The sequence below is a fragment of the Centroberyx gerrardi genome, chromosome 2 (assembly GCF_048128805.1).
Source record: "Centroberyx gerrardi isolate f3 chromosome 2, fCenGer3.hap1.cur.20231027, whole genome shotgun sequence".
Taxonomy (NCBI): Eukaryota; Metazoa; Chordata; class Actinopteri; order Beryciformes; family Berycidae; genus Centroberyx; species Centroberyx gerrardi.
The window spans coordinates 36,389,966-36,450,913 of NC_135998.1; the positions used below are offsets into that span (position 1 = coordinate 36,389,966).

General features: G+C 41.3%; 2 protein-coding genes across 2 annotated transcripts in view; one reads left to right on the forward strand and one right to left on the reverse strand.

The window, feature by feature from the left end:
- LOC139931908 (high-affinity choline transporter 1-like) overlaps positions 1-5,236 on the reverse strand; it is an 18,948-nt gene extending 13,712 nt beyond the window's left edge. Inside the window, exon 1 of the mRNA XM_071925549.2 lies at positions 5,053-5,236. Within this exon, the coding sequence (XP_071781650.2) occupies positions 5,053-5,236 (184 nt within the window). The remainder of the gene's footprint in view (positions 1-5,052) is intronic.
- A 25,999-nt stretch (positions 5,237-31,235) lies between these two features.
- On the forward strand, positions 31,236-59,331 carry LOC139931907 (high-affinity choline transporter 1-like). Its single transcript, XM_071925548.2, has 8 exons — positions 31,236-31,419; positions 34,226-34,342; positions 46,317-46,472; positions 47,846-47,994; positions 49,123-49,266; positions 53,976-54,129; positions 57,732-57,949; positions 58,715-59,331. The coding sequence occupies exons 1-8, from the start codon at positions 31,236-31,238 to the stop codon at positions 59,261-59,263; spliced, it is 1,671 nt and encodes a 556-aa protein (XP_071781649.2). The 3' UTR covers positions 59,264-59,331.
- Positions 59,332-60,948: the final 1,617 nt, after the last annotated feature.

A 60,948-nucleotide genomic window follows, 5' to 3' on the forward strand; every position in this document is an offset into this window, starting at 1 on the left:
CATTGCATTCACTACTGATGTTACAGACTTACACCCTTATTCTCATTTTTGATAATTTATTTAGTTAGGTTATAATAAATATTTTGTTGTATTATTTTGAAACGTGTGGTCTCCCCTTTTTGTCAAGTCCATTGAGCCTGGGCTGTGACACTGGGTAGACACAAATATGCACACACACATACACTTTTACATCTGCACACACGCAGAGATGGGCAAGAATACATCAAATTATACAACAGTTAGTTCCGGTCGAGCAATTTGAAGAGCGGAAGAGGCGGAAGATTGGGAAGAAAGTAAGATGAAATCGTCTGTGCTAACCTCAAAGTAGCTAGCTAGCCTGCAGTCGGGAAACAGTTTACCTGTTGCTTGGCAACACTTGGTAGTGGAATCCTGAGGGAACTGTTTTTGTTGGTGGAGACAAATAACAGAAAAAAATAATCTGTTGTCTCAAATTACCATTACTTGATGAATAGCTTTGTTTATACAACTGTTGTATAAAAGCAATATCACACTTGAGGTTGTGCTGTTCTGTATCTGTATATCTGCAGTGTTGTGCAAGTCACACTTCACAAGAGCTAGCTCAAAGTTCAGTTCACACTAGGGCTGCATGTTATTGGAAAAAACTGACATTGCAATATTTTTTTTTTCTACGATATATATTGCATATGAAAAAATACAGGAATTTTCACCAAATGACTTGAATAGCTCTATCAAGCCTTGCCCCTTTAAGAAGGTGGCCTTGTGGGTAACGTGCGGGTGACGTAGCAGGAAGTGAGTGTGTTTTAGCCGCAGCCAGAGTGAGTTGCAGGATGCTAAGTGAGTAAAGTTACCATAGTTAGCAGAAAAGAGCTTAGAGCGTCACCGAGAGGCCGTGCATTATGTTCGCTGCTGTACAGAAATAAAGTGCCAGTTCTCCACTGCAGAGTCGGTCCGGACTCTTAGTAAAAAGCTTGTTACCAGCTACGAGCCAGGCTAAGCTAAAGTAGGCTAGCACAACACCAGAGGCTTCCCAACTACGGTTCGGAGCCGCGAAAGCTGGAAAGGTAACATACGCTACTCTTATAACAAACCCTTAAATCAGAGTAAATGATGTTATATCAGACAGACTTCTCTTGTTGATTAGTCATGGAAAATGAGAACTGTGTGAGTTTTCCTTTTGTATCAAGCAGCAAAAAAGTTGTAGCATGACGTGTTTGAGTTAATTTGTCTTACTTGACATCGCACGTCCTGCGATGTGACTATTGCGCCTGCGCACATCGTGATGACGATGCTGAAACGATATATCGTGCAGCCCTAGTTCGCACAGATGAAAATGAACTAGTTCACGTTCATAGTTCACAATTTTAAATGTTTAACTATGTTCACAGTCCCAAAAAATGAACTAGTTCACGTTCATTTCTTGCGTTTTTTTTTTAAATGAGCTGCTCTGAGCTATTCTTTTTCAATAGAACCTCCTCCTACCCATCCATCCCCAGCCCCCAGTCACTGCCACTGCCCACTTCCCAAACTAATACTAGTACAAGTCTGTCTACTTGTTGTTGGGAAACGAAGGCAACCGGTCCTTTACAAAAAGCTGTGAGTTTGACTTGGGTGGAGGAACTTTGCGACTGTTGGCTTGTGGTCTTACCCTTTGTTAATGATTTCTTGTGATCATCATTCACTCGCAGATATTTCCCAAGACTGATCGGATGCTTCAACTCGATGTGTCGTTTCAAATTCGTTTCCGACGTGGCTGACGTTCGGACTTGCTTTTTCAGACCCGGCGGGCACAATTTGCATAAAAATGTGACATTTTTTCCGTTGGAATCTATACTGATTTGTTCATAAAACTCCTTCAAATATTCATATGAACTGGCTTCAGCAGTACCGGTAGCTGCGTCTGAATTGCCAGTTGCACTAGCCATGCCGGGTGCCGTAAATCCTCAGGTGCTGTAAAACACAGTGCGTGAGTTAACGACGCTCACGTTCACGTTCATTAGTTGCAAACGGATACGTTCAGTTCACCGTTCACCAAAAACATGAGCACGTTCAATGAACGCGCTCTTTTAGCATGTTCATGCACAACACTGTATATCTGTATATATTATCTTCGGCACAAGACAACAGCACTCCCTCTCGTGTGATATTGCTTAAATGTATCTTGTTACAAATTACAAATACTTGCTTATCAAATGTGTCAAAATAAATTACAAAACACATCAAGTAAATACCTCTAAAATTCACAACAAATGAGTATGTTATGTATGGGCACTCGGTAGCTTAGGTGGAGTGTAGCCTAAGGAGCAAACCAATGGTGTAGGAACAGGTGATGGCACTAGTGATTACCTAAGCATTGCCAAAGTTGGCTACCTTTAGCTAATTAACAACCTGATCTCGCACAAATACATGAAATGAACACGACTTGTTAACACCAAATAATGTGTTGGTGGTATATAAAGTGTTAAAATTTTACCAGCACAAAATGGTTATGCGAAATAAATTACTTAACCATGACAAAGGCTTTCTCAAACCTTAACCGAGTTGTTTTAGTTGCCTAACCGGAACCTTAACCTCAACCAAAGATGTTTTAGTTTCCTAAACATAACTGTTAGCCAACCTTTAGCTGAAAATGCCATGTTCATGCCATTGTCACAGAATCCAATTTGTCATTTTTACATAACTTTTGTCCACAGCACGTAAATCTGTGTTTCAGAGTTTCTGCTCATTTCACAACTTTTGATGAGATTATGTTGCTAATTAACTAGCTAATTGGCTACATGTCTATGATTGTGGTTTTGTTAGAAGTGACTTTTAATTAAAACATTTAATTTGATACAGCTATATTGGAAGAATGAACTGGTCCCATTATAACGTGCTTCGTCTCCACTTTACTGAGTGGCAAAACATGCTAGCAACCCAGATAATGTGGATAAACATGCTAGCTAGCCAGATGATGTGGATAAACATGCTACTTGCAGTAATATCATAATATAAGCATAGTTTTTCACCTTATAGGCAGGTAGACAAGTTTGTTTCAAGAAGTTATTGAACAGTGCTGATGTGCGAACACTTTGTGCTTTCATGTGCTGGTCGGAAGGTCTGACATGCGGCTGCTAGTCAACATTGCATTCTTGTGCTATTTTGTCAATCAAACCCATAAGACAAACAATAAACAAGCAACATTTTCTCAGAGTTTCAGACTTGGAGGGCGTTATGTGGTATTTCCATGTAGGAAATTTGTTTTTCCAATATATCCAATAGCTAGGGTGACCACATTTTCAAACCCCCAAACCGGGACCTTTAAGTGTACCGCACGTTCATGCACGCGCACATGTATGCGCTTATGCACGCACCATAGGCGTTTTCATCAGGATGGGGGACAATTATTTCAGCGCTTAGCACACCTAGTGACTGCACCTTTCAACACCATGGACAGCGCCTCAGCAAACGAAAAATGATGTTTTGTCTCCAAAAATCCACCAAAACATATGAAAACTGTATAACACTAGTAAAGGAAAGGAAAGGAATGGAACAAACTTCCCACTGATCTGAAAGTCTGTACAGATCTCCACACTTTCTCACGCAAAGCTAAGAAATGGATTGTAAATAACCAATCATGCCTACATTAGTCTACTACTTTGCTACTACTAATTTATTATTCAAAGTAGCATAATGTGATCTCACATATTGTGCAGTGTGTGCATGAAATGTGGTGATGTGACTAGATGTGATTTTTTGTACTTCAACATGTACTTTGTAATTTATTGTATTGTTTGTGCTGTATTTTATGTCGACCTGCCCTGGGACTGCAGATGGAAAATTAGCAAATAGCTATAATCTGGTGCAAAACATCTTTTCTCTTTTCTGAGATCAATGTTCTCTTTTGCACATGGTCCCTGACAAATAAACATAATAAATTAAACTAAACACAAAACACAAGGATTGCACTGGTGTAATATAACATTTTTTGATTGTCAGATACCTTTCAGCTCTGGTTGTTTCACCAGATGGTTGCAAAGGTTCCCTCCTGAGCTGCCAGTTTCAGATCACTGTCACCGGCGCTTGTCCCGCTGAAGCAGGTCGCAACGGTGCTACTACTAGCTTGTAGCCACCGCTTATGTTTGGCCGTCTTAATATGATCTTTTATGTCGGCGTTTCCACCGTGCGCGACCGAAAATGTACTCTTGCAGTGTGTGCAGAACGCAGCACTTTCGTTGCCGGCTACTTCAACAAAGAAAAAAGTAACTTAAGCCTTCTGGAGGTCTTTAGAAAAGATCGACTTTCTCTTCGGCACGACAGCTGACCGTTAGCTACTGACAGATTCTGTCAGACAGAGCCACGAGCGTCACAGGCTAGCAACAGCCTTGACAACGACACATTGATTGATTGACACACATACAGACAATCGGTGTTGAATTCAGACACGTGGTGCATTGTTGATGTTTTTTGATTGGGTTAGGTAATAATGAGCGGGACAGAACATGATAAACGTCTATGTAAGCGCTGAAAACAAGTATAATACTATTATTATTATTTTAATTGTGGTGAGAACCGGGACAATTTGGTAGTGAATGTTGAAAACCGGGACATTTTAGTGTTTTACAGATATTTGTCGGGACTCGGGACACCCATCTTGAAACCGGGACAATCCCGGACAAACCGGGACGTCCGGTCACCGTACCAATAGCACATGAGTGAACAAATGAACATATGGCTTTTTTTTTTTTAACCTTGATCCCTATTATATAGAGAGACAGGGAGGGTGGGGATAACGTGTGAACAATCCAACCTAAGACATATAGTTGGAGCTGACGGAGCCACCAGGGAGCCCTGAGGTTTCTCTTGTCAAGATTGCAACACCTTGATCTCTGATAAAGTAACACACATTCCATGTTTCTGAGCAATCCAGCTACTTTGTTTTTCACATTTGTAATCTCTACCCTGTTTTTATCATTTTTGCAGTTGAACATTGACAACATTTTTTTTTATATTTAAATAATGTTTTTTAAATCATGACATTGTAATCCAGTGTCATATAATTTCCACCTCTACTGTAGTTAGCTGGAAACTTACCTGTCATGGTGAAGATCCCCACCACCCAGCTGATGCTTCGGTTTGCCAGCAGGGTCATCTCCATCGTGTCGGCCTTATTCTTCTTCTGTTCCCTTTTGGACTTGAAGGAAGCCCAGATGCCGATACTGAGGACCAGCAAGTAGAAAAACACCATCGCTATCACTCCTGGGATGTTGAGAGCCATGGTGAACCGAGTGTTAGTTGACTGGCTTCCTCACAAGCTGATTGAGCAACTGAATGCATCACACAGGGATTTATGAAAAGGAGGAGGACGCTCCAGAAGACGAGCTTCAAACAGGTTTGCGTCTGACATCAGAAGACATGGTGGTGCCCTGCTATCAAAAAATAAAAAAAAAGACTAGGACTTAACGGCACTACTCGAGTCCCCACCTCTGCCTTGAGCAAAAATGAATGAAACTAGCCTCAGATTTAGGAGTGATGATTCATATCATAATTTTGATCTTTGATCAAGACAGCTTTATTTTTTTAATTACACACTGTTCAGTTGTTGCACAACATTTCGGTGCAGGCACGGCTACCATAGCAGACATACAATAGCCTGCATGACTGGTTTCAGTGCATGTCAACGAGCCATTGAACAGTCTTTTGAACATGTTTTTTTCCACTCCCTGTCCCTTCTCCAAAAGCTCACCACTCCAGACGCCACTAATAAAGAAATAAAAGCCTAATAAAGAAATAAATTATGTAAGATGAAAATAAATTAGATAACAGTAAATAATATACAAACAGCCTAATAAACCATAAACTCTCCAGTTAAAAAGCTGCAGTGAGTCCTGCAGGTGAGACGGTGGAGTGTTTTCTTTCCTTCTCGAGACGCACTTAGCGTTCTAGGACCAGTCAGAGGCAGCCGTTATCTACGATCCCTTTAAGAGCGTCTTAAGTTAAGATGCTTTTCGGAAACACCTCACAAACTAAAGAGGCTTCGTAAGATGGATACTACGATTGTCTTAGCCTTCAGATGCTTTCGGGAAACGAGGCCCTGCTTTGTGTCCTGATGACCACGACACCACTGTACAAATGAGTGTCTCCAGCTATTCTTCCAGATTCTGAACTTCAGAACTTTTTCAAGCCTTTTACACTTTTCTGAAATGAGCTAAGTTGAGTTAAGTCTTACCTACAGCAAAAGATGCAGCGTCTCCTAATAAGAGAGTGACTGCCCAAGTTAGTCCCATGGAGGGGGAGTACACTGTCTCAGTCAGTCCAACAACGAAGCCTCCTCTGACCCACGTAGCTATGGGATAGATAAAAACACACACACAAACACATAGCAACCAGTTCACTTAACATATAGCAGCAATTTGGACACAGGCAGATGCATACATACCTGGCAAGCATTTGACAGCAATTGAGAGCAATAGCAGCAGATAGCCAAGGTCAACGTGAACCCAGTAAACCAGCACAAAGACTGCCAATGTTGTCTCAACTCTAATTTTGCCGCTGTATTTACACAGGCTTTCAATGTTGGAGCAGTGCCGTTCTATCATCTATTCAACGTCAAAATGTTTACTGGGTAGACACAAATATGCACACACACTCATTTATACACTTTTACATCTGCATACACTCAGAGATGGGCAAGAATACATCAAAATATACAGTATCTTGTTACAAATTACAAATACTTATCAAATATGTCAAAATAAATTACAAAACACATCATATATCATATGCGAAATTAATTTTGCCATGACATGATATCTCTAATATATTTGAATAAATGTCTCAAAATAGACTGCAAACTTTGAGGCCCTTTTTCTCAAAAACATAGTTTGGTAACAGTCAAGACATAAGGATAGATAGATAGATAAATACTTTATTGATCCCGAAGGAAATTCTGGTATACAGTAGCTTCCAACATGTACATTACAGGATAGTAAGGTACAATAAAAAATTCTTAAAAAACACGGTAAGAGACTAAAACAAATAGGAGTAAACAGAGATAAAAACCAGTCCTGGCAGAGACTGGGGAAGAAAGAAAGAGAGTGCCTGTGCAATCTGCAGTATGTAGACAACTATGCATACACAAAACTGAGTAAATTAAATTTAAATATGTGTATATATATATATATATATATATATATATATATATATATATATATATATATATATATATATATATATATATATATATACATACATATGTACTATCAACATGAGATGCTGTCTTTGCGCCGGGTTGCAAAATATACTGAACAAAAATATAAACGCAACACTTTTGTTTTTGCTCCCATTTGTCATGAGTTGAAATAAAAGATCTAAGACTTTTTCTATGCACACAAAAGGCTTATTTGTCTCAAATTTTGTTCACAAATTAGTTTAAATCCGTGTTAGTGAGCACTTCTCCTTTGCCAAGATAATCCATCCACCTGACAGGTGTGGCATATCAAGATGCTGATTAAACAGCATGATTATTGCACAGGTGTGCCTTGGGCTGGTCACAATAAAAGGCCACTCTAAAATGTGCAGTTTTATCTTGAAAAAAGACATTTATTAGGCACTGAACTATGGATCTCACATGACTAGGGCTACAGATATGCATTTTTTGAAAACCAGTCAGTATCTGGTGTGACCATCATTTGCCTCATGCAGTGCGACACATCTCCTTCACATAGAGTTGATCAGGTTGATTGTGGCCTGTGGAGTGTCGGTCCACTCCTCTTCAATGGCTGTGAGAAGTTGCTGGATATCGGCAGGAAGTGGAACACGCTGTCGTACACGCCGATCCAGAGCGTCCCAAACATGCTCAATGGGTGACGTGTCTGGTGAGTCTGCAGGCCGTGCAAGAACTGGGATGTTTTCAGCTTCCAGGAATTGTGTACAGATCGTTGCAACACGGGGCCGTGCATCATCATGCTGCAACATGAGCTCTGGTGGACATTCCTGCAGTCAGCATGCCGACTGCACGCTCCCTCAAAACTTGCGACATCTGTGGCATTGTGTTGTGTGATAAAACTGCACATTTTAGAGTGGCCTTTTATTGTGACCAGCCCAAGGCACACCTGTGCAATAATCATGCTGTTTAATCAGCATCTTGATAAGCCACACCTGTCAGGTGGATGGATTATCTTGGCAAAGGAGAAGTGCTCACTAACACGGATTTAAACTAATTTGTGAACAAAATTTGAGAGAAATAAGCCTTTTGTGTGCATAGAAAAAGTCTTAGATCTTTTATTTCAACTCATGAAAAATGGGAGCAAAAACAAAAGTGTTGTGTTTATATTTTTGTTCAGTGTACATACATACATATACACACACACATACACACACACACACACATATACATATATATACATATACACACACATACAGTATATATATACACATACATATACACATATATACATATACACACATACACATGGGCCATATAATGATATATATACAACAATAATAAGATTAATGGTAATAATAATTATATATATTATTTTATTTTATATATATTTTATGTTATTATATATTATCGTTATTTATTTATATATATATATATATATATATATATATATATATATATATATATATATATATATATACACACACATACATACACACACACACACACATACATAAGTACATATATATATACATACATACATACACATATATCATCATATATACATACACGTATTAAACTCAAAATGTCTCCAGGGGTCAATGTGGCTGAAAATGACAGAGCAGGTCACAGGCAGAACAGAACAGTATTATAATAGGGTGTGAAAGCCAAGAGGAGGCCCGGCTTGCACTAGGTCTACCTAGTCTTGTTACTTGAACTGTTTACCACTTTAGGATCTCTTTAGTTGCATTTAGTTCTGTTACAGCTAAATATGTTTATCCTTGACAATTGTTTTATGTAATTTATTATTTAACAAAATAATCCAACTGATATTAAAAAGCTTTCTTGAGAGAGATCTAGCAAAGACTTAAGCACCAAGACAAGCGGAAATTTGTATAAAAACAACATACAAATATCTGCAAGCAGTAATTGATTGGTCCAAGCAAATAACACCGCCTATCTGCCAAATGACATTACATTCTGCATCCTGACAGATCTTGTTGGGACTTTCTGCGAAAATTGTGTGTGTAAAGTTTCAACTGAATTGGACTAATGGCCAATGAGTTATTGCAGTTTAGAGTAAAGATTTCTATAGTGCCACCTACAAATTTTGAAACACAGATTCCCTACCTGAACATGTGCACCAAATTTTGGCCAAATTTGGTGAAGATTTGATCAAATTTGTAGGAGTATAAAAAATGTGTTTTTGACAAAATTCACCAGATGAGTCTTTTGACATCCAATAGGCAAATTATAGCAAGAGATCCCTTTGTTTTAATTGTCAGATTTTTGAATTGGGCAAAGACGCAGTGTGCAAAATTTCAGATTTACAAGCAATGAGTTATGGCCAGTTAAAATTATGATGTTACTATAGGGCTACCTATTGGCAAAATGCCACAAGATTTTGAAGGTTTGCTCAGACCTGCTACCTGCAAACCTCCACCAAATTTGGTTGCGATAGCGCAATGCATTCATGAGTTCAAATACCAAAACGGTATTGAATATCAAAACTCAAAGTAAAAATATTTTTTCAGACCAGTTCAGAAAAGCTATATGCTACCACCTGTTGTACTCTATAGAAAGTGATATCACCTGGCACCAAAGACCAGCCAATAGTAGATGGCCAGTTCAGTACCCTACTTTTCAACCAGATTATTCTGGTAATGTGGCCTACGATATTTATTGGCCCAATGAACGCAAGTAAGCCTAGCACAATTATTTTAGGGTGTAAAGCAAAAAAAAAATGTAATAAGCAGGGTAACTACTTACTTTTCTCGGAGAGTAATAAGTAAAGTAATTCATTACTTTTATTAAGTAATGTAAGTAATGTGTAATTTATTACTTTTTTGGAATAACGACCCCAACAATGGTGTTACACCTTTTTATTCCAAAGATTACTACCCAGTTGTCATTAGCCAAAAATATTCTTGAATTGTTTCTGTTTATAGCTATCATGTTAGTTAGTTAGTGAAAACAGTTATTCTGTTTAGCTGTAATGATTGCTATGACTGTTTTTGTAGTTATCTTCCTTGGGCTGAAGGTGGCTTAATACAAACCAGCCAAGGAGCTTCAATAGTTAAGAGGCTGTGGTTAAAAAGTTTTGAAAGAGGAGATTTTATCAGAAGTGTCATGTTTTACCAGAGGTTTTACTGAGGTGTTTTTACATGTTTTACTGTGTTGTTTTGAAATGAACTGCCTGTGGAGCTTTTATTTCTTTTCTTTTTTTTTTTTTAACACTTTTTACAGAAATGCTTTCATATAATTGCATTTATGTATTATTTTCTGTTTGGTTTCTGCTTATATTATACATTAACCAGTTTTGGAAAATTTTCAAATTCTATAATACAAATTATTGTCAGTGTTGTTACTAGTAGTATGCTGTATGTACATTTTTATTGGTATGCTTAGTCTCAGCTCTCATTTCACATTAAATCTGTAATCACAGACTTTCTGGCTGTGGACTCGTATGGACTCACTGTGAAGTCCTGACCTCAGCTCTGAAGTCCAACCCCTCCCATCTGAGGGAGCTGGACCTGAGTTACAACAACCTGCAGGATTCAGGACTGAAGCTGCTCTCTGCTGGACTGGAGAGTCCACACAGTAGACTGGAGACTCTCAAGTCAGACAGCATATTTAATTATGTGCTGACATGAATGTTATATGAATATTGTGGTGAGACAATATTAGGACAGTGCAGTAGTGTAAGTGCATTAGTCCAGCTGTTTGTTATTGAGCATACAAATGGCTTGGGGGAAGAAGCTGTCCTTAAATCTTGACCTCGTTCGTACGCTGCAGTACCGTTTGCCAGATTGCAGCAGTGAGAACAGTGTGTGTGCAGGATGGGATGAATCCTTGATGATGTTTTGTTGCCTTGCTCAGGCAACAACTGTGGTAGACGTCCTCAGTGGGTGGAAAATCAGAGTTTGTAAGTTGCACAAGCAGATTTGACAATTTTTTGTATAGCCTTGCGGTCTTTTGCTGTAGCTTGTCCATACCAAACTGTAATGCAACCCCTTAAGATGCTTTCAACAGTGCACCGATAGAAGTTAGTGAGAATGGTGTTGTGCAGTCCGAATGTCCTCAGCCTCAGGTATCATCTGTAAATGTAACGATGTAGTTGCTGTTGTGTTTATACGGAGCCCAGGAGGTGAAATGTGTTTTCTATGTCTTTTTTAACTCGTGGGAATGAGATCTATCTTGTGGCCACAATTTACTAACATGTGGGAACAAGATCCTTATGTTTGGGACTGAGAAGCAGTCGCTGCAGCTACAGGTCAACATACTATAGCGCTGTGCGTCGTTCCCACGAGTTAGTAAGCTGTGGCCACAAGATAGATCTTGTTCCCATGAGATAGTAAACACCATTTCACCTCCATATGTTTAGCTATACAATCATGGGTAAACAAATAATAAAGCCATGGACATAACACATAACCCTGAGGCAAGCCAGTATTGAGAATGAGTGTAGACTGTATTCTTCCTATAACTCTAAATCTAGAGGGGTTGCCTTGCTGTTTCATAAAAGAATTGACCTGCATATACATTCAGTTATGAAAGATAACTCAGGCAGGATGGTAATAGTACAGTGTGTCATATCTAAGGCTCCAAAACTTGCTACAAATCAGCACAAACATATGGACAGTGTATCATTGGTGGATATTATAACTTGATCTTGGACACTCTTCTTGATAAGTCAAGCAAGACTAGGTTGACACTAACCCCAGCTGCTACTGTTTTAAAGGAGGGTATGAAAGAACTAGGTCTGATTGATATATGGAAAGTCATGAACCCAACTGAGAGAGAATACTCCCATTACTCACATGTGCACAATACCTATTCCAGGATAGATCTTTTCATATTATCTCATTCTCTCAGATCCAAAGTGCTTAAATGTTATTGTGTTAAGACACTTCACTATATCTGTACCAGCTAGATGGAAAGTCAGGCCCTACCTATTGAACGCTTTTGACTTCAGCCAGTTTATACAACAATAAATAACCTTATTTTTATAAAGTAATATTCATTCTGCCTCATTCTCAGCCATGTGGGAGTCTCTGCTTGCTTATCTTAGAGGGCAAAGTATCTCTTATTGTGCCTCATGAAATTAAGAGAATAGGAGGATCCTTGATAAATTAGAAGAAGTAATTAATACCCTTGAAAATAGACATGCAGAAACTAAAAACGAAGACGAAGTGTTAAAAAGTATTATGAGACAAAAAGAGACTTGAATATAACAACTTGATGACTAATAAAGTGGAAGCAGACATAGCCAGGACTAAATACCACTACTATGATAAAAGGGAAAACACAGGGAAATTACATAGTTGGATGATTAAAAACAGGAAAATAAGAAATCTATTAAAGACCAAGAGCAAGGTGATAAATGACCCCATAGGAATTAACAATTGTTTTGCAAAATATTATCAAGAGCTTTACAAATCTGATGGGAAAATGGATTCTATATTATTTTCAAAATTTTTTGAAAAACTTTATCTCCCGAGGCTCACAGAGGAAATTTGGCAGGAAATATTATGTCTTTACAGTCTGTCAAAGCTTCGGGGCCTGACAGCTTCCCAGCCAAATTTTTGAAAAGGTTTATGCATCAGCTCCTAGCTCCTCTAACAGCAATGCTCAATGACTCCCTTATGACAGGTATATTGCCCAGATCTTTAGAACTGGCATCTATCAATGTTTTTCTGAAACCTGGTAACGTTGAAGCTCCACTACCAGCATTGCATCGCGTTGCCATCAGCGTTGCGCCAACGTTCTCCCTGCTCCAAAGAGCGCGTGGACTTTTGAATTCCTTTAAAATGTCCTTCAACTCTGTTCACAACAATTGACAGTATACTATCTAAATTTCTATGGTCTTATAAACATGTACAAATTAAATTGTCGAAATTGAAAGCCCCTATTGAAAAGATAGGAATTAATTTTCCAGATTTCAAACTATATTATACAGTATCTCAACTTTGCAGTGTATGGCTTTGGTCCCACTCAGATGGCCTTAGTCCATCATGGTTGGCTATTGAACAACACATGGTGGACCCAGTGCCTCTGAAACATCTGTTATATATTGGATCTCAGAAAGACTTCAACATATCACCAAAAATCTGATTATTGCTCATATATCTATTGTTGGTTATTGCCATAAATTTAAGGGATTAAATCCCAAGATCAGCCCCAGTGCTCCATTATGGGACAACCCCACCCTACCACGTGACTTCCTTGATGGAATACTTTATATGTGGAAGGAAAGAGGCATTCACACACACTGTTGGAGATGGAGTGAATTTTCCTAAGATAGACAATAGCAGTAATGGGAAATATCCTCTCACCTAAGAGTATAATTAGAAAAATGTACTCCTTGATAAATAAGCACTTGAATCATGACTATTTAGCATACAAAGAGAAATGGGAAAAGGTGTGTTCCCCACTGCTTTTAAGCAAGCTCGGGTTACCCTAACCCTAACCCTACCGCTGCTAAAGAAACCTACACTCAACCCATCTCAGGTTGAAAATTACAGGCCGGTTTCACTCCTCACCTTCCTTTCCAAGATACTTGAGTGCACAGTCTTTAATAAAGTCTCTGAATTCCTTTCTGAGAATAACCTGTATCATCCTAACCTGTCTGGCTTCAAACGCGGACACTCTACCGAGACTGCGCTCTTGTCTGTAGTGGAAACTCTGCGATCAGCTAGAGCTGCCGGTCAGTCCTCTGTTCTAATGTTGCTCGACCTATCGGCTGCCTTTGACACAGTTAACCACCAAATCCTCCTCTCTACACTCGCTGAGCTTGGCTTCTCAGGATCTGCTCTCCGCTGGTTTGAGTCCGACCTCTCAGGGAGATCCTTTAGAGTGTCTTGGAGAGGGGAAGTGTCTAAATCGCACTGCTTGTCCACAGGGGAACCTCAAGGATCAGTGCTTGGAACCCTTCTATTTTCAATATACACCACCTCACTTGGTGCAGTCATCCGCTCACATGGCTTCTCATACCATTCATATGCTGATGACACCCAGCTCTTCCTATCGTTCCCGCCAGAAGACCCCACAGTCTTGGCACGGATATCGGCACGCCTCGCCGATATCTCGGCATGGATGAAGGAACGCCACCTTCAGCTTAACCTATGAAAGACTGAGCTCCTTGTCATCCCAGCCAGTCCCTCTGTACAACAACAGATCAGTATCCAGCTCAAATCAGCTCATCTCATTCCCGCAAAGTCTGCCAGAAACTTGGGTGTCATGGTTGATGACCAACTAACCTTTAAGGAGCATGTGGCTTCTGTTGCTCGGTCATGTGGATTTGCCCTGTACAACATCAGGAAGACCCTACCTGTCTGAACATGCAGCACAACACCTAGTACGGGCTCTTGTAATATCACGCCTTGACTACTGCAACTCCTTACTGGCAGCGCTCCCGGCATGTACGCTCAAACCTCTGCAGATGATCCAGAACGCGACGGCGCGTCTGGTCTTCAACTAGCCCAAAAGAGCACATGTCACTCCGCTGTTCATATCCCTCCACTGGCTCCCAGTTGCTGCCCGCATCAAGTTCAAGTCCTTGATGCTCGCCTACAAAGCAGCAACCAAAACGGCTCCCACCTACCTGAACTCCCTCATTCAGGTCTACGCTCCCTCCCGCTCACTACGCTCTGCCAGGGAGTGGCATCTGGTGCTGCCACCACAACAAGGCCCTAAGTCTCTAGCCAGACTCTTCTTCTGTGGTTCCTCGGTGGTGGAATGAGTTACCAAACTCCATTCGATCCGCAGAGTCCCTCTCAATGTTTAAGAAAAGGCTAAAGACCCAGCTCTCTCGATGGCGCCACTAGATACAAACAATAACCAACAATAAATAAATACAATAGATCAGCTGTACTGGATGATAAACTGCTGCTGTATTGTGTCTTGTTCTCTCCTTCAGATGCCTGTGAACTCACACTGGACCCAAACACAGCAAACAGAAACCTCTTTCTGTCTGAAGACAACAGAAAGGTTACAGAGCTGAGAGAGCAGCAGCCATATCCTGATCACCCAGAGAGATCTGACTACTGGCCTCAGCTGCTGTGTAGAAATGGTCTGACTGGTCGCTGTTACTGGGAGGCCGAGAGGGAAGGAGAGGTTTTTATAGGAGTGACTTACAGAGGAATCGGAAGGAGAGGAGGTCATAACTGCAGGTTTGGAGGGAATGAAAAGTCCTGGAGTCTGGACTGGTCTGATGTTGGTTACTATGTCTGGTACAATAACAGATCAACACTCACACAAATCACCCGCTCCTCTGTCTCTAACAGAGTAGCAGTGTATCATTGTATTACATTTCACCAAGTTTTATGCTACAGCGGGGCACAAGACAAGGATGTCCACTCTCCCCATCATTATTTGCCATTTTTATGGAACCACTTGCAGCTGCTATTCACCAAAACAATACAATCACAGATATACAAACATCACATTTCATCCGCAAGATCAGATTGTATGCAGATATAGATGTATATGTATTATACTATACTGTATATACCAATAAAATCCAGAAATCTTTAGTCCTGTTTCCAAATTCCAAAAAAACATTCAGGCTACTCAAACTCTGCAGTTTAGTAGTTTAGTAGTCTACAGTGTAGTAACTGCACCCACATCATCATTGTCATCTCACATCTGGAAAGGCCCTGTGCATTTTGTGTGAGCCTCCTCCCTGATAACAGATCAGTATGGTGGGGGAAGACTGTGAGATCGAAAGGAAAGGGCACTGACCTCAACGTAAATTACCTCATTTCCACCCCTAAGAGCTGGTATCAAGGAACAGACCTGGCAAATAACCATAAAACTCCAACACTCAGCCCTGTCTTTGTTAATCCCCAAAGAGACAGAGAGTCTGAGATGAGACACATTGGAATGTGTCCAAAATCAGGAGAAATCTTTGATACAGACTCATGAAACCTTGGGTATCACATTGTGGTGGACTCTAATGTATATGTCTAATTTTATGTGTAACTGTGATGTTTTATATAATAGTTATTTGCATTACTCAATTTCTTTATCTTTACATGGGGCTTAGATAGCCATGTTTGATATTAAAGTGTTCAGGAATTTGTGCTGAGTTTAATAATGTTACAACGGTCAACTATATTGGATAGATCTGGGAACCAAAATTAGGGTTTCATGCATATGTAATGAGCCGTAACACTAGACATGCCAGCCCATGCACACACCCCTCAACTGGTCACAACAAAACCAAACACACACATTTCCAATGCGGATTTCATGCACTTTACGTGGTCGCGACACGTGTGCTAACGGAGTCTGACAACAACTTTGTTCCAAAGTTTGTCTCCAAAGACGGACTCAACTGCATCATCACAAGTCAAGTAAAGCCTGTTTCATCCGAAACAGTGAAGAGAGCCTTGCTGCCTTGCTTGTCTGCCTGACAAATACACACACACACACACACACGCCAGCACGTGTGTCTGTGTGTCCTGCCTGCTACAACCGCTATCAGCTATCCTGCTGAGTTTAACTCTGAAGAATCATCGGAACCTCCAGAGTGGGTCGGCGTTAGCCTTGAGAGACCCACAGCCCTGTCCAGCAGGGATGGACAGGGCATTCTGTCCAACACAGAATCTCTGATTCAGAATCTCTGATTCTGTGTTCCTCAGTCGGATCAGTGGCTCACGGTCTGCAAACCTGGCTGAAGTGAAATTGGTAAATTACTGTTTTATACAACCTTTTAACAATTATACAACTCCTAATCTCATACAACACTTTATCTTATTTCAAAATTAAACAATTCATTTTATCTTTACCTACAACTTCTCCTCACAGCCTGATTGTACTTTGGCCCAGGAGAAACGGCCAGCACAGAGCAGTGTGGCAGGAGACTCAGAACATGAACTGCACAACAGCCAGACAATATCAGGTGTTTTTCTGTCTACCCATTCCTTTTTGTGTTTTTCTTTTTCTTTTTTTTTTTTTACCATGCTGTCATGTGTATGTATTCTTATTTATTTGTGCATTTTTTTTTAAGATCACGGCTATGCCCTACACATCCTGCCATGGGAGAAGAAATTGGATCCTCTCCAAGACCAACTGGTAGGCTAATTTCATTAAGACTACATTTATTGAGGTTGAAACAGATCAATATCACTCAAATGCCTGTTATGTTCAGCTGGAGCCTTGGACTCCATATGGACATGGATTCTTAACATGAATAGCATTGTTTAGACCCAACAAGCCAAATTCAACCTTCACCATAAACTATTTTTATCACTTTAAAGGTTCAAGAAAGTGCTAACATATTTTGATGCTATGGAATTAGAAGACTGCCCAGCTCTGCCCTAGATGCAGTTAGAGGAGCTTCTGTTGGTATGAGGAAATTGCCTGTACAGATCGAGATGTTACCAAGGTGTTAGGGCTTAGTCTAGAAGGTGAAGAAGAAGAATGCTGTAAAGCTGGAGATATACCTGATGATATCTTTTGTGAACCAATCTCATAATAGTGTTGTTTTTGGGCTCGTGTGAATCCTTCTGTCCATTGAGAGGGACATCAGCATTGACCACACAGAAGTCATTTACATTTTCAAAAACATTGACTGTAAATCAGTTGACTGTAAGTCGACAGGAGGATTTTGCTGTGAGTCCAGCCTGACACAGTAAAGTAGAATACATTTTTTGAGACCTTTCCCCCTATTTTTTCTGTTTTCCCCAAATACAAACCCATGGATTTTTTCTAAATAAATGGTAAACAGCATTGTGTTATTATTCCTGATGACAATTTAGTTCAGAATTAGAAATAAAACATTAATGCTAGTATAACAGTTGGTGTCCAAGTTTTTATTTGATTAATCATCACAGTTATTTTAACCTATTCACTGGTGTTTAAGTGATGTATCAGGGTTAACCTGAGAAGGAGGGAAGGTTTGGTTTGTTCATCAAATGGAGTGCAGAGAAACTCCAAAGAAATAATTGTTTTATTAGAGTATATAAAGTCATAGGTGAGGCCGGCTCTATGACTAATAACGACACTAACAAAAAAAAAATGAAAAAGTGCCTTCTCAGAAAGTGTCCATGCCACCGTGTGTGTGTGTGTGTGTGTGTGTGTGTGTAACCATATCAGCATGCACTTATGCCTCCCCAAACCAGGTGGCTTAGGGTTGGTGCGTGTGGAGGAGGTGCCCCTTTTAAATTTTTTGCCCTTGCCCCGTAGAGAGTCTGTGCACGCCACTGTGTTAGCGCTTTGATTATTGAGGTTTGATTAGCTTTGATCTGGGGCGTAATTTCCACTGGGGACGGGGGGGACATGTCCCCCCTCTTTTCAAAATCCCGTTTGTGACAGTCTGTCTGATATACTCCAAAAAAAATTGCCACGGACGAGTAGCGGCCACGGACAGCCTGCCTACGCGGTTCTATAGTACATTTTGGCGTCTATCCAGTGTTGCCAACTTGGCGACTTTGTCGCTAGACGTAGCGACTTTTCAGACCCCCCTGGCGACTTTATTTCTCAAAAGCGACTAGCGACAAATCTGGCGACTTTTTCTGACTATGGGAAGCAATGTTAATGTGTTGAATCCCAAAGCATTTGGCAGTAAATTGGTACGGCTGATGCCGGTTTTCTCTACTTGCTTGTCTAATCCAGAGAGGTCTGACGGTCACAGCGCTTCCCACACAGCGTAGCCCCCCCTCCCTCCGCTGAGAGCAGGGACTGTAGGATAGGGTCCACTTGTAATTGCTACCGGCGTACGCCGAAACTGGCCCGGGTGGGCGGAGTCAGCACTTATATTAAAACGGGCTACGCCGCGGCGTGCATAACAAATGCAGAATTATATATTGATATGCAAATTATCGTATGACATCATCTGGCGACTTCTAGCGACTTTCTGAGCAGCCAATAGCTACTTTCCTTGGAAAAGAGTTGGCAACACTGCTGTGGACGCGGACGTGTTCCACGCATGCGCACTTGAAAAATTGCTCACTGAATGAGGCAAAAGGCCTCATTGTATTTTGAGTGACACTGTGAAAAGGTAGAACCAAAGCCTATCTAATCTCAGGTATAACCAGTACTCATAATAAAGATAACTACACACTAGACTTACATAAAAAAGCTAACACATTCATTGGCAGTGCTCTTATAGTATTGACAGTGTGTGACTTCTAAAAAACTTCTAAAAAAAAAAGTTTCATATTCTTTGATACATTTTGTATATGTTTGTTGTGATTGAAGTTGCAAATGATACATTATCTATCGATAGTGCCACAATAATGTACCATAGATCTGTCAGTCCTATTCTTCAAAATATATATATATATCTATAATTGAATAACTCAACATGTGAAGTTCAGTAAAGTTGTGGGTTAAACAATACAGAAAGTAAGACAGTTTTCTTATGCATATTTAGTACTATTCTGGCAGAATTTAGCATGATGACCAACTTAATTATTTCCCGGATTTTATATTGGTTACCGTAGTCCTTAAATGTATGTAGAAATGCAGGAAATGGGATTCAAATCGCAATTTTTTTTCTGGGGGAGTACCCCCAGACTCCCCGTTTTATTGTGTCCCCCCCACTTCTCAAACCAAAGTTACGCCCTTGGCTTTGATTATTATAGATAAGTAGGATGAACTTGCAGGCCCTTTTCTTGGTAACCTGCCCAGCTCTGCCCTAGATGCAGTTAGAGGAGCTTCTGTTGGTATGAGGAAATTGCCTGTACAGATCAAGATGTTATCAAGGTGTTAGGGCTTAGTCTAGAAGGTGAAGAAGAAGAATGCTGTAAAGCTGGATGTATACCTGATGATATCTTTTGTGAACCAATCTCATAATAGTGTTGTTTTTGGGCTTGTGTGAATCCTCCATTGAGAGGGACATGAAGTTTATTTAAGTTCAAGTTTATTTATTTATATAGCCCTTTATCACAAGCATGTCTCAGAGGGCTTTACAGAGAGTGTGTCTAGCTAGGTCTAACTAAACACAATCAGTGGTAAACAAAATTTTGTAGGACAGCATGATGAAAAACACAAGGTAGGTAGGAGCAGATTTAGCGAGACAAACAATCTACCTATTCTATATAGCCTAACCTACCCGGCACCCCAGCCTTAGACCCTAAATGCACACAAGGAAAAACTCCCAGGAAAAAATTTGGAAGAAACCTTGGGTGGGCTGAGGCAGATAGGGATCCCCCCCCGGGACGGCTTAGCGTGCAATAGGTGCCGGGCAAAACATTGACAGAGTCATGGGCAACAATGATGACAAGAGAAAACAGAGAGAGACAAAAGAAGGGGAGGAGCATGCGGCGGTGGGGGGGGGGCTGAGGCCAGCAGTAAAGGAGCGAGGGCAGCAGCGTCCAGGAGGGAGCAGCGGAAAGGAAGGGCAAGGCAGCACTGACGACGAAGAGCCAGGGCAGCACCCGTCACTGCCAGGTAGAACACTGACCTGGAGTCAGAGAGGAGGAGAGAGAGGAAGCCGCGTACACACACACAACACACCCAGACACACACACACACGTAAAGAAGAAGGGGGGAAACAGCTGCAAACAGTTGCTTAATTGTGACATCAGCATTGACCACACAGAAGTCATTTACATTTTCAAAAACATTGACTGTAAATCAGTTGACTGTAAGTCGACAGGAGGATTTTGCTGTGAGTCCAGCCTGACACAATAAAGTAGAATACATTTTTTGAGACCTTTCCCCCTATTTTTTCTGTTTTCCCCAAATACAAACCCATGGATTTTTTCTAAATAAATGGTAAACAGCATTGTGTTATTATTCCTGATGACAATTTAGTTCAGAATTAGAAATAAAACATGAATGCTAGTATAACAGTTGGTGTCCAAGTTTTTATTTGATTAATCATCACAGTTATTTTAACCTATTCACTGGTGTTTAAGTGATGTATCAGGGTTAACCTGAGAAGGAGGGAGGGTTTGGTTTGTTCATCAAATGGAGTGCAGAGAAACTCCAAAGAAATACATTTGTCTTAATTGTTTTATTAGAGTATATAAAGTCATGTCAGTCAGGCTGCTGGACAGGGCTGTGGGTCTCTCAAGGCTAACGCCGACCCACTCTGGAGGTTCCGATGATTCTTCAGAGTTAAACTCAGCAGGATAGCTGATAGCGGTTGTAGCAGGCAGGACACACAGACACACGTGCTGGCGTGTGTGTGTGTGTGTGTGTATTTGTCAGGCAGACAGGCAAGGCAGCAAGGCTCTCTTCACTGTTTCGGATGAAACAGGCTTTACTTGACTTGTGATGATGATGCAGTTGAGTGTCGCGACCACGTAAAGTGCATGAAATCCGCATTGGAAATGTGTGTGTTTGGTTTTGTTGTGATCAGTTGAGGGGTGTGTGCATGGGCTGGCATGTCTAGTGTTACGGCTCATTACATATGCATGAAACCCTAATTTTGGTTCCCAGATCTATCCAATATAATTGACCGTTGTAACATTAACATTATTAAACTCAGCACAAATTCCTGAACACTTTAATATCAAACATGGCTATCTAAGCCCCATGTAAAGATAAAGCAATTGAATAATGCAAATAACTATTATATAAAACATCACAGTTACACATAAAATTAGACATATACATTAGAGTCCACCACAATGTGATACCCAAGGTTTCATGAGTCTGTATCAAAGATTTCTCCTGATTTTGGACACATTCCAATGTGTCTCATCTCAGACTCTTTGTCTCTTTGGGGATTAACAAAGACAGGGCTGAGTGTTGGAGTTTTATGGTTATTTGCCAGGTCTGTTCCTTGATACCAGCTCTTAGGGGTGGAAATGAGGTAATTTACGTTGAGGTCAGTGCCCTTTCCTTTCGATCTCACAGTCTTCCCCCACCATACTGATCTGTTATCAGGGAGGAGGCTCACACAAAATGCACAGGGCCTTTCCAGAAGTGAGATGACAATGATGATGTGGGTGCAGTTACTACACTGTAGACTACTAAACTACTAAACTGCAGAGTTTGAGTAGCCTGAATGTTTTTTTGGAATTTGGAAACAGGACTAAAGATTTCTGGATTTTATTGGTATATACAGTATAGTATAATACATATACATCTATATCTGCATACAATCTGATCTTGTGGATGAAATGTGATGTTTGTATATCTGTGATTGTATTGTTTTGGTGAATAGCTGCTGCAAGTGGTTCCATAAAAATGGCAAATAATGATGGGGAGAGTGGACATCCTTGTCTTGTGCCCCGCTGTAGCATAAAACTTGGTGAAATGTAATACAATGATACACTGCTACTCTGTTAGAGACAGAGGAGCGGGTGATTTGTGTGAGTGTTGATCTGTTATTGTACCAGACATAGTAACCAACATCAGACCAGTCCAGACTCCAGGACTTTTCATTCCCTCCAAACCTGCAGTTATGACCTCCTCTCCTTCCGATTCCTCTGTAAGTCACTCCTATAAAAACCTCTCCTTCCCTCTCGGCCTCCCAGTAACAGCGACCAGTCAGACCATTTCTACACAGCAGCTGAGGCCAGTAGTCAGATCTCTCTGGGTGATCAGGATATGGCTGCTGCTCTCTCAGCTCTGTAACCTTTCTGTTGTCTTCAGACAGAAAGAGGTTTCTGTTTGCTGTGTTTGGGTCCAGTGTGAGTTCACAGGCATCTGAAGGAGAGAACAAGACACAATACAGCAGCAGTTTATCATCCAGTACAGCTGATCTATTGTATTTATTTATTGTTGGTTATTGTTTGTATCTAGTGGCGCCATCGAGAGAGCTGGGTCTTTAGCCTTTTCTTAAACATTGAGAGGGACTCTGCGGATCGAATGGAGTTTGGTAACTCATTCCACCACCGAGGAACCACAGAAGAAGAGTCTGGCTAGAGACTTAGGGCCTTGTTGCGGTGGCAGCACCAGATGCCACTCCCTGGCAGAGCGTAGTGAGCGGGAGGGAGCGTACACCTGAATGAGGGAGTTCAGGTAGGTGGGAGCCGTTTTGGTTGCTGCTTTGTAGGCGAGCATCAAGGACTTGAACTTGATGCGGGCAGCAACTGGGAGCCAGTGGAGGGATATGAACAGCAGAGTGACGTGCTCTTTTGGGCTAGTTGAAGACCAGACGCGCCGTCACGTTCTGGATCATCTGCAGAGGTTTGAGCGTACATACTGGGAGCGCTGCCAGTAAGGAGTTGCAGTAGTCAAGGCGTGATATTACAAGAGCCTGTACTAGGTGTTGTGCTGCATGTTCAGACAGGTAGGGTCTTCCTGATGTTGTACAGGGCAAATCCACATGACCGAGCAACAGAAGCCACATGCTCCTTAAAGGTTAGTTGGTCATCAACCATGACACCCAAGTTTCTGGCAGACTTTGCGGGAATGAGCTGAGCTGATTCGAGCTGGATACTGATCTGTTGTTGTACAGAGGGACTGGCTGGGATGACAAGGAGCTCAGTCTTTCATAGGTTAAGCTGAAGGTGGCGTTCCTTCATCCATGCCGAGATATCGGCGAGGCATGCCGATATCCGTGCCAAGACTGTGGGGTCTTCTGGCGGGAACGATAGGAAGAGCTGGGTGTCATCAGCATATGAATGGTATGAGAAGCCATGTGAGCGGATGACTGCACCAAGTGAGGTGGTGTATATTGAAAATAGAAGGGTTCCAAGCACTGATCCTTGAGGTTCCCCTGTGGACAAGCAGTGCGATTTAGACACTTCCCCTCTCCAAGACACTCTAAAGGATCTCCCTGAGAGGTCGGACTCAAACCAGCGGAGAGCAGATCCTGAGAAGCCGAGCTCAGCGAGTGTAGAGAGGAGGATTTGGTGGTTAACTGTGTCAAAGGCAGCCGATAGGTCGAGCAACATTAGAACAGAGGACTGACCGGCAGCTCTAGCTGATCGCAGTGTTTCCACTACAGACAAGAGCGCAGTCTCGGTAGAGTGTCCGTGTTTGAAGCCAGACAGGTTAGGATGATACAGGTTATTCTCAGAAAGGAATTCAGAGACTTTATTAAAGACTGTGCACTCAAGTATCTTGGAAAGGAAGGTGAGTGAAACCGGCCTGTAATTTTCAATCTGATCGAATCTTTTTAATATCAGTTGGATTATTTTGTTAAATAATAAATTACATAAAACAATTGTCAAGGATAAACATATTTAGCTGTAACAGAACTAAATGCAACAACTAAAGAGATCCTAAAGTGGTAAACAGTTCAAGTAACAAGACTAGGTAGACCTAGTGCAAGCCGGGCCTCCTCTTGGCTTTCACACCCTATTATAATACTGTTCTGTTCTGCCTGTGACCTGCTCTGTCATTTTCAGCCACATTGACCCTGGAGACATTTTGAGTTTGATACGTGTATGTATATATGATGATATATGTGTATGTATGTATGTATATATGTATGTGTGTGTGTGTGTGTGTGTGTGTGTGTGTATGTATGTATGTATGTATGTATGTATGTGTGTGTGTATGTATGTATACATATATATATATATATATATATATACATAATGATAATATATAATAACAAATATATATATATATATATACACAGTATATATATATCATTATTATTACCATTAATCTTATTATTGTTGTATATATATCATTATATGGCCCATGTGTATGTGTGTATATGTATATATGTGTATATGTATGTGTATATATATATACTGTATGTGTGTGTGTGTATATATATGTGTGTGTATATGTATGTATGTACACTGAACAAAAATATAAACGCAACACTTTTGTTTTTGCTCCCATTTGTCATGAGTTGAAATAAAAGATCTAAGACTTTTTCTATGCACACAAAAGGCTTATTTCTCTCAAATTTTGTTCACAAATGTGTTTAAATCCGTGTTAGTGAGCACTTCTTTGCCAAGATAATCCATCCACCTGACAGGTGTGGCATATCAAGATGCTGATTAAACAGCATGATTATTGCACAGGTGTGCCCTCATGCAGTGCGACACATCTCCTTCACATAGAGTTGATCAGGTTGTTGATTGTGGCCTGTGGAGTGTTGGTGGACAGGTGAGGCATATCAAGATGCTGATTAAACAGCAAGATTATCACCCATTGAGCATGTTTGGGACGCTCTGGATCGGCGTGTACAACAGCGTGTTCCGATTCCTGCCGATATCCAGCAACTTCTCACAGCCATTGGAGGAGCGGACCGACACTCCACAGGCCACAATCAACAACCTGATCAACTCTATGTGAAGGAGATGTGTCGCACTGCATGAGGGCACACCTGTGCAATAATCATGCTGTTTAATCAGCATCTTGATATGCCACACCTGTCAGGTGGATGGATTATCTTGGCAAAGAAGTGCTCACTAACACGGATTTAAACAAATTTGTGAACAACATTTGAGAGAAATAAGCCTTTTGTGTATAGAAAAAGTCTTAGATCTTTTATTTCAACTCATGAAAAATGGGAGCAAAAACAAAAGTGTTGCGTTTATATTTTTGTTCAGTATATTTTGCAACCCGGCGCAAAGACAGCATCTCATGTTGATAGTACATATATATATATATATATATTTAAATGTAATTTACTCAGTTTTGTGTATGCATAGTTGTCTACATACTGCAGATTGCACAGGCACTCTCTTTCTTTCTTCCCCAGTCTCTGCCAGGACTGGTTTTTATCTCTGTTTACTCCTATTTGTTTTAGTCTCTTACCATGTTTTTTAAGAATTTCTTATTGTACCTTCCTATCCTGTAATGTACACGTTGGAAGCTACTGTATACCAGAATTTCTTTCGGGATCAATAAAGTATTTATCTATCTATCTATCCTTATGTCTTGACTGTTACCAAACTATGTTTTTGAGAAAAAGGGCCTCAAAGTTTGCAGTCTATTTTGAGACATTTATTCAAATATATTAGAGATATCATGTCATGGCAAAATTAATTTCGCATATGATATATGATGTGTTTTGTAATTTATTTTGACATATTTGATAAGCAAGTATTTGTAACAAGATACTGTATATTTTGATGTATTCTTGCCCATCTCTGAGTGTATGCAGATGTAAAAGTGTATAAATGAGTGTGTGTGCATATTTGTGTCTACCCAGTAAACATTTTGACATTGAATAGATGATACAACGGCACTGCTCCAACGTTGAAAGCCTGTGTAAATACAGCGGCAAAATTAGAGTTGAGACAACGTTGGCAGTCTTTGTGCTGGTTTACTGGGTTCACATTGACCTTGGCTCAATTGCTGTCAAATGCTTGCCAGGTATGTATGCATCTGCCTGTGTCCAAATTGCTGCTATATGTTAAGTGAACTGGTTGCTATGTGTCTGTGTGTGTTTGTGTGTGTGTTTTTATCTATGTCTGTTGATCTATCCCATAGCTACACTGTAAACCCGAATGCTCAAATTAATTAATTGGATTAAGTAGTGAAAACTTAAAATATGTTAAAAAATTCTACTAACTTAAACATTTTGAGTGCCTGTAGCATTTTCTTACTTTTGAGTTCATTAAACTAATAATTTTCGATTCATTTGAACTATTTTTGCGGATTAAGTAACCAGAATTTACAATTATAGATTCAATTGTACTTAGAATTCTACAGTTTCAACATTAGTGCGTCTGACGTCAGCAACGTCAGTGCGGGTGCGGGAATGTGCCAGAAATGGTGGATCTGCAGCCTCGTGTGCTTCTGTGTTCTTCGTTTCGCCCGGTATCAGCGCTGTTGGATTAATTGTAAGTATTAAACACGAAATTAGATTTTGTTTTAATGATTTGTTGATATTTGGAAGTTGAACGTGCTGAGCTAGTATTCAGGTTAGCCACGTAACGTTAAGCTAGCGGAACTGTAGCCTACCTGAATTGGATACAGTGATGCTAGTTAGCCAAGCAGGCTAGTCAGAGGCTAGCTCCATTGGGACTGGCGCTACACTGCGTGGGCGCCAATCTGTTACACGTGTGAAACATATTGTGTGAAAATATTTGCAATATAGTATAAAATCGGGGCTAACGCTTTACAGCTCACAGGGGAAATGCGTAGAAGAGTAGCGGCCATTTTTCAGACCTTAATATGAAAACAGTTGGGAGAAGCCAGACAAAAGTGAGATTTTATACTTAATTGCAAGTATATTCAAAATATGTTTTACTCGTCTAAAAGAAAAGGGTTCAAGGCTTTCAGAAATCTTATCATATTGGCAAATTTTGGTCTGGAAACGTTGCCTACATTAAGGGTTAATGGCGCAAAGATTTTGTCCGGGTGATTTTTAATGGAAGGCGGGACTGGCGCCCACACAGTGTCAGGAGTTTAACAGAAATGCCTGCATTGTTTGCATTACTTGCACGTACAGTTAAAGATGTGGTTGTGGAAACTGTTTATGTCAAACCTGCAATGGTGCATAGCAGAATGTAATTTATGACACTGTGTTCATAATCCAGGGAAACCAATCAGTGTTTGAGTTGCAGTGCTGAGTGAACAGCCAACATCACACCTTCACCATGTGTCATTAGGTAAGTTAAATGAGTTGGTTAAACTAAAGAGAAGTTATATTAATTCAAAATAAAGTTGGCATTACAGGTTTTAGCAAATACTTTCATGGATATTGGACCAATTTTGAAATTCTCACACCGGCCCAAGCCTACATTCTGTATAGTTTCACCAAATTTGACTAATGTTGAACTGACTAATTGATGTCACTGTACTGTCCTTTTCCTCTTTATTTAAATGTAGGTGTATGCAGAGTTCCAGCGGATCACAAACCAGAACCTGCCCAACACATTCTATGCTGAGCTTGATCGCCACACTCGTTTGATGACCTTATTCAGACAGAAGGCATCCAAAACTGGGAAGACAGCAGATGCTTTGGCTGAAATTTTTAAAATCCATGATGAACAGGTGAAGAGATTACACATTTCACATGTTAAATCTGTGTAATATTGGTGTTATTTTTAATGATTCAAGTGAGCTTTTGAATTACACAATTAGTCCTCTCTATGTCTTTGCCATTTCTCTGATTGCCCCAGATAAGTCGGCAGGTTATTTGTGGATTTATGTCCAGATATCAATGTGGTGGCCAATTGCTTGGGACTCTTTGGCATCAGGTTTGATTAGTTAATTGATTAGTTATTTACACGTCTGTTGTAATCTTCATAGGAGTTACATGATATCCACACAAGGCGTACCACTGTTCTACATGCCCTTCCTGTGTATCTTCGTGAGGAAATCTCTGGATTTTTCAGAGCATGCATGGTAAGTCCCTTTGAAGAATTATCAGGCCCATTACCTTCTCTTTTGTGCCCATGGTGTTTTAGATGAAGTGGATGTGATTAATGTGATCTCTCTTTCATTCTTTCAGGATGATACTGATGAGCCAGAGATTGGGGATGCACCAGTGGCCCTCCTTACAGTCGTCAGCGACAGTGCCATGAGTCCAGTTCACTACCATCCTGTGAGAATCTCCGTCGTCCTAGAAAGTGATGTCGTGGTCAACCTCCCCAGACTTGCCGATGCCTTCCTGGTAATGTTTGGCCTGATCTATGCACTACATCTCAGCTATCCCAAAGGACTGACCAACACTTTTGAATTCACTCAGAAAATTTTACTTGGTATGGAAGGTGGTAAACTGTCACCCAGGCTGCAGACTCCCAAGAATGACTTGATGATACATGTGTAGTAGGGATGGCAAGATCTGCGTATCTCATGTTACGATTCGATACGTGATGTGGGGTTCACGATGCGATACAAGACATTCTGAGACACAAATCTTTCCACGATGGCACCAGCTCGCTAGAATGTAAACCAAAAAAAATGTCATTACAAAGTGCAAACAATGTCATTTGGATGGAGAGTTTGTGAAATTTTAATGGGCAAGCCGGGGCAATTTTCATTACTACAGCAGAATAAAATGTAGCTAATATCACATTTTTGTATTGTGATATATTGAATTTTGATGTATTGTCCCATCCATTCCATGTGTAGAAATTGGTCTGAAAAGCGGAAAAAAGGCTATTTTATGGTTGGACATGTACCCTCTAATTCAAAGTTATTTACTTACTACTACGATTTTCAACCAGGTGTCCCAAAGTACACACTGTGCCTTTGGACTTGTTAATGTAACAGTTTTACCTTTTAACATTTCTTGTTATATGTAGAGTTGTACGAGGAGTTTGTAAGCTATTCATGACATTTATGAAGGTTTGTTTACAAAGTTGCTGCACTAGGTTATCAACCCGATGGCCCAGATGTACACACTGTGCCTTTATACTTGTTAATGTAATAATTAGACATTTTAACAGTTTTAGTGAAGAGTGAGAGAATTACATGCAAAGTTTATAAGCTATTGGTGACATTTATGTAATTTTGTTCTTAAAAGTTGCTGCCCTACTGCCCTGAACAGGTTTTCAGCCAGATGGCCTATATATATATATATATATATATATATATATATATATATATATATATATATATATATATATATATATATATATATATATTTTTTTTTTTTTGTGTATATTTTTTAGATAAATATAGTTTATATATTTCTCTGTTTTTTCTTTTTTATAGTTATTTATTTGTCTTTCAAATATTTATTTCACTGTGTGTGTTAAAAGGGAGAGGGTGGCACGAAAAGTTTACTCTTGGAACAATTTTTGAGTTCTCTGCACTTTGAATATGGTGTATATGTATATTTTTTAAGTTAGTGGTACTCATTGTAATTAAGGCAATCAGTTGCCACAATTTTTTTAAGTTTAAGGTAAATGATTTTAAGTTTCAAGAAGTCAATGTTTTTGAGTTGTGAGTATGCAAAAGATTTAAAAAGAGACTAATAAATATTGAGTTTATTGAACATGAAACGCTCAGTTTGTGTACTTAAAATTATTCAGTTATGTTAACTTATTGTATTGAGAGAGATGAATGAATATTCTAAGTTGCATTAACTGAAAATATTTGAGTTGACTTAATCAGTAATTTGATTTAACGCTAATCAAATGGTACATGTAACACTAACTCCAAATATTTAAGCTCTGAAAACGTGTGACTTTTGAGTTCATAAACTTAAAAAATCTAAGGCAATCAGTTGCCTTAATTTTTTTGAGTTCTGCTAACTTATTTGGGTTTACAGTGTACGTGGGTCGGAGGAGGCTTCGTTGTTGGACTGACTGAGACAGTGTACTCCCCCTCTATGGGACTAACTTGGGCAGTCACTCTCTTATTAGGAGACGCTGCATCTTTTGCTGTAGGTAAGACTTAACTCAACTTAGCTCATTTCAGAAAAGTGTAAAAGGCTTGAAAAAGTTCTGAAGTTCAGAATCTGGAAGAATAGCTGGAGACACTCATTTGTACAGTGGTGTCGTGGTCATCAGGACACAAAGCCGGGCCTCGTTTCCCAAAACCATCTGAAGGCTAAGACAATCGTAGTATCCATCTTACGAAGCCTCTTTAGTTTGTGAGGTGTTTCCGAAAAGCATCTTAACTTAAGACGCTCTTAAAGGGATCGTAGATAACGACTGCCTCTGACTGGTCCTAGAACGCTAAGTGCGTCTCGAGAAGGAAAGAAAACACTCCACCGTCTCACCTGCAGGACTCACTGCAGCTTTTTAACTGGAGAGTTTATGGTTTATTAGGCTGTTTTTATATTATTTACTGTTATCTAATTTATTTTCATCTTATATAATTTATTTCTTTATTAGGCTTTTATTTCTTTATTAGTGGCGTCTGGAGTGGTGAGCTTTTGGAGAAGGGACAGGGAGTGGGAAAAAATATGTTCAAAAGACTGTTCAATGGCTCGTTGACATGCACTGAAACCGGTCATGCAGGCTATTGTATGTCTGCCATGGTGGCCACGCCTGCACCGAAATGTTGTGCAACAACTGAACAGTGTGTAATTAAAAAAATAAAGCTGTCTTGATCAAAGATCAAAATTATGATATGAATCATCACTCCTAAATCTGAGGCTAGTTATTAATTTTTGCTCAAGGCAGAGGTGGGGACTCGAGTAGTGCCGTTAAGTCCTAGTCTTTTTTTTTTTTTTTTTGATAGCAGGGCACCACCATGTCTTCTGATGCCAACTGCAAACCTGTTTGAAGCTCGTCTTCTGGAGCATCCTCCTCCTTTTCATAAATCCCTGTGTGATGCATTCAGTTGCTCAATCAGCTTGTGAGGAAGCCAGTCAACTAACACTCGGTCCACCATGGCTCTCAACATCCCAGGAGTGATAGCGATGGTGATTTTCTACTTGCTGGTCCTCGGTATCGGCATCTGGGCTTCCTTCAAGTCCAAAAGGGAACAGAGGAAGAATGAGGCCGACACGATGGAGATGACCCTGCTGGCAAACCGAAGCATCAGCTGGGTGGTGGGGATCTTCACCACCATAGGTGAGTTTACAGCTGACTACACTAGAGGTGGAAATTATATTAAAAAGCATTGTTTAAAAATACAAAAAACACTCTTCAAGGTTGCAAATTGCAAAAATGATAAAAATAGGGTAGAGATTACAAATGTGAAAAACAAAGTAGTTGGATTGCTCAGAAACATGGAATGTGTGTTACTTTATCAGAGTTGGAAAATGTTTTGCATTTAATTTCAGTGTTTATTTTGCAAACGAACATAAGTGTCGCTCTGTGAAGATCCTCTGGCTGGAAAAACTCTTGGGGCGGCTTAAAAAGACTATTAACATATATGACAGATTTATATACCCTCAGTGGCCACTTTATTAGGTACACATTAGTTAAAAATTAAAATGTAACTGACGGTTGATTTACGGTCCTTTGTAAACGCTGGGATTTGAACCCCGCTGGCATCTAAGGCAAATGTATACGCCCATCCGCCACCCCGACTTCGACACCCTTACTGTCCACCGTGCCACTTCAATGTGGTACTTCCTGTTTATAGTTGTGTCTCCTTCACGTAACCATTTTTGCTGGGAATACGTAATTTTAACACTTTACATACCACCAACACATAATTTGCTGTCGTGTTCATTTCACGCTTTTCTATGAGATCAGGTTGATGTTGTTTAGCAGCCCACTTGGAAGTCCCATGTCGGACCTTCCCACCAGCACATGAAAGCACAGTGTTAAATTTCACAGTCTGACTGGTTTGACGCCCCCCACCCAGATCAGCACTGTTCAATAACTTATTGAAACAAACTCAACTACCTGCCTATAAGGTAAAAACCTATGCTAATATTATGATATTACTGCAAGTAGTATTTCAAGTATTGTACATTGACTGAAACCAAATGAGCATGACATTAGACAAAGGTGAAACGAGTAGACAAATCGGTCCCTGCTGGTCATGGAGGATCTAGCTAGCATGTTTTTCTACATCATCTGGCTAGCTAGCATGTTTAGCCACATCTGGCTAGCTATGTTTAGCCACATCTGGCTAGCTATGTTTAGCCACATCAGCTGGCTAGGTAGCATGTTTAGCCACATCTGGCTAGCTACCATGTTTATCCACATCATCTGGCTAACAGTATCTTTAGCCACATCATCTGGCTACCTAGCATGTTTTGCCACTCAGTAAACTGGAGACGAAGCACATCATAATAGGACCAGTTATTTTTTCCAATATAGATGTATCAAGTTAAAAGTTTAAAAGTCACTTCTAACAAAACCACAATCATAGACAGGTAGGCAATTAGCTAGTTAATTAGCAACATGATCTCATCAAAAGTCGTGAAATGAGCAGAAACTCTGAAACACAGATTTACGTGCTGCGGACACGAGTTATGTGAAAATGACATTCCTCGACCACAAATTAAATTCTGTGCCAATAACATGAATTGGACACGGCATTTTCAGCTAAAGGTTGGCTACGTTTGCCTAAACGTTACGTTTAGGCAAAACATCTTTGGTTAGGATTAAGGTTATGGTTAGGCAACTAAAACAACTTGGTTAAGGTTTAGGAAAGGCTTTGTCATGGCTAAATAATTTCGCATAACCATTTCCTGCTGGGAAAATGGAATTTTAACACTTTACGTGCCACCAACACATCATTTGGTGTTAAGTCGTGTTCATTTCACGTATTTGCGTGCGATCAGGTTGTTAATTAACTAAAGGTAGCCAACTTTGTCAATACTAATCATTAGTGCCATCACCTGTTCCTACACCAACATGATCTCACACAAATACGTGAACTGAACATGAACTCTAAAACGGCGATTTACGTGCTGTGGACACGTATTATGGGAAAATAACGTTTCTCCACCACGAACTGAATTACGTTCCCCCGCAACGAATTGAAATACGTTCCTCCACCACAAATTTTAATACGTTCTTCCGCCTCAAATTCAATTACATCCCAAAGGCTGGTTAATGGTTAAGTTTAGGCAAGTAAAACGACTTTGGTTTAGTTAAGGCAAGTAAAACAAGTTTGCTTAAGGTTATGGTTAAATTTAGGCAAGTAAAACAACTTGGTTAAGGTTTGGGTTAAGGTTATGGTTAGGCAACTAAAACAACTTTGTTAAGGTTAGGGAAATGGTTTGGTCATGGTTAAATAAGAAAAAATGAAAATGTGAAACACAGCTTAAATCACCTCTGTTGCCGGCATCGAAGGAAAATGCATACGCCTGTCCATCACCCCGACCTCCATGCCCTTACTGGCCACCATGCTGCTTCAATGTCACACTACTTCCTGTTTATAGTCGTGTCTCCTTCACGTAACCATTTCGTGCTGGGAAAACGTAAATTTAACACTTTACGTTCCACCAACACCTAATTTGCTGTTAACAAGTCGTGTTCATTTCACGGTTTTCTGTGAGTTCAGGTTGTCCTACACCATTGGTTTGCTCCTTAGGCTACACTTCACCTAAGCTACCAAGTGCCCATACTGAACAGATGATATGATGGCACTGCCCCAACGCTGAAAGCCCGTGTAAATACAGTGGCAAAATTAAAGTTAATTGAAGACGACATCCGTAGTCATATATAGATGGTACCTGCGTCAAGCTGTTTTACCATGAATTTTTCATCATATTATATTGTTAAAATGTTGTGCTTGTTTACTGGGTTCACGTTGAACTTGGCCACCTGTTGCTATCACTCTCCTGTCAAATGCTTGCCAGGTATGTATGCATCTGCCTGTGTCAAAATTGCTGCTATCTGTTAAGTGAACCGGTTGCTCTGTGTGTGTGTGTGTGTGGGTGTGTGTGTGTGTGTCTGTTGATCTATCCCATAGCTACGTGGGTCGGAGGAGGCTTCATTGCTGGAATCGCTGAGACAGTGTACTCCCCCTCTATGGGACTAACTTGGGCAGTCACTCTCTTATTAGGAGACGCTGCATCTTTTGCTGTAGGTAAGACATAACTCAACTTAGCTCAACTCAAAAACAGAAAAGTGCAAAAGGCTTGAAAAACTTCTAAATCTGGAGACAGTGGTGTCATGGTCATCAGGACACAAACCAGGTCCTCGTTTCCCAAAAGCATCTTAAGGCTTAGACGATCGTAGTATCCATCTCACGAAGCCTCTTTACGTGACCGGTCTATCCCGTCCCCCCAAGTCAACAGGCCGGAGTCCAAGAATTGGTGGATGGCTGTAGTTTATTACCAATCTGAAATAATGAGGCAACATATAAGAGCAATGATCAGTCTCTATCTCTCTGGATAAATCAGCTCTCCGGAAGTATATTCATTCAAATTCCACAAGGCAAATTAACCCTGAATGTATTTTACAACTTTTATGAGCAATTTATCTATACACACAACTTATCCACAGCAAGTATTCAAAGCGCAGCTGCAGATGAGTCGAATATCCTCGCGATATCAGCAGCACTGCAATTACATCTCATGACCAGCAGATGTCGTTGTCCCCACATTTACAAGAATTGAATTACACTACATACACCCCCCTTAAATTCTGCTAAATTGGGGCAACATAACCAAAAACAAAACCCACAAAAGACTCAAGTGAAGGACAGAAAAAAAAAATACCTCTATGTGCGTAGAATGGAACTGACAGTGGATGCAGAATCATCCATAACCTGATAACCTGACAAATAAGCCTATTAGAAGGTTTACTGACCCTACCAACTTGTGACCTGGCTGAAGTGGGATGTGTGCAAACTGCAGTTTCTGGGGCAGCCCCGGTTGTGAGGGAAGGTTCAGCAATACCAGAAGGCGCAGAGAGGGAGAGAGTCATTTTCAGTCACAGAGGAATGAACCACAGCACTGTCTCTGTGTATGTCCACACATTGGGGGCACCAACAGTCCCATCGTCCTGAAGAGGAGTATTCTCAACTGTATCAGGCAAGTTGACAGGTAAACCCCCAGACTTGTCTTCCGTAACTGCATCGGGAAACAAATCATCCCTCTCATAGTCATTGTTCAAAGTGTCATCAGTCTGAGTCATGAGCCAATGCAATGTCTGTACATCACAGTCCTGTACCCCATCAGTTGACATGGCTGCACCACGTTCACTCCCACGACACCTCACTGCACTCTGAGCAAGCGGAACCTCATCCCCCCTTATCCTCCAGAGAAAGGAAACTAACAGGTAGCAGGAGATTCCTATGAACTATCCTTTCCTTAGCTGAGAGTGGGTCCCTAATCCTGTACACATTGATTCCAGACCTCATGGACATCACTTCATAAGGAGTAGATTCCCATTTATCCACAACCTTTTTCTTCCCTCTTTCTCTCTGGTTGGCAACAAGCACCAACAGCCAAGGGAGAACCTTTCACCTTACGGTTGTAGATGTCAGCATGACATGCTTGGTCGTTCATACTATGCTGCTGTGCAATCTGAGCAGCGTCACTGAAGTCACGTTTCAGTTGAGACACAAACTCCAATTGACAACATTGTCATTGGGAAGGGCATGCTGGAACATGACATCAATAGGGAGCCGAGGAATCCTCCCAAACATGAGATAAAACATGCTCGTTGTCTCATGGGCTGTGCAATTGTAACAGAAGGTCAATGTCTGCAACATGCGCGGCCACCTAGCTTTACTCTGAGGAGGCGGAGCTCTTATCATATTTCCCAGGGTTCTGTTAAACCTCTCTGCAATCCCGTTACCCATAGGATGATACAGGGTTGTGTGCGACTTCCGTACTCCAGCCATCTCCAAGAGTTCTTTAATCAGCCAACTTTCAAAATTGGCCACCTGATCAGAGTGAATTCACTTTGGAAACCCATAAATGCAGAAGTCATTCCACAAGCGAAGAGCAACTTGCTTTGCAGACTGATTTTTGCAAGGAAACGCATGTGCCATCTTAGAGAAATGATCCGTAACGACTAAAACATCTACAGATCTCTTATCACTCTGCTCGGCAGTCCAGAAATCAATGCAAACCAATTCCATTGGTTCAGAAGAGTGAATGCTTTCAAGTGGAGCACGAGCATCCGGCTCTGTTGTCTTTCCTACAATGCAGCCATGGCAGTTCCTCACATGGTTCACAATGTCACCCTCCATCTCATTCCAGAAGAACCTTTGTCTTGCTAGGGAGAGGGTGCGAGAGCGACCCTGATGGCCCGCCATTTCGTGAAGGCCATGAAGAACTTGCTGCTTCAGGGAATCAGGAACAATGAACTGAAATAGTGATATTGATTGTGAGTCAATATATCAGCAGTACTGCAGTAGTGTGTCATCAGACAAAACAGTCATCTATAGAGATGATAGAACTGATAATTTGTTCCACGAACCTGCTCATGTCGAACATGGTCCCACACTTAAGACAATGATAGATAGTGGTTCAATGGCATGTACCATAAGTGAAGCAGCTGAAGCCAACGTTTTGGAACACATAGCTGATTTGAAAAGACACTCGGCTGATGTCATTATTATTGGCTCTGGTGGAAATGTGGTAACCCAAGTGATTGACTCTGTTTACTTTAAGTAAGAGGGTTATTGTCCATCTAGGCAGCAAAGTAGTGACCTTTCAGCCAGTTACTGAACTTATCACAGACAGCCAACTTTAAGGCAAGAACTTCTAGCCGATGAGCTGGATAGTTAATTTGAGATCGGGAGAGAGTCCTGTTTGCAAAGGCCACAGGCCTAGCGAGGACCAGTCAGAAGGTGAGAGCGTGGCATGTCATCTTCTTTTTAGGCTTCCAGCCCCTTCTTGCTATTTTTTTGTGTTTGGCTCAGCTGTGAGCTTGAAGAGAGGTTTGGCCTTGGCAGAGCAGCCCTCTATGAAATGTTGGTAATAGAGAACCATTCCCAAGAAGGACCTGATTTTCCATCTTAGCACATGGTGTTCTTCCATTAGGCTCCATGAGATCAGGTTCTTGGACATTGTTTATGGCATACACTTTATCTGGGTCTGTCTGTACTCCATTCTCACATATGAAAAAGAAAAGAAAAAAAAGAAGAATTTGACAGAGTGCTACAGGAAATGGCACTTTTTCACACGAACAAGACACTCTTTCAGTTCATTGTTCCTGACTATCATCACTATCATCGTTGATGGGAGGCTCTGTCTCTCGATCTGTATGGCCCTCCCCCATGCACAGATCATTCAGTTTCCCTGCTGTTTAGAAGTAGAGGTCCTCTTCCTCTCTGGGCAGTTGTGTCTGGCATGATCCAGTGAGTGACACTGAAAACACAGCTTGTGCTCCCGGCAGTGAGAGAGCAGTGTGAGAGGGATCTTTACATACAGAGCACGGTGATTCATTCAAACCTTCAATCATGGGTGGTTTATTAGCAAGCCGTTTCCCTGAGTCAAACTACCCTACTCTTAAATCAGCAAAAACACACCCACATCTCATTACACATTCATTGCTACCTAAGAATTAGATGGTGTTGGTTTAGCTACCTAACTCCAACTCCATCTTGGTTCCAAAGCCCCCTTTGTTCAAACTGCACGGTCACGGCTGCCATTTTGAACTCTCGCGAGACGTCCCACTCATGTGGTCACGTCCGCCATCTCTCTCTCTCTCTCTCTCTCTCTCTCTCTCTCTCTCTCTCTCTCTCTCTCTCTCTCTCTCTCTCTCTCTCTCTCTCTCTCTCTCTCTCTCTCTCTCTGCAGGTGAGTTTTGTTCATCTTCCACCTGAATGCGCGCTGCGATGACGTCAGTTACCACGACACAAATGCGACGATTGGTCCAAATCACAAGTGGTCTGTTGATTTGGCCATTTCGTGCGGAAAAGTTGCGGCAATTTTGCAAAACTGCAAGCTCTCGCAAATATTGCGGAGATTTCTTGAATTTGCGTTAATTACTGCGATCGCAAAATCGCAATTTCCTGGAGGGACTGCTTAACATTTGCACAAACTGCTGAATCAAAAGCAACCCAGTTTGGGTAATTTCCAACCAAACAGCTGGGTAACTATTGGACAGAACACACGCTGGGTTAATCTAACACAGCAAGATGGGTTGTTCGTGTAACCCAGCAAGATGGGTTGATCATTCAATCCAAATGTTGGTTCATATTAACTAGAATGCTGGGTTAATTCTCATAAATAGGTTATTATTTCCTTACAGTAAAATCTGTATAAACGTTATTTCAATAGACTACACATGTCTATGTTTATGTCTTCTAAACTAATTACTTGGATGTGCAGGCCTACTTCACAATACATTCAAGTTTGGTAATGCAAATCATACAAACATGCAATAATAACCACATTTTTAAATACAATGTTGGAAAAACTTTAGAAAAATAATCCTAATCATCAATTGCAATAATTTGCACTAATTTATTGTTAAACTTTAAACTAAATATCAATTTTTAAAAGTTTTCAATTCCACAGCAGAGGCACTATTAAACTGGAATCAATACAAATATCAACAGTAACATTATATCAAGCCCATAAAAAGTCCAGAACATAATGGCCTTGACACTTCAGCCTGTACTCCACCATGTTAGTTCTAACCTATGATGGAGAGAAAGGAGTACAGAAAGAAAAATAAGGTAGGACGATAAAGTAAAGATGAAGTCAAAAACCAAGGAGTTAGCAGTCTGCTTTCCCAGTTTTATATAACACTCAAAATGTGACAACATCGTGCTCCAATAGCCACCAAAGCCTCCACTGTTCACTGCTGTCCTTGTAGAAACAATGCTGACAGCTCACTGTACTTTTCCACATCAGGGATTAACTTTATATCTTCCATCTTCTTCATTTCTCCCTTTCTTCACAAACTCCCTCATATCAAAGCAGTCTCTCTCTGTAGTAGTCTCTACCTAGTTCAACATGAATCGCCAGTAGTTCAAACTGACCTGGGACAGAAGTGGAAACCTTTACAGTGACATTTAAATAAAATCAAAAATGCAAGAGACCAATCCCTTTACATGCTTTAAAATCGTTCGGAGAAAAAGAGGTCAATGTCAGGTTCACAACGGTAATGGAAGGGGCTGACGTAATGTGAAAAAGGTTCTGAGGATTAACACCACCAGTTTTCTGAGTAGAGTGTCTAGGCCTAATAAGTGAAGAAATCCTCTGAAGAGACTTGCAGGGATTTGGGAGCACCAGGCCGACAGGGGGAGCTAGTGAGTGTAGGTTTAGTGCAGGCTGTGGTGGTGAGGAAGAAACACAATTAGTGACCGGTGTTTTGCCTGGACCATGATCTGGACATGCAGAGGTAGCAGAGGTAGATAGTCAAATTCTGGGGGCGTTAAAAACAGTAGAAAATATATTATCTGTTAAAATGCGCGCGCCCAGACCGCTGGGGTGGATTCCATCATTCCTAAAAAAGGATGGGCGATTCCAGAAGAGGTTAAAATTGTCAATAAAAACCATATTGTGAGCCATACAGACCAATTGCAGCCAGGTGGAGGCTAAGAGTTCGGCTAAAACGACCAATGCCTCGACCAAAAGAGGGGATTGGACCAGAAATGAAGACCCGTTTTCCACAACCTGTAAGTGTCAAACAGATGGATAAAATCACGTTTCAATATTTCTGATGTTTGGCTTGAGATATCGTTGCAACTAACATGGACAATCACATTACGGGCATGGGGGTATTTGACCAGAAGGCTAGGTAGCTTTTCTAAAATGTCTAAAATCTTCACACCTGGAAAGCAGTGAGACTCTACTGACTTTTTCTTGACGTTTCTAATAATGGAATCACTGATAATCAGTGTGGAGGGGGGAGGCGGCAGTAGGCTTCGGCCCTGTAAAGCGGGAGGAAGAGATGAGGGGATTCACACACAAAGACAAGACTAGGGAGAAACAGGGAGATCAGGAGGCGAGGTAGGCAGACTCATGACACAAACAGAGGGAACAGAAACGCAGCTAGTGTAGCTGAGCTATTAAGGCCCTGACACACCAGGCCGACGGTCGGCCGTCGGCCAATGTCGGGCCGTCGGTAAGCGTCGGTGTCCCTAGTTTTTGCGGTGTGTCCCGCACCGTCGGCACTAGTCGGACCCTGTCGGCGGCTTTTCGGCCGATTGAGCGTGTTAAATCGGCGTCGGAGCCCGTCGGTGAGAGAGATCACTCTGATTGGTAGTTCGTGTTTTGCCTCTGGATGATTGGACTGATAAATTCCTTCAACATGTGGAACTGAACAGGAAAGAGCCGAGCGAAATTTTTAAAATCGGAGGTTTCATTTATCTCCAGCTCTCGACGCAGGTTCGGGAAAGCCCCTTGAGCCTGTCGCTGGAGTAACGTTATTCATGCTTTCACCCATTTAGTGCGGTTTCTCCGTATTTTTCGCCTCCACCTCTTCCTTTCTTCTTCCACAACCAAAGGACCAAGGGCTGACAACGCCAGTGCCATTTGCAACTTCTTATCAGACATAAGGTATGGAGAGTTATTTCCCCTCACGCAGGCGCAGAACGTACGTGCTAGTTGGCCGTCGGCTGTAGTCTTTGCGGTGTGTTCAAGTGCAACTTTTTGGACCAGACGCAGGCGAGGTGAGGCGACGCAACAGTCGGCCTTCGTCGCCGCTGGTTCTTTGACGTCGGTTTGGGGTGTCAGGGCCTTTAGAGTAGTGCTTGATTGTAAGCAGTGGACTGATCTAGTCTGAATGGGGTGTCGGTGTCGTGGGGGGGTCTACAAAATTCAAACAATCCAATGTTAGATCCCGCCCACTGGGTTTGATTTTGACAGATTTAATTATTTCATAGTGCACACCCAAGCATGAAATAAATAAATATTTAAAGCCCCTATGTGTAGGATTTAAAAATTGTTGATTTTGGCGACGAATACACCCCCCCCCCCCCCCCCCCACGGAGAGACCGCATTCCCACCTGGACAAGCGCTGGTTACAACAACCTCACGTCAGGTCTCCATAAAGCCAGCTGACCAGGCTTTCACCCCAAGCAAGCCCAAAAGGCCAGGGACATTTCCCCTTTCCAGGTCTGCTAAAATCAACAACGCCGGTTCTCCTGATCAACTGATGGCTGACAAGCGATCAGCTAGTCCAGCATGACTAACTAACAATTGGGCACCAGACACTCACCACTGGCAATAAACAACTGCCATAAAACATGTGACTCGGACATGCACACTCTGCGTGACCATGGGAAGAAACTACAGACTACAAACTATAAATTGAAATATAACATTCTTAACTTCTTTTCCATAGAGGAACATGATTATTTTATGTTGTCTTACTCTGTGGATGTGATAGTCAGCATCTTGCCCTAGTTGTAAGCTCATGAAGTTATAATTTATTAAGTTAATGAACAAAACACTGTTACTTCACCAATCTTGACCAAAAATGACTAAAAGTAATAAAAGTGTCAATCTTTAAAATGTTCTGTAGCTCCTTCCAAGTACGTGGGGCATTAAATCAAAAAGCAGTTTTCCCAAGTTCCGTATTTACACGTGGAATTTTAAATAAAAGCCGGTCATTGGAGCGTGTATGGCGGGACGTTGATTACTGAATGATTACTTCTGTCGACCGCAGAAACAATATCGTTCCATACCAAGGTAATTGCAGAGATGGTGCTGTGCTTAGACCTGAAACCAGATTGGGAAGGGCTCAAAATTTAATTAACAGAGAGATATGTCTTGAGTTGATTGTTTACTAATGATTCCAGGATTTTTGCTAGACAGGAGAGTTTGGAAATAATCTATAATTATTATGGTCTATAATTATTCAGATCACTCTTTTCGCCTCCGTTGTGCAGAGGGATGATGTGAGCTTTCTTCCAAACTCTAGGGACTACTCCAGTGGAAATGGAAAGATTAAAAATATGGGTTAAAAGCTCAGTTATCAGTGGAGCAGAGAGCCGAAGGAAGAAAGGATCTAAGCCATCCTCTCCTGTTGATTTCCTAGGGTCAACAGAACTAGAAAGGTGCATTTTCTGGAGAAAATGCGTGTGATTGCTGAAAGTGCAAACTGGGCCTGTCACAGCCCATAATAACAAATATCTAGAATATGTTTGTGTACATCCGTGTCTGTGTGTGTGAAAGTAAAGACAGATGAACCTAAAAACACTGGTGCAGTTTAGTGTGGGTACAGCTCACCCTTTCAGTTGGTTGTATGTGACTGGTCTATCACTCTCCTCTTTCCCTCTTTCTTATCCTATGGCTGTATCTATTTCACATATTTCTGTCTGTCTCCACTTGTTGACTCTGTCTCATCTGCTTCACTCTGTCCCTGTTGTTCAGTTGCTGTCTCGCTCTCCTGATAAAACAGGAGGTAACATCAACTGACTGCATCTACATACTGGCACTGATACTGGTCCTATATATGTACCAGTAGCTGTGTGTGTGTGTGTGTGTGTGTGTGTGTGTGTGTGTGTGTGTGTGTTTTTGAACATGACTGACTAGTTTTCAGCTCTGTTAGACTCAATTACTGTGTACAGTCTGTACAGCACTACTGTCGAACAAACGTCCGTAACTCAAAAACTATGCATTGTATTGCACTTATATATTTACATTGGGAGTGAGAGGAGGAGTAGCTGAAGGTTTTGATGTATGTGTATGTAGTGTGTATGTAGTGACTGACTGTGGATCATCTGTTCAAACTGAAGCGGCTGAAGCAAAGTATAATATGTGTGTCTTCTGTGAAGGAGCTGTAATGAGTGTCGAAGTGACAATAATGTTAGAAATGTACTAAAATTTCATACAAAAGTAAGAAAATATGTAGGAAGGCTTATGTGTAAAAGGTGGAGGAGTATGAATATTATGAAGAGTAGGAAGGCTAACAAACTATGGTGACCCATTTAAAGTTTGAATGGAGTTTCTAGCTTAAAGTATGAAAGAGTAGTTAGAGTTCAAACAGGGCATGGTTTGAACAGTCCTCCCATAGACTTACATTGTAAAAACAGGTAATAAAAAGTTGAATAGTTAAAAAAGTCAAATACAAGTTATAATGTCCTAAACAAGCTAAACAGTTTGAAGTTTGAATGAAGTTTCTAGCTGCAGGACTGGCTGAACATTTTGATGTGTAATATATGCATGTAGTGTTGAAATTGTGGAAATTGTGACAGTTTAAATATGTGTAAACAGAAAAAATCTGCAAATCCCATCACTTAGGTATTTACAGTCTGTGTGACAGGAGAAGTAGCGGAATATTTTGATGTGTAATATGTTTATATAGTCTTAAAACTGTGGGAACTACTACAGTTTAAATACTGCATGTGCAAAAAGAAAAAGGTGTTTAAAATAGGCAAAAATACTGTAAAGCACTAGTGTTGAACCAACATTCCTAACTCAAAAACTACAAATGCTATCACTTAGATATTTACATTGTGAGTGACAGAAGAAATAGCTGAACAGTTTGATGTAAAATATATGTATGTAGTGTGAAAATTGTGGGAATAGTGACAGTTTAAAAATGTGTATAGAGACAAAGCTGGTGAAAGAGGCAAAACTGCTGTAAAACACAGTATAGCACTAGTGTTGAACAAACGTCCATTTCTCAAAAAGTACAAATCCTATCACTTAGATATTTGCATTGTGAGAGACAGAAGTAACTGAACAGTTTGATGTGTAAGAGCCCCGCTGCTGCACAGAGCGCTGTTTGCTTGTTTATTCAAAGTTTATTAATATTGAACGTGTCGCGTGTCCCGTCCGACACTGCAGGTCCCTGGGTCCGCAGCAATACACCCGCCAAGTGTGAAGTAGATCGGACGAACGGTTCTCGAGATATGCGAAGGACACACATACAGACAGAGATTCCTTGCTTTATAGTATGATGATTGTGACAGTTTAAAAAATGTGTATATTCAGTGAAAAGCACAGCCTCTAAAGTCTGTAGAGTGCCTAGAGCAGGGGTCGGTAACCTTAGGCACGCGTGCCACCATTGGCACGTGGTAGCTTAACCAATGGCACGCTAGCAATAAGTGTGCAAGAGAGTTTTTTGGAAATGTTGAAGTGCCCTCTCATCCGCATGCCAAATTACCTCTTTCACAGCTATTGGCAGTTGCGCGGCCTGTTATTTACGGTAGTTTGATTGATTTTTTTCCCCACCCGCATTCTGCGAAGACCCGCCCTACTCTGCCTCTGATTGGCTAGTACTCGTTGCCTTCTTGGCAGAATGCGGGTGTGAAAAAAAATAACGCTGCCGGAGCGGGCTTGGTAGACGATGCAGTAGAGCCGGCCCGGATGGTGTTGAAAGCACTGGAGAAGTCAAAAAACATGACCCTCACAGTGCTCGCCGGTTTGTCCAGGTGGGCGTAGGCGCGGTTAAGCAGGTAAATGATGGCATCCTCAACTCCAAGTCGGGGCTGGTAGGCGAACTGGAGGGGGTCCAAGAGTGGCTTGACCATGGGTCGGAGCTGCACCAGGACAAGTCTCTCCAGGGTCTTCATGATGTGGGAGGTCAAAGCCACCGGTCTGTAGTCCTTGGAGCCACTGGGACGCGGCGTCTTTGGCACAGGAATGAGGCAGGATGTCTTCCACAGCACGGGGACCCTTTGAAGACTCAGGCTCATGTTGGAGACATGGTGAAGCACTCCACATAGCTGGGGGGCGCAGGCTTTGAGCACCCTGGGGCTGACACCATCAGGGCCTGCAGCCTTGCTTGAGTGGAGTCTAAAGGCCCTGACACATCAAACCGACGTCAAAGAACCAGCGGTGACGAAGGCCGACTGTTGCGTCGCCTCACGTCGCCTGCGTCTGGTCCAAAAAGTTGCACTTGAACACACCGCAAAAACTACAGCCGACAGCCAACTAGCACGTACGGGAAATAACTCTCCATACCTTATGTCTGATAAGAAGTTGCAAATGGCACTGGCGTTGTCAGCCCTTGGTCTTTTGATTGTGGAAGAAGAAAGGAAGAGGCGGAGGCGAAAAATAAGGAGAAACCGCACTAAATGGGTGAAATCATGAATAACGTTACTCCAGCGACAGGCTCAAGGGGCTTTCCCCAACCTGTGTCGAGAGCTGGAGATAAATGAAACCTCCGATTTTAAAATTTTCGCTCGGCTCTTTCCTGTTCAGTTCCACACGTTGAAGGAATTTATCAGTCCAATCATCCAGAGGCAAAACACGAACTACCAATCAGAGTGATCTCTCTCACCGACGGCTCCGACGCCGATTCAACATGCTCAATCGGCCGAAAAGACGCCGACAGGGTCCGACTAGTGCCGACGGTGCGGGACACACCGCAAAAACTAGGGACACCGACGCTTACCAGGGCCTCGTGTCAGGGCATTAAAACAGCAAGCCAGTCTTGGAGCTTAACCTTCTTACATGGTCAGCTGTGAAGCACACAGTAGAGGTTACAGCTAGGGGAGGGGGAGGGGTGGAGTCGTCAGGTTGGAGAGGGCAGTCAGTCTGGGAGCCAGAGGGGGGGAGTAGGACCCTCACTGGAGGATGTGGGGCTGTAGGAAGGGGAAGGGGGGGGGCGGTGGAGTAGATGGTGGTTGGAGGCAGACAACAGATGAGTCAAGGGGGGGATGGGCAGCGGCCATCGTGTCAAATCTATTGAAGAACAGATTTAGTTCATTGGCCCTGTCCAAGCCGCCCTCAGCCCCTCTGCTGCCAGTCGGCCTGAAACCATTGATGGTCTTCATGCCGCTCCAGACCTCTCTCATGTTGTTCTGCTGGAGTTTCCGCTCCAGCTTCCTCCTGTACTTCTCTTTAGCCTCCCTGATCTTCACTTTCAGGTCCCCTTGGATTGTCCTCACCTCCTCCCTATTGCCAGCTCTAAAAGCCCTCTTCTTTGTATTGAGGATGGCCTTGATGTCCTTGGTAACCCATGGCTTGTTATTTGAATAACAATGGACAGTCTTTGCTGGGACAGTGCAGTCCACACAGAAGTTAATGTAGTCTGTTATGCACTCCGTAAGCCCATCAATGTCCTCTCCATGCGGCTCACAGAGTGCCTGCCAGTCTGTCACCAGCCCTGAAGTGTCTCATAGGCCTCCTGAATGTCTTGAATGTACTGTACATACCTATCTCGCCACATCTAACTGTCTTTGTTTTATTATTAAGGCGGTCTTCTGTTTGCCAAGCCGATGAGAGACAGAAAATATGTGACCATGCTGGATCCTTTCCACATCAAGTATGGAAAAGTACCAACAGCTGTTCTGTCACTGGCTTCAATTCTACTCGATGTTCTCTGGTTGAGTACAACACTTATTGGCTTAGGTACAGTATGTGAGCACTTTTCTCTACAGATCCACACACATCCAGTTTCAATATTCACACATTTCTCAGTTTAAAGAAGATTTAACAAAAATGTTGCAATACACACTGCAATAAATATGTATATTTTGTATTGCAGTGCACAATATACATATTTACAGCAAAGCAGTCGATACACAAAAGTTATGGGAAGGAAAACCTGATCAAGAGTTGTGTTTGGACCATGGACTTGAAACCATTCCTTCCCTAACTCTTCCTGACAGGCAGGGAGTTTGTTATGAAGGATTTGGGCTTTAATACCAAAAGCCCCTCCACCTGTTGATTAGCGTAATCAGATATACAATTACAATTTCAATTACAATTTCCCATTTGGCAGACACTTTTATCCAAAGCGATATAGAATCCCTTTACTTGACAAGTACAATAATTATACACAGGGATGAAACCGCTAGAAAGATTTGTCTCAGAAATAAACATAATTCTGCACAGTCAGACTTTGTTGTCATTGAACTTTTATTTATTACATCGTATCGTGGTTGTATTGAATCCTGAACCCCGTATCACATATCAAATCATATCAAGAGATAAGCAGATCTTCCCATCACTACTAGCTAACATTGCTCAATATATTGACATAACAGCTGTTGAATGGGGAACAGGATTTTACGTTGGGCAAAGAAAATTTAATGAGTGTCCATACCTTTTGGCTAGCTGGACCACTGGAACGCACAGAGGTTGCAGTTACAACCTACCATCTGGGAATTTCAGACTTCTGACTTTGAATGGAACACAACATTAGCTTTGCCTCTACTATGTCACCACATTAGCTAGCTAATCAGTGTCTACACTGGACCAAGTTCTAATGGAGCTAATACTAATACAGTGACATGAGAGCTTACAGGCACACAGACCAAAGGTTCCTCTATTTCAGTGCAAGGGAACGGTGCAGGATACACAATACACAGTTTAATAGTTTTGTGGGGTTTTGAGCTGTGGAAATGATTAGAAGCCTAGCATTTAGGGATGGGATGATCTACTTATCTCACGATACGATTTGATACGTGATATGGGGTTCAGGATTCAATACAACCACGATACGATGTAATCGTAATCTAGCAATGCCATCGGCTCGCTAGAATGTAAACAATTTAAAAATGTCATTACAAAAAGTGGATAAATAATATAATTTGGATGAGACCTTGCGAAATTCTGATGGGCAAGACGTCTCATTCGTGATTACTTTTTTTTTTTGTATTGCGATATATTGAATTTCGATATATATCGTCCCATCCCTACTAGCATTGCTGGAGTGTAAGGCACAAGCTGGCACACGTGGTTTATGTATTATAGGTGCAGCACACATTTGTGTATTATAGGTGCAACCATGAGTGTGATTCTGGACTTGTCGTTCTCTGTGAGCATCTGGATCTCTGCTGCAGTGGCCATCACCTACACACTGCTGGGCGGTCTCTACTCTGTGGCGTACACAGACATCATACAGCTCATTCTCATCTTTGTCAGCTTGGTGAGTTTGCTATATTTTTAGCTCTCATAGAGAGTTCCTCATGTCAGCTTTCATAGTTTTGCAACAATAGTCTTACCAGAGTTGGGCAACTTACTCGGAAAATATAATCAATTACTCTTTAATTGTTATTTATTTAAAAAATAATATACTAAATTACTAAAAATAGTAATAAATATTGCCGCAAGCGGCAATGGGCGGCGTCCAAGCACAATATGGTAATTTGTCCAGAAATTAGAAACCTAAGACATTATGATTAGTTACAAGCGCATGGCTTGAAAAGCTGATGCATTTTAGATATCTTTCTTGGTCTAATGTCCAAGAATGTCTTTTGCCACTGAATCTGCTTGAACAGAGGAGGCAATGAAAAAGCTTTGCAATTAAATTGAACTGGTTTTGTCAAAATGGTAACCAGCAATACTATTCTCTGCTAACTGATTTAAAACTATCTACTGCAAACATAGGGTGACACAGAATACTTTCTAAATCCCAAATTCCTCACTGTGAGAAACCGGTGTCACACACAAAGTTTGAACTCTTTTAAATCTTTTGCATCGCAGACCTACTCATTAACCATTAGGCTACTGAGTCAACTGAATGACAGCAGAGGGAGCACAAAAAAATAGGGCCAAGTTATGAGACTGTCCAACCTATATTTCAAGCCTTAGAGTATTTTAACTGTATTAGTGCACTCCATTAATCAATTTAAACACGGCTTTACAGATATGATCTTGAGAGTCCAGACATCATGTGTCTTTAGTTTGACAAAGATTGATCAAACTATCTTGAACATATCACATTGTCAAGTTATCAAACTATTTGCAGCTGCACATTTCAATCTACCATACGCTCAGTTTTCAAGATATCATTACAATTTTTTGTTTCTTTATTAAAGTGAAGTATTAGTAAAGTAACTGTTAATTTTATTTCTTTTTATTTATGTCCTTATCATTTCTTGTTTACCTGCCAGTCTTGACCTTGCCCCCACCATGTTCCAACCCTAACATTTTGATGATCAGGACTGGACTTATTAGCATTTTTTTTTTTTTTTTAAAAGGAGCATGCAACAACTGAATAAAATTTGATTACATTTTTAAAATGGTGTTTATCATGTTCCTTGTCTGTTTGCAGTGGATTTGCGCCCCCTTTGCCCTGACGAACCCGTTCTCCTCCCCCATCACCCAGACGGCCCTGAACCAAACCTTCCAGGCTCCCTGGATCGGTAAACTGGAGGCAAACGAAGCCTGGAGGTGGATCGATAGTTTCTTACATTTGGTAAGAGGGGATTGTCACATTGCCTGTTAATTTCACCGCAATGGGACAAAGACACGGTACGCGAATAAGCGCCCAATATCTGCAAATCGCTAGCCTCCTATGTGCACGGGTATAAATTTGTCTGCTTCTCCAAAAGGAGAGAAGCGAAGTTCGCTTTCAGTGAGCGGTGGTTACGTAAATACTCCCGCTGTCACTGTGCGTCGCGTGCGCCAGGTGTCCCGCTGTCATAACTACACATATGAAATAACAGAAATAAAAATAAACCCAACATGGATCGCTGTCGACCAAATTAACAAACTCACGTCCCTTGTCATACTCCAGTACAGACAGAAAATGATCTATGTGCGTTCATCTGATATTGATGTCAAGAGGATAATGGAGAATTTCACCATTTAATGAGAGATCTAAAAGCTGTTTCGGCTACATTCAAATGCTGCTTTCGAACGAGCCCAGAGCTATTCAACTACATTTTGACCACGGGGGGCCCGAAAATTCAGAAAACACATACCAACATGAGTGGTGAGAAGAATGTTGACAAATTCAATGTTACTGCAAAGAAAAGTCACTTGAGGAAAAGTGCTGGTCTATAATGTTAATATATTTATGATACATTTTATATATGGAAAAAAAGATACAATTGAATCAGGTTGAAATTGAAATAGAACACCTTTATTGAAATATTTACATCCACTTTAGTTTCTTTTTGGCCAAATCATTACTACAGAATGGAAAATAATAGTGTTGTCACTTTTCAGTTTGAGTTTGAATAACACTACCTTCTATTTTTGTAAATATTGCCTATGGTGAGAAAACTCACTGGATTAGGTTTTAATTTTATTTGAGAACTAAGCTCATCCAATGAAAATAAATGCTATGGAGTTGATTATGTTAAAATCTGGATGAAGAATTTATTTTATTTTAGGGTAAATCAATCTGCCCTCCACTGACTCAGATCATAGGGTAGCAGCAAACTTAGAAATGCTGCTTCACTACCTCCCAATTTCCCTGCTTCAAATTGTTCTTTATAAATTAGAATAGAATAAAATAGAATAGAATACTACTTTATTAATCCCCATGGGGAAATTAATCTTCTGCATTTAACCCATCCAAACACCCCATACACAAACACACAGCCGTAAGCTGGAGAGGCCTGAGGGCACGATGGCAGGAGCTTGCTAATTGGGTCCAGAACCTCAATTCTGTGACCATTCTCCGGCTAAGATGTTTTGATGATTGATTTGACTTCTATGGACCTTTTATAAAAAATTTAGCCCCCAGGTCCCTCCCAAAAATCCCGGGATTTTTTGCCAAATCCAAGATGGCCGCTGGCGCCAACTTGAAAAATTAACTTCTGAACCAGAGCACCTAGAATCATGTATGAAGACACTTTTTCGTGTAAGTCGATTTCGAATTCCGATTCTGACATCAGTTTGACGTTATGACATCATTTTGACCCAGAAATCCAAGATGGCCGCCATCCAGTAGCGTGAAAACGTAACTTTTGAACGGGAAGGTAAGATGTGGTGTTTGGGGTTTGCCATTTTTACAGTATGTAAGGAAGGAGAATAACAATGGTAAACTATAGCTATTATAATTACGAATCCATGCCAACCAAACATGTATGGTTTAGTAATGGAAAGGTATGGTTGTGCTGAATCCAGCAATATCACATGTGTAAATGCGATAGGCAATCAAGGCTATCTCCGCACCGCGAGAGCTGCCGTCGTGCCACAGGGCTCTTCGCCACCTCGTCATACACCGACGACTTACCCTTGCCGTAGAAGCCTGAGTTGGCATCACAGCCTGTAATACAGTGTAGCTGCACAATACAGTCTGCCATCTCCTCAGTCACCAGGCCACGGCAGAAGACTGTCTCCTGCTTTCTCTTGATACAGAGCATACCGGGCAGCTGCTGCGAGATGACCGCTGCCACGACATAGGCATCGGTATCAGCTGTATCAATGACAACAGGGCCACTGCAGCCTGACTCGCGCAGAACTGCGTAAGCAGAGAAGAGGATGGTGTCAGCCTCAGACTGATCAAAGCTGTAGTTCTGCATCGGTTGCTGGGTTGACAAGTTAGTGCAGTGGGAGCCGACAGAGTCGACAATCTCTGCATCTACATTCTGTGCAAGGTCGGTCAGGTAGCTGCATATTAGTTTTTGCAGCCGCCCCTTGTGGCTGACGCTACACAGCAGCGTTTTGAACGCTCTGGCAGAGGGGAAGGGGTCGCCCAATTTCATGTAGGTGTTGGGGACATGTGCCTTACCCTGTACCCGCAGGTCTCGCTCGTCATCTTTAGTCGAGTATGCTGCGTCGTACGGGTCGTTCACACAGATGATACGGTCAGCATCACCATGGCGGGCAAGGATGATAGATGACACCTTGTCTACGTAGTCCGACCACTTGTATGGGGTGCCATCTTGTGTCTGCCGATCTTCTGCTGATGGAGTTGCCATCCTCCAGATCATGCCCATGTCGACGAGAGCGATGTAGTGTTCTTGCAGATCTACAGATTGGAGAGAGAGCTTCTGGATGAGCTTGCTCCTCTGTAAAGTTTCACTTTTGTTTTCATACCGGCAGACTCTGTGGACTGAGTTCAATGCTGCTAGTCTGCTGTGTGTACATCTCCAAATTACAGACATGACATGATGTGACATCAGAGATCGATTTAGATCCATTTCTATACACTGACCAACTTGATTTTCTGCCTCTGTATGGGAAACACTGTATCTCACAGTCAAAAACGCCCTCTAGAGGCCATCTGACGAAGCGCATCATCTCACTAAGCGTTACCTGACTGACTGACTGACCTGAATTTGCCTCGTGACGCCCTTGTCTGCGCCATGGAGAAAAGGGAAATATTCATAAAGCCTCTTAAAAAAGTAGGGTACTGTGAACAGTTTTATTTTTGATATAAGGAGGATCACCAAGGATTAGATATTAGAATAGATCAAATATCCTATTTTGAAACAGGCCCAGTGTTCCAAACATAATATTCTACAAGCAGAAATCATACGATTTATTTTCAATTGTATCACTTTGGCAGAATTACAGTGAGGAAAAATAAGTTGATGAATCTAGTGAGCTCAGTGTTTCCCCTAGAATTTTTTTCAGGCCTGGTGGTATGCACCGAATAAACCCTAAACAGAGGCGTGCGGGATGGCATATTGGCGCGGTCGGCTTCGGTCAGATGGCGCAGCAGGTGGTCTGCAATTTATATTTGCGTTAAAATTTTTGTTCGCTTGGTATATTCAAGACTTAAAACAAAGTGATCACAAGGAGAGGATAACTTAATAAGCTGCATTTATTGCATAAAAATAAGCTGTGTAACCTATGACCTTTGCAAAACATTAGCATTATGACCTTTGCAAACATTAACATTATGTCTTCCATCTTCTTAATTTCTCCCTTTCTTCACAAACTCCCTCATATCAAAGCTGTCACGTTTGTCTGTTTTCTGATCAAGAGTCGTGACTTGTGATCAGGCAATAATTAGGAAAGCCTAGGGAACCTAGATCTCTCTCTCTCTCTCTCTCTCTCTCTCTCTCTCTCAATAATGATGTAGGCCTAAATAAATTAAATAAACAAACCTAAACATGTATCCTTGTTTACTTTTGTGGTAATTCAATAACAGACGCAATTTTCAAAAGGCAAGTGATAACTCAAAACCAGAGAGATCATCATCCTACAATGTGTTGCATTTAAAACTTGCATTAGTACAGATGGATTCATCAACAACAACAGTGAAGACCCTGGTAAGTTGATAATTTAATATATAATATATTTGTGCTTCTGTGGTGATATAATGGAGATATGACCATCTATAGTGTTTTCTATGGTGTTTTCCTGGGAAATGCGCGCCGCGGCACGCAGAGAAAATAGACGCCGAAACTGGCGCTCCAGATCGCGAGCCGGCCGCGGAGCTCCCCGCCGCGGCACGGCCGGTCTGAACGGTCACATCGGTTAACATGGGCGCCGAAAGGAAACTGGCTGCGCTTCCCGCCGCTTCGCGGCGTTTCGGCATGCGGTCTGAACCCGGTGTTTAGGACACGGTGTGATAGCAGTGGCACTCGCATGGCATCAAGAGTTTCCCAGGCAACGACACAGAGGTTGACTCACGTTTCGGAACAGCGCCGCACAGAGGCTCCCAAACGCAAATGATTATTGATTTCCGAATGAATGGATATTTGGCGTTGTTTTTGGCATTAAAAAAAAAAATTTGGGGCCTGGCAGGGGAGCCCGCCAGGCCTGTACAATTACAGGGGAAACACTGGAGCTATACACTATATCACAAGTGCATGCATCACATTGCTCATATCACAGTTTGTACTGGTTTTCTGGATGCTGTTACCGGGGACCTCCGTGTAGGGTCCCCCCAGTAACATCTGGCCATTTCTAGCATTGCCTGTGGGAATAAGAAAAATACACCACCGAAGAACAAAATGTTTCTGTTTTTTAATAGTGTTAAAATGTTTTATAGTGGTTTACAATTATGTTTTTGAGGAGAGAATCATCTATGTTTCTGAAATACTGACTTGAATGAATGAATGAAAAGTAAATTTTTGAAAATGTTGATTGTTCCGAAATGGATATGAAGATTTTTGGAATTAACCCATTAAAATGCGATGAATGTGATTAGTTCTCTTGACTTGACTTTTACATATTGAGGAGAGTAAATTAATAAAATAGAACTATTTTTCTTTCAAGTCACTCGGTAACCTGGGCTATCAGGGCTTCCACCAGAGGACTTTGTCTGCGTCTTCCTCCACCACAGCCAAGACCACATGCCTGGTTGCTGCCGTCAGTATCTTCCTATTTGGAATTCCTCCTATACTGATTGGGGCAGTGGCTGCATCCACAGGTATTTTCTACCAGATGTGTGACCAAGCCAACTTTGCTCGCGTCCCATGTCTTGAAGCACAAGTCTCAAGTCAAGTACCAAGTCTGAATGTAGATTACCATTAAGTCAAGTGTAACCTATATATTTAGAATAGTAGTAAGGGGGTATATGGCTTATGGGGCTATAGTGGACCAGTCTAGGTTTGTATCCAAGAGAGGTGGATGGTGAAATGACAAGACAGCACACACAAATTTATATTTTAAAATGCCGACGTGTATTGGAAAACAGTAATGATTAAATAAATAAATAGATATGTAAATAAACAAATAAATATATGATTAAAGAGTAAAATAGAATAGGTCGACCAATTATGTAGAGTAGATAACCATAAGCAATGGCAATAGCATCAAAATGGAGTTTAGACTATTTGGTAGCACCCACTATCTAATAATAATGGTAAATGTAGGAATTACTTCTATAAATCAATGTGGTGGTACCAGTTTGTTCAATGGCTTACAGCAAACACTCAGACACTTGACACATAAACAATACAGAGACACTGAAAGGCAGTCCCATAACAGTCCCATAACATATAGTCGGGCAATTTAACTTCCACATTACACTTAAGCCAGAGTATCTCCCTCCCCCACTGACTTGGTGCTGCCCAAGCCACTCCTTAAATACAGGGATATATATTTTTTCCCTTTTATTCCAGCCAGCAAGGAACAGGTAATACTCTACACAGGTAAGTTGACATAACTGATTAGAATGCAGTAATTTTTGGGGAAATGGGGTCAGGTGAAAAGGTAGGGGAGAAACCTTTCCACATAAACATAGAGCATTACATGCCATATACAAGTCATTTCTCAAAAGTTAAATATGTAGCCTAAAGCTCATCTGTTCTTTTCAACAGCAGAATTCTCAATGTAACAAAACATAGGCTAAACAAACATTTAACATAACAAATAGGTATTTTCTCAACAATGGAGATTAGTACTAACAGCCTGGTGCTTCATTGGAGACCTGCAGGCAGCCCTTCGCGACTGTGAAGCGATGATTATACTTCCACGTCAAACCACGCCCTGCCATCGGTATGGAGTAGGTCCGGCGTCGCCCGCAGAGGGTCCCGCCGTAGCTTATGTGCACCTCTGCAAAAATGTAACTACACGCAGGGCGACGCACGACGGCAAGAACGGCGATTGGTCTGCTTCGTATTTCCTCCTACCTGTATCTGGTTGCTGTCCGCCGATAGTGAACACAACGGTGCAGATAGAAGAGAGACGAGCTGAGGAGGGCTGCAAATATATTGATTTGAAGGACACTTCATTCCCAAATTAGAAAGACTACCAGATGTCACTGAATTCATAGTGAGACATATCCCAGAAGACGAGCTTCAGAGAATGTAAACACTACTACAACTTCTGTTATTACTTCCGTGTTAACAAAGCACGCTACTGCCGTCTAGTGTTTCGGTGGTGTACTGCACCATCACCGACGCAGAACCATAAATGCTCGGATGCTCCAGCGGCAGTTTGATGGAGAAGTCTAATTTCCCCTTAAGGGTGGGGGCATTTTATGAATCAACAGCTTGATAGTAGCTAATTGACCGTTACGCCTATTAGGCTGTTGAAGCTAATGTTTTCTTTTAGATTTCAGGTAGTAGTGTTGTATGAATATTTAGCATATAAATAAAGCTGTTTCAATGAGTGTTTTTAAGGAGGAAGATGACAACAGTCACTGTGTTCTAACGGTACTTTCCAACGGCTAAACAGGTAGTGGGTGGGAACTAGGGATGTACCCGAATCCGAATACGTTATTCGGGAAAGCACAAATAATGCGATGGAAACAGATATTTCTTCTACCCGAAGTTGCTCGTTATTATTCGGGGGGGGAAAAAAGCCATGATTGACACGTAAATAAAGGACTTGATTTTCCCTTTATCATTTGTAAAACAGAAAATGAAGTAGTAAAAATGAAAAAAGCCCATTTTGGTAGCCGCTGTGTGTCTTTCAGCAAGAGAGAGAGAGAGAGAGAGAGAGAGAGAGAGAGAGAGAGAGAGAGAGAGCAGTGTGTGTGACACAGAGCTTCAGGAGTAAGCGAGGAGCATAAAACATTGTGCTTTTTTCCACGCATGAAAAAAAAAACAACCGAGCCCGACCCGACCCGAGCCCGAATTATTTATTTAAAAACCAAGCCCGACCCAGCCAACACCCGACATGCAGTCTCGGGTCCCGTCGGGTTCGGGTCGGGTTGCAGACCTCTACTAGCGAGACAAAAGCCTGGTGTGGCAGCTGGATTTCTTTCAAACCTCCGCAACCTATAGCCTACATCAAAATGAAGCTTAGCACCTGTAGTTTTTAGCTGTAGCTATGTGTTAATTTCTTTATTTTTAATGTATTTATTGTATTTCAGTCAATATTCATCCGTTTAAGATGTAACATGCTGTATGCATCAGCCATAGGTTTCATGGAATTTAGTTAAAAAAATAAAATAAAATAAAGAGAGATGAAAAACCTACAGTATGAGGATGTGGAAATATATTTCATAATCAATTATATGCCAATATTAATAATCAATTTGATGCTTTGAAGGCACAAAAAATGCATTGCCAATGAATATTAGGTTAGAAAATACAACATTTACCCGATTTAACGTGACTTCCGGTATAAACCACGCCCACGTCCGGTCTTCTATCCAAATACAGATACAGAGACAGATAATTTTGTTGGTTGAACAGATACAGATACTGACGTCTCTGTACACCTCTAGTGGGAACACTGACGGCATTCTAGGATGTGATTGGTTAAAGCTTGTGTGCCAATCTGATGGTTCTGGGGTTCTGATGAGGCACTTACATGACTTAATGTGAATTGGTAAATAGCCTAAAAACACAAAATTTCAGTTAAACACTTGTGGTTTTGACAGGTCTCTGGGAATTAGTGCTGCATTTCCTGTAGCATAATGGCTGTGAATTTTAACTGTAACTTCAGTATGCTGATAAGTTATTTTTTCTCTGTTAGACCTATAACATGGTTGGCAGACAGAGATCAACTGTAACCTGCAGCCACATGCATAAAAGCAGTGGAAAGAGTACCAGACTGAAGTGCTATTACTTTGCTGATATTTTACTTAAGTAGAAGTAAAAGTACTGGTGTGAAAATGTCCTTCAGTAAAAGTAAAAAGTGTGATTTAAAATGTGGTCAGAGTAAAAGTTCCTGAGTTCCTCTTTAGAACAGAGAACGTTGTTAGCTGTGATCTTTTCCATGTGGTTCTAACAGGAGAGAGGTCAGAGTTCAAACTAGATTCTTTTCACTGGAAACATTAGAAATGAGAAAATAAAGTGCAGAAACAAAGTAAAGTCAGATTCCTCTTCTCACTGTGAATGGATCCACAGTTTGTCAGTTTACGTTGATCCAGTTTCTGTTGCTGATGAGACACAAAATCTGTTCTCTGTAATGGATGGGATTTAAATGTAGTACAATACTTCATTAAAAAATGTACTTAGGGAAAAGTTAAAATTACTGATTTAAAAAGTGTACAAAAAAGCGAGTTAAAGTAACATGAGTGAACCCTGCAGATATACAGTATGTTGGTCATTTTGTCCTGTGGGACACTGATTTCAGACTGGAACCTGACTTCCTATGGTTCTCCATCTCCATTTGAACGTGGGGAGGCGGCTCTAGTCCTGCCCATCGTCCTGCAGCACCTCACCCCGTCTTACATCTCCATCTTCGGTATCGGAGCCGTTGCCGCTGCTGTGATGTCGTCGTCTGACTCCGTCATGCTGTCTGCAGCCTCCGTCTTCACCTCCAACGTCTACAAGAACATCCTGAGGACCCAGGTGAGGAAAATCATATTGTTTTCTCAGTCTGCTCCACCAAAAAAAGGACAAGATGCTGTTTTTACATTACATTATTACTTTATGTGGTTTAGCAGAAGCTTTTTTCCACAGCGACTTACAATAAGTGCATGTTTTTCAACAGTAGTCAAACCGACCATATATCACAGTCTTCATGCAGGAGGGAAAAAAGAAGTGGCATGGTGGAGAAAAAGAGAAGAGAGAATAAGAAGAGAAGACAAGAGAGTTGCTGCTTACCTTGTCTTCCTCCTTAAAGTTCCTTTCAGATTCAGAAAAAGCTTTATTGGCAGGAATCAAGTAGTACTGAGTGTTGCCAAAGCGCATTACAATAGTACAGGATAAAATAAGGTACAATATGAATATAGGAAATATACGAATTAAAGATTAAAGTTAAAATACAGGAATTCCTAATCATAGGAACTCTATTCTAAAATTTGTTTGTATGATAAATATGATTATAGGCAATGCTATGGACAATACTCATGGATCCTAGACAGTTTCGTCACCAATCGACCGTGAGATTATAACACAATGAAACATCTCTGACAGCAAGTATCGTTGTTGTCTCCTCCTCCCCAAGACCCACTGGGAGTTTGAGTGAGTTTGGGAGGGAATAGAACGTAGGGATTGCACTTTCACGTATATTTTTCATACATTTTCGTATTTTGGACATTCTAATAGAAAGTGCCATTCTGTTTCTACTTCTTGTAGTTCACAGTACTGACACAGCCTTTTGTCTCTCTTTAGGCCTCAAAGAGGGAGATCCAGTGGGTGATCCGTGTTACGGTGGTGCTGGTGGGCGTGGCCGGCACGTCGCTCACCAGCCTGAAGAACAGCAGCATGACGTTCTGGTTCCTCGGCTCGGAGGTGGCCTACATCTTGATCTTCCCTCAGCTCGTCTGCGTCCTCTTCTTCAGCATCTCCAACGGTTACGGGGCCGTTATGGGCTGGCTGGTGGGAATTTTGTTAAGACTGCTGTCCGGAGAGCCGTTGCTGAAGCTACCGCCCGTCCTCCACTTCCCAGGATGCACTCTTGAGGACGGCGTTTACGTCCAGTACGCTCCAGTTAAGACCATCTGCATGCTGTCTGCTTTAGCTGCCACCTTGCTGTTCTCCTACCTGGCTTCTCTGCTCTTCAGCAAAGACCTGCTTCCTGAGAAGTGGGATGTGTTTAAAGTGAAAGCCCAGCAGTCGCCACAACCACTGACACCAACAGGTGGCGCCAAAGGAGACGATGATAATGAAAGAGACTCTTACCAAGACGCCTCACAGCTAATGATCGACACCAGGTGTTAAAGAACAACCTGTTGTGTTGTGTCTGTTTTCACCTTTTCCTGTCAAAATGAAATAAACAGAACTAGAAAATAAACTGACACTGTAATAAAAACATCGCTGGTCCCAGTATTTGATTCGGTCAGTGTGAACATTGTATCTATTAATAGTTGTCTGGCCACTGGTATTTTCCCTAAACCCATATCTTTATAATTTAATAATGGAGCTTATTCTTTAATAAATTCCAAACACAGCTCTGCTAGCTCAACTAGGTTGTTACTGAAATAGTATCTGTTAAAAAAATTTGTCACACATAGATTAGCAACTGCAGCTGCAAAGCTACCTAACACCGGTTGACTGACTGACTTGAATGTGGAAAAATAACTGGCTTCCTTACACAACAAGTTTATTCCAGTCCCGGTATTCAGTTTGGATTACGGCTGTTTCACGACGCCTGTTCTGAGGATATATCTGTTTTCTCTCTGCAGTTTGGTCAGGACTAAATAAGAATGGTGAATGGAAGGGACTGGGAGGGAAGGGCTGTATACAGAGCTGTTCTGGATGTGATGTTCGCCCTGGTGTGCCGGTCAGAGCACATATGACAAGACCCAAGGATTTAGTTACTGCACTTTACTCAGAACTCCAGTTCAATAAGGCACAGCAATGCACATGGCACTCTTGATTGACAGGTGATCATACGAGCTTTTGCTAAGACGAGATCCCTGTGATGCCTGTCAAAGTGGATAGCCTGTATGTAATGATTATGTTCAGCCAGTGACATGGATATTTACACTGGTGGTGCATACAATAACACATTGATATAGTTTACTTTGTGCAGAGGTGCAAATTAAGCTTTATTCAAGGGTTGTTGTAGTGATATATTTCAGCCACTAGGGGGGGGCCTTGCCCGGCCTGGCCTAGGGGGGGCCACCCCGCAATCTCCGCCTATGCTATATGCAGATGATACAACATTGTATTATTCTGCATTAACTAGTAATGAGTTAAAGTTATGTGTATGAAGGATCATGTGTTTATTATAGTTATGAGTATGAAAAATCATGTGTTTATTATAGTTATGTGTATGAAGGATCATGTGTTTATTATAGTTATGAGTATGAAGGATCATGTGTTTATTATAGTTATGTGTATGAAGGATCATGTGTTTATTCTAGTTATGAGTATGAAGGATCATGTGTTTATTATAGTTATGAGTATGAAGGTGATGCAGCTGAAATTAAAGACTGACTTCACATGCTTTGCTGAAGCTTTATTAAAAGGCACAGAGAAAATCACAACAATCAGCCACCAGTGTGAAATAATCAGTCATCGGTGTAAAAAGAAAGACAGAAAATCCTGTAAATAGAAGAAACTGAATTTTAAAAAATCAGGCACGGTTTGTCATTGTATAGTATAATTCTTATACTATACAATGAATTTTTTGTAGGCTCAGTTATCACATCACAGATTTAGGAAGTGTGTCAACACAAGCAGTAAACACAGCAGGGAATCCACATGTCAGCAGTCCATGGTATTAAAGGGTCCGTGTGTAATTTCTGGTCCAGTGCTGACCTCTATCGTTCAGCGTTGTCATGGCAACAACACTCTGCCCTCCGTAGAGCGAGACCATCTTCAGCATGGTGGGCAGGTTGGACTGCTTGAGGATCAACAACAAAGAACCTTCTGTCAGGTTTTACCCAGTTAGACCATTT

Coding starts and splice junctions, on each gene's coding strand:
- LOC139931907 (XM_071925548.2), top strand. CDS start 31,236: ATGGCTCTCAACATCCCAGGAGTGATAGCGATGGTGATTTTCTACTTG. Junction 49,267..53,975: donor TCGATAGTTTCTTACATTTG/GTAAGAGGGGAT, acceptor TTTTCTTTCAAG/TCACTCGGTAACCTGGGCTA. Junction 57,950..58,714: donor AGAACATCCTGAGGACCCAG/GTGAGGAAAATC, acceptor GTCTCTCTTTAG/GCCTCAAAGAGGGAGATCCA.